At 39.6% G+C, this 66,155-nt stretch overlaps 4 protein-coding genes and 1 long non-coding RNA gene across 7 annotated transcripts; 2 read left to right on the forward strand and 3 right to left on the reverse strand.

Moving 5' to 3' along the window:
* Nucleotides 1-2,631: 2,631 nt before the first annotated feature.
* On the reverse strand, nt 2,632-22,150 carry LOC108148677 (la-related protein 1). Of its 3 annotated transcripts, none has more exons than XM_017275814.2 (7): nt 21,739-22,150; nt 19,429-20,449; nt 10,108-10,465; nt 9,183-9,250; nt 7,664-8,721; nt 4,902-7,120; nt 2,632-4,826 (listed from the first exon to the last, which is right to left on the reverse strand). In XM_017275814.2, exons 2-7 carry the CDS (start codon nt 20,248-20,250, stop codon nt 4,117-4,119), a joined length of 5,235 nt encoding a protein of 1,744 aa, XP_017131303.1. In that variant the 5' UTR covers nt 20,251-20,449; nt 21,739-22,150; the 3' UTR covers nt 2,632-4,116. The 3 variants fall into 3 exon arrangements, with proteins under 3 accessions (XP_017131303.1, XP_017131304.1, XP_017131305.1); XM_017275815.2 differs by lacking the exon at nt 21,739-22,150 and adding an exon at nt 21,010-21,246; XM_017275816.2 differs by lacking the exons at nt 19,429-20,449; nt 21,739-22,150 and adding an exon at nt 15,921-15,947.
* A 1,099-nt stretch (nt 22,151-23,249) lies between these two features.
* Nucleotides 23,250-26,563, reverse strand: LOC108148908 (glutamine--fructose-6-phosphate aminotransferase [isomerizing] 2). Its single transcript, XM_017276223.2, has 2 exons — nt 24,631-26,563; nt 23,250-23,896 (listed from the first exon to the last, which is right to left on the reverse strand). The coding sequence occupies exons 1-2, from the start codon at nt 26,305-26,307 to the stop codon at nt 23,522-23,524; spliced, it is 2,052 nt and encodes a 683-aa protein (XP_017131712.1). The 5' UTR covers nt 26,308-26,563; the 3' UTR covers nt 23,250-23,521.
* An 851-nt stretch (nt 26,564-27,414) lies between these two features.
* Nucleotides 27,415-33,086, forward strand: LOC108148867 (peptidyl-prolyl cis-trans isomerase G). The gene is made up of 8 exons (XM_017276167.2): nt 27,415-27,822; nt 28,770-28,857; nt 29,615-29,644; nt 29,897-30,036; nt 30,109-30,253; nt 30,319-30,451; nt 30,612-30,812; nt 30,874-33,086. Exons 1-8 carry the CDS (start codon nt 27,519-27,521, stop codon nt 32,914-32,916), a joined length of 3,084 nt encoding a protein of 1,027 aa, XP_017131656.1. The 5' UTR covers nt 27,415-27,518; the 3' UTR covers nt 32,917-33,086.
* Nucleotides 33,087-42,619: 9,533 nt separating this feature from the next.
* On the forward strand, nt 42,620-45,199 carry LOC108148463 (putative odorant receptor 98b). The gene is made up of 4 exons (XM_017275495.2): nt 42,620-42,929; nt 43,400-43,586; nt 43,641-44,247; nt 45,041-45,199. The coding sequence occupies exons 1-4, from the start codon at nt 42,620-42,622 to the stop codon at nt 45,089-45,091; spliced, it is 1,155 nt and encodes a 384-aa protein (XP_017130984.1). The 3' UTR covers nt 45,092-45,199.
* Nucleotides 45,200-54,449: 9,250 nt separating this feature from the next.
* Nucleotides 54,450-57,102, reverse strand: LOC108148659. The gene is made up of 2 exons (XR_001774570.2): nt 56,792-57,102; nt 54,450-54,738 (listed from the first exon to the last, which is right to left on the reverse strand). It is a non-coding gene; the product is annotated as an uncharacterized LOC108148659 (long non-coding RNA).
* Between the last annotated feature and the right edge of the window lie 9,053 nt (nt 57,103-66,155).

Below are 66,155 nucleotides of genomic sequence, written 5' to 3' on the forward strand. Positions count from 1 at the left end.
AAATACCAAAGATATCAACAAATTGTATATTAATTTTTATTGGCTTTGCTTTAGATTCTTTAATGCCTTTTCAAGACGTGTGGGCAAATTGCTGCCGCCCAATGGAGCAGGAAAATGCCAATGGAGGAAATGCCAATAAATTGCAGCTTTGACGTGTGTCCCAATCCTCGGGATCCAGCTATTTCTACGCCGGAAGTATGTGCGTGTTCTAAGTGCGGCCAAAGTTCAAAGGCGAATCGCACGTTAAACGCCCATTGAATTTAGCTTCGATATGAGTGCGATATGTGACCCCGACCATGCCCTCTCCAGCCCCTCGAGAGGGGGTCATATGTGATTAGACCTGGTCGCGGTCACGCCAGCCAGAAAGCCCTTATCCCCATTGAGCCATAAATATTGGTAACACAATCTAAGCTCTGTCGGGGTCAGGACTTGCGCTTGAGGTGCGAAAAGTCGCACTGCCAGGCGGCCACCACACACACGCCATCTGCCGGCCCGCACCGCACCTCATTTCGTAACGCCCTGCGTTCGTATGTAGAAGGCAACTTCTGCCCGCAATCCCCCTCCAATCGTCTGCCTTAAATCGCTACAAAATTGGTTTTCAATTTTTAAACGCCTCTCCAGGCTATCGTCTGCGAGGTGCCAGGTCCTGGGACCTCCAGTTCAGGTCCTTGCGTGCCTTTGCGTCTTGTCCTTTGTCGACATATAGTCACCTAGCCACCCCATTTAGTACACTCCGAAATGAAAAGTTATTAAGAAACTATTTTAAACTATTTGTAATTTGCATGATATCGTGAATAGCCCATATTAAACAATAAAACTATTAAAATTTTTTCTTGAATTTTATGAAGAAATTATAAAGAAATTAGTTTTCACGATTATGGATACTCAACCTAAATACATCAATTAAATGGGATATTATTAAAATAATTTGATAGAATAGTAAGATTTGACAGATTTTCAGACACAAAAACTTTTTATCAATAATGTTTTGAGCAATGACAAAGTCAGTATGGGGCATAGATTAAGTTTTTCAATCAATATTTTTAAGTGTATCACCCTTACAGAAGGTCTGTGTGTAGCTCTTATGTTTTATACATGATTTTTCCACGCGCTCACCCGGATTTTGTGGAGTAGTTTGCCCCGTTGCCAGGCGCCAGTCGCCAGGCCATAATTCAAGTAAGGCGTTAATCTGTGACACCCAATGCTCTGCAAAGCCAACAACATGTATATGGGATGGAGATCACAGCTACTGTATGCGGAGATGTTTGTAGTTTTGGCCCCTTGCATTTTGTCGACGGGTGAAAAATGGCACACACACTTGAAAGGGTTAATTACTCAAAGGGTCAATCGATTGGGCGTGTTTTAAGACCCTTTTTGTTTTGGAATTTTTGGTTTTGGAAGGCTATTTTGATACGATTAAGTTTATATTTTGATTTGAACATCTAAGACTCAAAAATTATTATTTTTTAAACAAAACGGGCTTTAGTTTTTGCTTTATTAATTAAGTTGTTTAGTTGTTTTTAGTCTTGGAATACAAATTGTGCTGCAAGGATTTTCCCTCTGAGCAGCACCATCTGCCGAAAAACATTGGAAACATTAGCTTACTCTCGATTTTCCACAACCCACTAAAAAGTCAAAATGTTGGTTTTTTCAAGTTTTTTTATTCATTTTTTTGTTTTAGTTTTTCTACTCATTGTTTTTAACATTTTTTTGTGTTGGTAATTTTAAAAAAATTTTTTACTTTTTTTGTTTACGTTAGTTTAGAAATTTTTGTGGTTTTCCGTTTTACATATACATATCCATATATATGCATCATATAATTAATTATTAATATAATAATAGTAGTAAATATTACTCTTTATGGTTTAAACTATCACGTTTTTCACAATAATCATTTCTTTCGTTTTGCTTAGTTTTCCTCTCGCATTTTCCATATTTAAGTAGCTTACAAAATTACTTTTAATAGAGTTTCCATTATGTTCATTTCGTAGGTCTGTGTGTGTATTGTGTGTTTCGTATCGTATCGTATTCGTAGAGTTAAATTTAAATTATTCATATAAAATTTGCAAACTTAAAGGGCACATAGAAAGTCAATGATCAAATGTGTGTGTGTGTTTTTTTTTGTGTTATCATAAACTAAAGTCAACACTTCATGTGAAAAACAAAATAGTTGTGGCAGAACTATGTATAATTACGCAACAGCCGATTGAATTGTCGTCGGACCTACCTCTCTCATTCTATATAATATCTATAATATTGATAGATCGTTAAGCTCATACAGAAGCGTCTGGCCAATGTGGGTGTGTGATTGTGTTTATGCGTGGATAAAATTGATAAGGCGACATTTTAAAAAAGAGAAGCAGGGAAATATATTTACAGATATCTAATAATGATTACAAAATAATATTTAATGAAACGTTCTTTGCACTTTACGTGTTTGTGGTGTGTGTTTTGTGTGTGGTGTATGCTTGCTTAGGCTAGATGAGCGAAGCAAAATCGAGGAGCTGAAGGACCTTGAGAGAGTTTTGCAAACTGCTCGACTTCAGGCGGCATCGGACAACTTCACCGTTCGCTCCTTATTTAGTTATAGTATGTTCAAATTGCAGTCACGCATTAAAGTCTCTGTATATGTGTGTTTGGATATATGCAGATATATATAGTTATTATCCGTATTAAGCTTAGATTTGATTTCTCACATATGTTTTAAATTTAGCTCTATTCACTATGCGAAACAAACTTCATTATCTCTTAATGCTTTTTTTTTTCTTTTGCATGATTTGCCTTTTGTTTTTTTTATAAAGTTTTAAACTTTTTTTGGACTTGACAATTTTTTATGTGATTTTAAATTTTTTTTTGATTTTTTTTCTAGTTTTTCTTTATAGTCGTAATTCTCGAATTAAAAATTAACAAGTGCAAAAACTAAAGGTTTAAAAAAAATGGTTTTTGACATGCTTCTAAATGCTTGGCGGGGTACGAAGTTGAGGTTATTTTTTTGGGGGGAGGGGACTATTTAAACAATTCGATAGATCGCATCGATATAGACTGGGGGGCAGTGCAGTGCGATAAGGGAAGCAGCTGTGGACCCGAGTCCAAGAAGTCGGATTCCTATTCCTATTCTGCTGGCGGTTGCGATTGCGCTGGACTGGTTGGCTTGTGGTAAATGCTTAAATAACTAAAATTTGCTGGCACTTGAGCCCCGCATGCCTCAATTAAAGGATTTAAGGATTACAAGTTCTCACTGCCTCTTAAACAATTACATTTTACATTTGCGCTTAGGTCACACACAAAAAATAATAATCATAATAATAGTTAGTAATCATATCCATATATACGCGTATTCTGGCTTCGCTCTACCTTTGCATATATAGGCATCGGCATATATGTATATATATATATATATATTCTTTTGTAATTTACAAAATTTATTTGCATTAAGATCATTTGGTTTTTGTTGTGTATCAATTTCGTTTGATTTGTATTCAGTTTTCGTTATGTAATATTTGCATAGGTTATATATCGTTATCGTTATGGTTATTATCTTTAATCGTATAGTACAACAGTTCATGGCATTACGTCAACTATCAACGCTGCTCTAAGTAGGAAAATTTGCCTTGATTTTTGTTTTGCAGTAAAAAATAAGGGGAATAATCAACAGAACAAAAAATTTAAGGGCAATCGTTTCGTTAACTTTCAAAGATCATGGCTGGTTGGCACTGGTACAAAGCAGACAGACCCCGCTGTGTGTAATTGGTGTGTGTGGGTGTGCATGATGTTGGTGTGTTTTTGTGTGAGCATTGAGCATTTCGTAAGCAACCATTTTCAGTGTTTTTTGTCGAGGGTATGCGAGAAACAAACAATTAGAATCGTAACTACTAAACCAACGCGCGCGCTACGCAAATTGCAATAAACAAATTTCAAAAATTTCACTTAATTATGCTAAACGCTAACGACTGTTCCCATTTTACGCTTGACTCGAATACTACAAAAGAATAATAAGAATGAATAAACAAAAGAAGAGTATGGCGAGCAATCAAATGCGAGTGCCCCCATGAAAACTAAGTCGTAGATATTAACTTAAGCCTAATCCAAACAGGGTGTTTCTGCATTATCGAGTAACTACTTCTGCGACGAAGACGAGCTTGCTACCGTTACCGCTGGGGTTGCTGCCGCTGATGATGTTGCTGCTGCTGCTACTGCTGCTGCTGCCGCTGATGTGGTGGCACGAGCTGAATTTGTCTGTGATCCTGCGTTTGGCTTGGGCTTCTGTTGCTGCTGCTGCTGTTGTCGCTTGTGTGGCGCCAGGCCTGAATTGCTGCCGCCGCGTCGCAACTCGTGCTGCGATCCCTGATTGCGATTTGCCACCTGCGGCTTGTTGCCCAAGGATCCGCTGCGAATGCGCACTGTGCTGCTGCCAAAGGAGCCTGTGCGTCTGCGGTTCTGATTGTAACCACCACCGTAACCCTGCTGATGCTGCTGATGGTGTTGCTGGTGCTGCTGCTGCTGCTGATGTTGCTGCTGTTGCTGCAGCAACCTGCCCACATAGTCGCTGCGATTGGTGATGGTTGTATTGAGGCGACGACCGCCGGCCGTGATAACGGCCGTGCCATCACTCTCGGACACGCTGCGATGCCGATTGAGCTGGCGGCCGGGATTCAGGCTACCCACTCCCTGCAGCATCTCATTGATCTCGGGCTCCACCACGCGGAAGTCTTCAATGTTCTTGAAGCTCTTCAGGTACTCGGCCAGCTTGGGCTGCACCTCCAACTTCTCGCCATTCTTGTAGTACTTCAGGAAGGCCCAGAACTTCTCGAGGCCGTACAGTTGACCTGGCGGAAGAATACGAACGTAAGTTATAGGTCATATATTTTTATAAGGGAATTGTTTTTTTTATCGATTCTCACCTGTTTCATAATCGGCCATCGTCTCGTCCTGGAAATCCTGATACACATTCGGTCGGAACTTCTTCTCCAGGCCGTACGAGAAGAACCGGAAGAGGCACTCCAAGCCGTAGCGGAAGCCATTGCCGGCATCCTCCAGCGCCAACGTGCGGAACTCGTTGTACATGCTCTTGTTGAAGTTCTCGCGCAGGAAGAACGACCAGAAGCGGTACAGGGTGTTCATCTCCTGCGACTGGCCGAAGCCCAGACGGCGGCGCTCCTTGAGGCAGCGCGAATGGTACTTGTGATAGGCCTGTTGGGTGAAATTGTTCTCCTTGAGCAGCGCATGCGACGGATGCTGGAATATGGGCAGCGACTGGGGCACCGAAGAGCCGTACGATCCGTACGACGAGGTGGTGGGCGAAGTGCCCGCCGACGATCCCATCGAGGTGGTGCGTGGTCGGTGCTCCACGGTGTCCAGCAGCCAGCCAACGTGAGCCTCCACCGGCGGATTGGCGGTGTGGCGAAGTTTCCTCTTCCTTGGCGTGCGTGGATCAATCGATTGTGAGTTTGGAGCAGCATAGAAGCGGGCACGTCGGGACTTGAGAGTGTTGTTCAGCGTGGAGTTGAGGGTGGTGTCACCCACGAGCGTTTCATCGAGATCCTCTTCAAATGGTGGCGGCGGTGGCACCATCTGTTGCGGCACCACCGATTTGTTTCGTCCACCGGCCAGCTTCTCAAAGTCCGCCTGGGAAATCACATTGACAGTCTTGTAATCGGCCACCACATTGGTGGTCGTCCACAGATCCTCCTCGTAGTTAACCAGCCCGTCGTTGATGATGTTCTCCAGGTCCTGCGTGATTTTCGTGCGCGATGTAAAGTCAGCGGTGCGATCGTAGCCCTCGTGTTTGGGTGCCCGACCCACTTGGGCCACAATCAGCAGCTTGTTGATGTCGCGGTCGGCAAACTCGTAGTCAGACTCGTCGTCGTCGGAGAAGTTCTCGGTGAAGTTGTTGATGCGTCCGGTTCCGGGGGGTAGGGGGTCCATTAGCTCCTCGTCAAACTGGAAGTCTAGTTCTTCCTTTTCGGCATGGCACTGAGCGGATGGCGGAGCAGCTGTTTTGGATGAGGATTTGGAGTGGGTTTTGGAGTAAGCAGCAGCATTGCTAGACTTTATGTTGTTATTGTTCGTGGTGGTTGTGGCGGTGACGGTGGAGGTGGTATTTATGGTGGTTTTGGTGGCATTGGTGGTTGCTTTGGTGGCTGAGGAAGCATTTTTGGTGGTTACACACACAGTGGCTGATGATGAGGCGTTGGATGGGGCGTTGTTGGACGTGGACTTGGACGTGGACGTGGACGAGGACGAGGTGTTGTTCGTTTTGACATTATCGTTATTATTGTTGTTGAGCGTTTGTGAAAGCGGTGGCTGTTGTTGTTGTTGTTGTTGTTGTTGTTGTGGTGGTGTAGTAGCGTTTTCTTTGATAGCATTTGTTTTGGAGCGTCTCTTTACCTCTTTCCACATGCCCTCCGGCTCCGCCACCAAAGCAGCTGCTGCCCCAGCTCCTCCCTTGCCCACTGAAGCAGCAGCGGCAGGCCTCTTGTCCGGCGTCGATGTGGACTTGGGCTTCACACTCTCCGCCAGTCCACTCAAATGTCCAGCCAGCTCGGCCGCACCACCCTCCACCTGCTGGGTCAACGCACTGATCGCGTTCACCGAGTTGAGGGCCGCAATGGTCGAGGATCGCTGCTGCTTATCCTGCAGCATCTTGGGCACCTGATTCTGCGACTTGCGCGGCACCGGCGGCGGCGGAATGCTGCTCAGCGGCTTCGTGGCCATCGCCGATGTGAGAATGGGCGGCGGCGAACCGACCACCTCAGTCTGCTGCTCCTCCAGTTTCTCCTCACCCTCACCCTCCTGCTGCTGCTGCTGCTGCTGCTTCTCCGATGCTGGATCATGCAATAGCTGAGCGGCGGCGACAGAATTAAGGTCCCCTTCCTGAGCCTCCGGCACATCGGTGATGGGCCAAACGGTCGGTGTCGTCTTGGTGCGCACCTTGTAGCCCTCCAAGAGCTCCAGTTTATCCGATTCCTTGATGGCGTTCACAATCAAAGACACGTCGGTGGTCAATGCGAGAACGCGATGGAACGAGGCGATCAGGGTGACTGGGATATAGCCCTCGGGGTCCATTTTGCGGCGCAAAAAGAAGTCGCCGGTAAGATTGTCGGCGCTGAAATAGTATTCACTATGGGGGGATCGAGAGGAGAGAATATGCGGGTCAACAAAAAGTTAGATACAACGGATAAAATGCCTTGAGCTTTTAAGTTGGGACTATATGCAGTAGATATTTTAAGGTAAATAATATACATATCTTGTGACCAAGGAAAAATTATAAAAAAAACATAAATTATAAAATATAAGACAAAAAGCCTAGATTTTTGCAATGTACGAAAAAAGTATTTTCAAGAGGCTGCAGTTGAAATAGTAACATTAAACTAATTGAAGTCTAGTACAAGTTAATTTAGGTATTTTAAACAAAGTAATATAAAATTCTATTACGAGAATTAATATTAGAAGGTTGGGTTTTCTTAGATGCATAAGAAGACTACATTTTATAGGAAAGTTTAAGTAACTTTATAAAGTTATATCATAGTTCTTTAACCAGTTGTACTTTATTTGTAGATTTGTATATGTAATGAATCAATATTTATAGCTTTTAAGTATTTCCCAAACCATTATAGATCCAGCAAAAGGCATTAGGCAAATATTATAAAAGGTCTTCACTCACACTTGCTTCTTGATGGCCTCCTTGACGCTGGCGGCGTCCATTTCAATGTAGGCGGCGGCGGGCACATTGCCAAAGTAATGGGTGCCCATGAGCACATACGACGACTGCGAGGAGTCGGCGCCGGCGGCGTCAGCCGGCAAATAACTGGCATACTCGCCCGAAGCTAGCAGATGGCGTGGTATGCGATGAGTCGGGCGACCTGGTCCCTGTCGGGAGAATCCGCCCCGGCCTTGCCTGCCGCCGCGGTACGGCGTCCGGTAGCGACGCGGCCCGCGCGTTGCTGATCCAGCTCCCGCTGCGACTGCTGATGCTGCTGCTGACCCGGCACTACCCGCTGCTCCAGAGCGCTGCTCATCGAGCGCTGCGGCGGTGTTGGTGCTGCTGCTGCTACGCCAGGAATCCACGCGCTCGGACGCAGCAGTCGCTGGGCGTGGTGACCCGTACGGATGCCGGCCAGCGTGCGGGTGCCGCGAGGACTCGCCTCCTGCCGCTCCTCCAGCACCTGGCTGGCGGTCATAATAGACGCGCGGCGGACGGCGCTGGTCGACGCCATCATCGCTGAGCCGCCGATTTGGCCGGCCGCCAATCGGCTTGGGGCGACTGGACTTAGCCAGATCGATGGGCAGCGGACGCCACTTGTGCTTGGGTATCTTCTTGGTGAGGGCAGGCCCGGCAGAGGTGCCAGTAGCTGACTCAGCGTCTCGCTGGGCTGCTTTCGCATCATGACTCGTGCTGGCAACAGGTGCTGTTGTTGTGGCCTGGCTGTTGCTATTGTTGTTGTTGCTGCTGCTGCTGCTGGTGGTGGTGTTGCTACTGGGATTGGGATTGCTGCTGCCGTTGCTGTTGCTGCTGCTGTTGGGTGCGACGTTAGACTCTGTTGTGGCAACTTCACTTGAAGTGGTATTGCTGCTGCTAGCTGCTGCTACTGCGGCTGCTGTTTTGGCTGGCTGTTGTTTTTTCGTTGGGTTGCGCTTGGGTTCGTTGCTGGTGGCTTTGCCACTGCTAGAAATTCCGCCAATAAGCGTCGGCCAGTCACCAACGTTGCTAAAATCGCTGGCCTGTAAAACAGATTTTTACAATTAAATACTTAGCTTTTGATAAATGCAAGGTTCGAAATATGTATCTCACAAAAGCAAAACCCATAACAATAAGAGGCCCTTTTAAAACTGACAATAATTTTAGTTAAAATTTACTATATATAGGTATTTCAATGCCTGCTTATGCTGAAAAGTATTTAATCAAAATTTTAATCTAGTTTAGAAATATCTTAGTTATTTGAATATTTTAGAAATTTTTGAGTGAGTAGAAAAGCTTTTCTAAACATAATTTAAAATTTTAAAGTTTATCACAATGTCAGTAAATGAAAGTTGTAAGTCATATTTAAATTTTTTTTTAAATTTGTAAGCTTATTTACTTGGTAGCTTCAAATTGAAACTTATTTTGTTTTGCAAGACATTTTCACTGTTGTATTAATAACTTTATTGGCGAGTGTTAAGTACATAAGTAATTGATTTCTCACCTTTTGATTGACCTTCTTTTTGTCCTTTACCACGACTTTGGCAAGCGCATCTGCCTGACTGGCGTCAACTGTAAAATGAAACAAGCAGTTCTGGGTTGAGTATATTGAAGTACAAGAACAGTGTTTTAAAAATAAGAAATCAGGCCATGCCACGCCATATGCGTCGCCAAAAATTGAGATTCTCTCTCTCTGAGCATCAGGTCAACAGAGAAATGAGAACTGAAAAAGCCGAAGAGCGGGAGAACACGTGAGAATGTTGAGAGCAAGTGCAGGAGCACACAGTCACATGGTGGTCAGGTTCTCATCTTCTTGTATCAAAACAACTTCACGGGGGGTAGCAAAATATATATGTTGAAACTTACAAAAAAAAATGTTTTTATATACAAAAATAAATACATTTCCAAGCCTAAAAGAAAAAAAATGTATTTAAACAGAATTATAAAAATCAAAATTATAAAATCACACAAATGAGAAAGAACTATAAAACCCTCTACGCTTCTATTAGCAAAAGAAAAAATATATATATAACAAAAACATCACAAAATAACGCCGAATCTTGGTATAAAATGGATTTCATCGGAGGAACGATGTTGGTTCCTGCTTTTATTAGAAAAATATAAATATCTAAAAAATGTAAAACAAATGCTGAATATTTTTGGTTGGCCAAAGAATTGATCTTGAAATATTTTATATTACGACATAGCTACTGTATACTAAAGTAGTTATATTCTATTTTTCTAAGTAAAAAATTCCAAATGGGTAGTTTAACAAGCTAGATATTTATAGTCTGTTTATTGCAAATTATAGAATACAGTTTTGGACTGAGATCTAGATTTTATTGTTTGTTTGTGTCTTTTTTTCCTAGTTCACTTGCGATCAATTGAGTTTTGTGTATGGAAAATTTTCCATCATCCATGGCACTCACCAGTTGTTGTTGTTGCTGTTTCAGTTGTTGTTGCTGCTGCTGCTGCTGCTGCTGCTGCTGCTGCTACTGATGTTGTTGCTGCCGCGGTTGACGTTGTTGCTGTTGCCGCTGATGTGCTTGCTGCTGCTGTTGTTGTCTGTGGTGTCGATGTTGTTGCTGCTGTTGCTGCTGCTGCTCCCTGTTGAGGTTGCTGCTGTTGTTGTTGTTGTGTCTTTTTGTTGCTGGCGGTGTTCTGTGCGTTATTGTTATTGCTGGCAGTCTGCTTAGTTTGTTGTTGCTGCTGTGCCTTGGGCTGCAAAACACGTTTGTCCAATGGAGAAGTTCCTGCCTTTGGACTGCCGGATTGTTTAGCCGATATCTGTAAATACAAAACAAATAAGAATATGAGTTAAATTCCATAGACGGGAGTACTTTCTAAAATTGGGTAAAAATCAATGCAACTTCAACTTCCACTCCCTTTGCGCAGTGTCCCTAACCCAGATTTAGTTCACGACAAGGGTTGCTATATATATATATTCTAGAGAGCGCTTTCTTTCTCGATCTGGCACTGGAAAATTACCTCGGTTTTTGTACAAGAACTTTTAGTTTCTTTGCGTTTTTGCTTTAAATCACTTTTAATCAGTTTTCTCACTGCTGATTTTTCTGCTATTTTTGTTCGTTTTGCTTTTCTTATAACACCTTTGCTATAGCTAGCAATTAGCACAGTTGTTGTTGCTATAGCCGCTCTTATATTTTATTGGGGCTTTAGCTTTATTTAAACAATTGCCTGATAATTATGAACAAGTGGTGTGTTGTATACGTTGCGACCGTTCTCTCGAATGGTTGGATGGGTTCTGTGCGATAGCGACAGTTTTTCGATTCGAATATGCCTCCGCCTCTTTATCGCTGCCTTGCCTCTCCTCTCTTTGTCCCTCTCCCTTTCTCTCACTCGGCACTTTTTGCTGTCCACGCGTTGGCTACGTGAGCAAAAACGAAGAAAAAACAACAAAGGCAGAGAAGGCGGAGGCATAAAGCACAATAACAACAACTGGTTTTACAGCACAACATAAAAAAGATACACAGTGAAGCTTCTGAAACTCATTTTGTATTTTAAATTGACTTTTAAATATATTTATAACCTTATATATATATCTGGCATTTATTTCTTAAAAGATTTTAAACACATTTTTGTACAATTTTGAAGAGCCGATGATCATATTTATGGTACATGCTTTAGAAAATTTTGATTTACTAACTTCAATATTTCTGCACTCGAGACCTTAAGCTCCAAGACGCAAATGGTATTGGATTTAATTTAAAGAAGGTCTACTGTAAACCCATATCCAAAACAAAAACAAAACAGAAAACAGCCGATGCGCCGGTTCATGGATGCGTGAGAGAGAACCAGAGACGAAGAGAGTTTAACCGGCGAGAGAAACAGCGCAGGGCACCCTGTATCTGTATTTTTTGTGTATGCAATGGATACAGGTTTTCGCTCAGTGTGAGTACGTGCGTTCAATTTATAGTTTTGTTTTTGTACGCATTTTCTATAAATTTTATTTTGATTCGCTGCGAATCACACACCCACCATCCATATCATATAAATCAACCGGTGATACGCATATCACCAAATTAAACAAAAACCTAACGATTATAAACATAAACATTGACCATCTCGCTCGCACACAAGGTAACACTGTAACGAAACATAAAAAAGAGGCAAAACAAAACAACATGTGATTTTCAGCACGTAGGCCATTCGAAAAAGAGCGGAAAGTGGAGAAAAGAAACGTGGTTGGAAAACTTCAAAACATAAAGAGAGGAGGAAAGAAGAGAGATTGATGTATCTTAAATTGTCCAATAAAAATACATTGTAGAAGATAAACTTGCAGATAAAAAAAATTATTCCAAGTTCATTAACCTTAATGTTTAATTTGTACAGCTTAAAATTAAAGAGAATTTAACTAATATGGGCACAATAAATAAACTTAGAAAATATCATACAAATTAAAGTACTACATAAACTATTTAATTCCATAAATAATGTATAATGTTTCCCTAAAAATGAATCATTATTTATTTTATTTCAAAGGTGTTTTTATAACATTATAAAGATACAGTTTTGACCTTAAAACCTTATCGATCCATACATCATACCATAAGCTGATTTGACTTACCATAAACAAAAACAGCTTAGTTTTCCTCAATTAATGTTTAAATAAGCATTTATCTTTATCAAATCTACCTTTATAATTTTTGAATAAATAAACAAAAGATTTTATTTAGATGCATTTAAGCCCTTAAACCGATATTTTTTTTTAGTGTACTTTCGTGTCACACTTATGCTAAAAATATTTAAACACTTTCCATGCAGTTGATCACGTAGTCATCTAAATCCTCAAGGATAAAAGCATGTCGTGTGCGAATAAACTGTAAACGAATGCAATCACTAAGTCATTTCGAACAAAGTTCTATGAAAAGTACATGGAAAATGACCGTGATTCTACTCAATTGGAAGGACAAGGAATTTTATTTTCTTTATGAGTCACATAGTAATTGTAAGGAAACAAAGAAGGACAGTTTTTCCATGACTCATAAGGTAAATGTTAAGGTTTGTAATTTTCCATTGAAATACTTTCCCACAAACATTCGATGAACGTGTGCCACTTGCCAAGCACATGTTTTAAATTCTATATTTATACGGGCATGTTTCTTATCACTTTTAAACATAATTGCTGACGTACTTGGCGGTTTGTCATTAAATTTTAAGTACTATAAAACCAATAGGTAAGGTATTTCAAACAGAGATTAAAGTCATTTAATAAGATGAATGGTTCAAGGTCGTAGATAGTAAAAAAGTTGTCTTGTTTGGTTTTAAATCTACACAATACACAGTGATTCATTGAGAACCCTTAAAAACATTCTTTTTACCCTTAAATATATAACATAACAAACTTGAACTTGCCTATAAATAAAGCTTCAAAGTTTTCGGTTTTTGTTTATTTTTTTTCAACACTTGTTAAGTATATCTCTGTATTCTTTTCTGTAAATGCACTAACTCGAGCGATCGCTAAAAGACAACTGAGTCGCTGGCAATGCAAAATGACTATTTTAAATGGCATTAGAATCGGGCTAGCACGATAGCAACAACTGAAATCGTATAAAAATACGAAAAAGAGAAGTAAAAATAAAGGCAAAAAGTGACCGAGAGCCGGGTAAACGTGCAAAAAGACCCACATTCAGCGATTCTGGCATTCTCGGCGTTCGGTTCTCTAAGTCAACAATCGCAAACGCTCGTAATCAGTTTTGAGGTTATAGTGCAGGCGGGGTTGGGGTGGCATCATACCCCTTTTTTGAGGTTGCGCCGGTCGAGACGGGTCTTTCTGCGACTTAGCAAATTAAAAAATACGAGCTGAATGCATAAACCAGTCAATAATGCCGGCCGCAAAAGACGTTATGTAAAAAATAGTGTACAAAAAATTAAAAATAAAACCAGAAAACGTGCTCGCGACCAGAGTAAAAAGATAGCGATACGCGAGCAGCAAAAAAATTTATATATGGAGAACAAATACCCACAATCAACTCAGCTTACATGAATAATAGAATGTATAATAATAATAAAAAAAAGTCTGATTGAGAGCGCTAAAGTCAAAATGCTAGACTATAAGATACCCCATTTATCAGACTTAAATTGTATTGTATTATAACAAAAATTAAAAAATATAACACGGGCTAACATTATAATTATTACCACATTTAATATAATATCAAAAATGTGTAATATATACTAAATATCAAATTGAATCATATCATTGTATCATAAAATAACAAAAAAAAAAAAAAAAAAAAAACAAATTCGGTTATCCTAATCCCAAAAAATAATCTAATTCTTTCTGTGTAATACCCTTCATGCACTTAACAATTCATAGGCAGAAAAAGGTTGCCAAGCTTTAAACACAAACAAGTTAATGACTATTATTCATTTTACTCTTTTTCTATTTATAGTTTTATTCGTGATTAAATTGAGCGATTAGACCAGCAGTCAATTGCTTTGTGAGGAGAGGTGGGGACCGTCCCAGAGTTAGGTTATTTGGATCCGTGGCGACGAACTCTCCAGCGCCATTCATCGCACAAACACAGATATTATATGGCTTTGAATTTATGGGGGGGTGTGTGCGAAAAGTTGTTTACGTCGAACAGAGTCGAGCAACTTTATTAAATGCGTAGCAGGCTTAGGAACATAACTCTTATCGGGGCCCCAAAAGAGAGAGGTAAACAAGTCAAGAACACATATGCACAAGAATACATTAAATAAATTCTATATTCGTCATTTATTTGTGAAAGTAAAACAGCTACAGTTTTGAGGGTTTTCTATAATTTTCGAATAAATATTTGAGGTAGTCTCTATCACCTCATGGTTTTATAATCATTTTCATTTGTCACGTCTCATTATCGCTTAAATATATTGAGTAAACCCCTTAGATTACTTCTATCAGTAGTTTGAATAACTGAATACTACTTATATAAATATCTTTTTGCACTGTGACCTTCACTGTACTTTCATATTGTGCGTTCTAATTATCTGTGAATGTGAATACTTTGCAATTGTTGCGCAAATAATTAGGTGGGTCTCTTTTTTAACGCAAATATTTACTTAAAAGATCAATAAGCAAATATACCCGATAAGAAATTGAGGTAGCGCTTCACAACTGTCAAGATAAATATATAAACATATAGGGTGCTAAAAAAGAAAGGAACATTTTGTTAACAAAAGTAGACTTTCTTGTTCTTTAAAGAAAATCAAATGTTAAAGTAAAAATCAAAGAATATCCAATAGTTTTTAAAGTACTTTGTCTTATCGCTAAATTTTCGAATTATTTGTTGGCTTTGTAATGTAATGTGCTTCGATTTTAGAGGTTGAATAATTGTATAGGTGTTATTTTTTATTTATAACATAATTTAGATTTATAATTTTAAATCTATTATACTTGAAGTGCTAAGATAATAATATGAACAAACGTTAAGAAGTAATTTTCGAACTCAAAATCTGAAACAAATAAGTATTAAAAATATTATGAAATTAAGAAGTCTCGAATGTATACAATAAATAAGCATATATGAAATATTTTGCGATCTTCCTCTTGACAACATGGGAGAACCTCTTGAAAGATCATTTCAAGTACAAAGAACTGGGAAGGCATGAGTATTTTCTGACAAAGAAAGAACCAAGAAAAATCTGATACAAAAGGCAAATATTATATGCTTATATATGCCGAACAGAGCTCATTGATAATACTAACAAAGACATCGACAAGAAAATTATTGGGATTTTCCGAAAACAATACGAATGGAAAAGTACCGACCTAAAATAAATCTGATACTCTGATTAGAAGCTTATGAAGGGTGGGAGCTTATTTCCTCCCGATAGCTTTTAATTTCACATTTCGCTGCAGTTTGAAATACGAATATTAATGCAACGTGATATCTGACAAAAGGAAAAAAGCCGAACCCACAACAAAACGTCAACGTAATTGAGATAAATTAATGTTATTAATCTCCGGTTGCAACTGAATGCCTAAAAATAGAACGTTGTTATTTACAAAGACTCTTAGGTCAACTATAACAATGCAAATATCGGAGATCATTGAGTTGAGTAATAGGTAATTGGGTTCATAATATTAACACAATTAAAAAGAAATTTTAACAAAATTCTTTTCTCACATATATCGGATATTTACTGTGACACACTTCTAATTTCTCAATTGAGCCTATAGGTTTCTTCTTCTTTGCACCCATAAACTTAAATTTAGTTGTTAAGATGATTGCATATTTACTTTCGTTTTCATTTTGTTATTGTTTTGTGCCGCTCAACAAAGAAGAGAGAGAGAAAGCACGAGAGAGTGTTCTTATCACTCTCTTTGCAAATCGGCCTTACGCTACGTAAGACAACGTAACGTAACGTTATCTGGAAAGAGTAAGATAGAGCGACAGGCAGGGCGCTTTCCACTCGCGCCGCTAAAATATCAACAAGTTTATCAAGTTTTTACTTCCACGTCGGCGGTATACACGCTTTTCAGCCTTCCAGCTGTATGTGTATTATTCTAATTTCGTTATTTATTCTGGTTATTCGCCTCGCATCAGCACCGCACTGGCATTATTCACCACGTGGTGAGTTTGACATAACACGTGCTGTTCCCAGCTGTTTACGTTTCAACTTTTTAATTTCTTTTTCCCGATCGTTTAAGCGCACTTGCTAACATATGAGAAGCACTGGAATATAGTGGGAGTGGGCTTGTTTCTATCCGCGAACTCTTCCAGGGCACACGTCAACGGCGACTGGCGTGGAAAAATAAAAAACAAATTTGAATTTGAATAGCTGCCCTGCAGTTCTGCCGCTCCGCAGTTGCAGTGCTGCCGACGTCTCTGTTATGGTTTAAAAAACAAGAATTGAAGCTAACCCATTTCAAGCTCACTTTTAACCCTCTTATTAAGCTTGCAGATTATATGTATAAGTCCTCTAAACATTTTTGTTTTTTATATAGTTTTTAAGATTAATTTATTTAATGGCTTTAGCTGAACTCCAAAATTTTATTTCCTATCAATTTGTAACATCCGATATCTGATAGAAACAATAATAAAACTTTAACATTTTTAAGACATTCTAAATAGGTTTACTAATTAATCCTTTACATGACAAGATAATAAAGGTTTTTAATATTTAATCATTATGACGCATATTTTTTTCATAAACAATGAAAATTCATTTTGTTTAACCTACACTAGATTTATATTGCATAATAAATAGACGTTTCAGTTATTTGTCTGTCATAAATTCAATAAGTTAAATTGCTGAGCAAACCTGCATTTCATCAAGGTGTAAAAGAAATAACATTTATATAATTAAAACCATTAAAAGATTGTGTCATATGTTTTAGATTTCTAAATATTTAAATGACCTAAATAAAAGAGTTATTATGCACACTTTACATTTGTCTCACAAGATATTTAAAAGTCTAATTAGTTATATTTTTGGCACAAATGACTACATTATAATCATCTGCTTGACATTAAATATCAAAAATTCATCCCTGGTACTGATTTACTTTAATTGTAAATATATTGGTCGAATTGACCATTAAAAAAATAAAAAGAACTTTATGTTTCTTCCTCAAAACAAACAATACTTTTAATTTTACTACCGGGTATCTTAAGTCTTTAATTTTGCACCAATCCAGGTCTTAACTTCCTAATTAGTCCGATTTGCATATGCAAAGAATGTCAAAAGTGAGCGAGATGTTTGCATATCCATATAAAGTAGCACAAAACGCTTTCGAAAGCGAGGCGAATTCGAAACTCCCCGCTTGACAACAAGTTAAGTTAAACGTGTAAACTTTTGGCTTCTAGCTTTTTCCACAGAAAGAAAATTAGCCACACCTTTTTGTAGTGTGTTTGTGTGATTTGTTCTTATTTCGCCGTTTTTTGCATTTCGTTCTCTGTTGATTTTGTTCGCTCTTTTGTGCCCGCTTTCGTTGTTTGTGGGGTGGCATGTGGGCGGTGGGAGGAGGAGGAGGCGGGGCGTTCGGATAGATAGACAAGCGGCTGACCTTGACATTTATTTTTAGTTGAGAAATATTTAACTTTTTCTCTCGTTTGTTGCGACACCCCAAACAGATGTGCCATTTTGGATATAGAAAAAAGTAATTGGAAATACAGAAAAAATATATGGGCATGAATAAAACAAAACGTATAAAAAACCGAATGAATTAGAGTATATTTGTTATCTTTATCTGAGCAACCAACACAACACCATATTTATATAATTTGCTATTTGGTTTGGGGTAAATTATAAATGTGTGTTGGGAAAATATTTATTTTACAGTGGATGCTCCATACAATAAATTAATAAAAATCAAACAAATTATTTTATGCACTACTACTGGGTTCACTTTATTGACAATTATTGACAAACACGTATAGTAAAAAAAAAGAAAACTTGTTACAATTCGAATCAAAATTAAAAACTAAATTGGATTCATAAATCAAAAGTATTGTTTATTCTCCAGAGGGTTTACTGTAGTCAAGCAAGAGCAAATAATTATTTATCCAATGACCAAATTTATATTTATTTGCAAAAGCACAGAAAAACGTTTGCTTTTGGAGAAAGAAAAAAAACAACAGAAACGCCGGCAATTTCGCTAGTATTGCGTAATAAAAAACAGCCAAGACCAAGAGCAAATAAAAAATAAATGCAATTAAATGTTTGGTTCTCTCGCTTCTCGTGTTTCGGTTTGTTTTGATGACAAATACGCTTGCTTCTCGCCAGATATTATGCAACTGCAATTGTGTATCTATGAGATACAATTTTGTAATCGTCGGCAGTTTGTTGGTATTAGCATAACGATGATAACAGGGCAAGAAAAACCACAACAAAAAGTAGAAAACGTGTTTCCAATGCGCCGCGTGTTTGTTGTCGTTTCGCCTTGCTCTTGTATTTATCAGCCGCCCTGCTTTGCTCCCTCTCTCCGTCTCCGTCATTCTACGCACATTTGTTTACCAACAAGCAAACGCACACTCACACACATGCAAACATATATGGTCATGTTTTTCCATCATTTTTTAAGACGCAATTTGGACAAAACAACAAAATGAAGAGGAAACAGAAATACGAGTAACAACAAAAAAACGTGCAATTAATTTGGGGATCCCTCAAAACAAATAGCTCATCAACTTTTACAGTGGATATTCGCTTATGTCAGCTTTAAATATGTTCTTTTTGTATTATTTTCCATATCATATAGGACAATATCATTACCTTAAGGGGACACCCTACCGAAATTTAAAAAAGTTATATTTAAACTGTTCTTCGAAGCCACTTTTCTATATGTTGTAGATTCTATTTAAGAAGAGCATTTATATCCATAACTACTCATTTGCATTTCCTAAGGGTTTTATTAGTATATCGATGACATTGTAACTGTTTGCTGTCATATTTATATTCTGAAGCTCATTTTTAATTATTCCCAAAAATAATAAACTTACTAAATAGCTATAAATAAAATATAAAATAAAAAATAAACATTTTTTATAGAGACAAATAAAACCGATATTTCTCTTTAACAAAAGTTACCCCTTTCCAATTCCTCATGAAAGAATATTCTTTAAAACAATTGTAGTCTCCCTAGTAATCTTTTTTATATAAACAGAAGAAGTGCCCAATCCCAATCCATATTAAGTGCTTAGCATGACAACTAAAATCGATTTTCCAGTTTAAGAAAGGTGTGACTTTACAAATCCCCTTTTAAGCACTTATAAATACTCAATAGAAAGTAAAGGAATACTCACCTTCCAGGCGTTGACCTTTGGCGGTGGTGCGGCAATGAATCGCTTGGGAGGCGGAGCCGCTCCAGTTGCACCTTTCTCCCCCGATTGCTGGTCCCCGTCGCCGGATTTGGCCTCGTTGCCGCTGCTTCCTGCTCCCTCGATGCTGGCACTCGGCGAGGTGTCCTTGCGGTCCTTGTGTACCTTCGACCCGCCTGGGGCAGCCGCAGGAGCTGCTCCGGCATTGGATCCGGCAGCTCCAACTGCAGATCCCGGATTTGCAGACTTGCGGGGACTACCGCCGCGCGGAGCACGGGGCCTCACTGATTGCTTGCGATCGGAATCCGAGGATCCGGGGACACGTCGGCCACCAGCCTGCTGGGATTTCTGACCATCGCCACGGCTTCCGCTTGGCTGCGGCTGTTGGTCGCGTGGCTTCTCCTTGCGCGCCTTTTTGCGATCGCGTCGATGGTGAGATAGTACGGGCACAAAGTCGTTGTTATCGTCCAATTCCGAAGAGTTCTCGGCGGTGTTATCGCCGCCCGAGGCGGCGGCACGTTTCTCCCCCGTTTGGGCCAGGCCAACGCTGCTGCTGGCTAATGGGGTCTCCACGGCGGCTGCCTCGGCGGCGGCGGTCTCCTCGCTCCACGACTTGAAGCTCTTCAGATTAGGCTGGTTCTCTTTGTTGTTGTCCACGGCGGTGGTGTTGTTGCCACCCTTCTTGGTGTCCAGATTCTGCACCACATTGGCGTACGACGTGGTGGCGGCACTGCTCGAAGTGGCGACCGTGGCCACGGGAGCTGCTCCTCCTCCCGTGGACGACAGCGTCTCCTCCTTGCTGGACATGCTCCTCAGTGGTGGCTGCGACTCCTCTGCCGGTTGCTTGACTGCGGTTTCTCCTCCTCTCCAGAGTGGGCAGCAGATCTCCTGCTGCTCCTGCTCCGGCTTCGTCAGCGGCTGATCCTCGTTGTCGGGTCGGGGAAACTCTTGGCTGCTTCCGTGCCTTCTCAACGGGATGCGGTTGCTCCAGAGATCGGCTTCTAAACTGCAAAAGGTTGGCAAGAGTGAAATCCGGTTAGTTTTGCGTCACACCAGAACTTTAGTTACTCTAAATCAGCATAAAGTATTCGTATTGCAAGAGTTTAAGACTTAAAAATAACTTCTTTGAAGTCAACTAAATAAGTTATGCTTTACACTTGACTGTGTTTAGTTTAAAAGTGTAATATTAGCAATGTGAGGAGGTTCCTGTTTTAAGTAAACTAAGGAAACCATAAAAAAAACACTTTTTTAGAACTACAGGAATTTCCTTTTAGGCTAGATTGACTGTATTTAGTAAGGTGTTCCTATACAAAAGCGTTTGGGGGCTAGTTTGATTGTATTTTAAGGCGTAATTTAAACACAAATTTTAATATATATTCCAAGGCATAAACTAAGAACTACATAGATTCTCTTGTAGGCTGGTTTAACTTTAATTTTCTATACAACTGAAAGTTTAGCAAACTCGAGGTGTTATTTGCTTAATTGAAGCGATTAATCTCAAGTTGACTTATACTCGCAATATTATTTATTTACTTAGTGCAACTATTACAACACACGCACACATACACTGCACTTAAAAACGAGTGAATTTCTGTAATTGGGGATTATTTTATTTTCTGGGGACTGCAGAAAAGCCTCCCGAGGAGTGCGGCGAATTTTTAAGAACTGGCCATCGGAAAAAGCCTCTCCCCTTTTCCACGATTTTCAGCTCAACGAATTAGATTTACTGCCACCGATTTTGCACGATTATACTATATAGAAGCGGAGAAAATCGGTTGCGAGGCACGACCAATCGAGAATTGAGAGGTAATAGTATTAAATTATTATGCAGCAGCCACACAGCAGTGCTCAAAAAGAAGAAGAAGTGAGGTTAGATTTTTGCCCCACACAAGAGGAAGAGGAAGAGAGCAGCGAATAAGAAGAAGAGGCAACACAACGCAAAGCGACCAGGGCTGCCCGAAAAGTGCTGCCCACTTGCCAAGCTAGACCTTACGTGGTGCCCTTACGTTTTAACGTTGAGTTTTATGACAGGAAATTAAAGAGAGTAGGGCAGTTATGATAAACAACAATTAAAGCCTAGCGAATATTGTTATTCTATGGTACTCTAGACAACAAACATTTAATTTTTCCTCAAACGAAGATTATGCAATATCAAATGCCGACTGCATTGCTGTTAGTGCCGCCCTGGTTCTGGTTTTTAAGAACAGCTGATTTGCGCCTGCAACTCGCCTCGAATTTCAACAAAAAGATGCACGCGGTCACACACACTAGCAAAGATTACGTTTAAATACGCACCAGATAATGATATGAAAACCAGAATTTACGCACAAATTCTGTTCTCTCTTTTTACGTATGTTCACTACGCACTTTCCCCTCCTGCTCCTCGCGTGCGTGTGTTTGTGTGTGCGTACGTGTGTTGTTATTGTTGCTTTGCTTTTGCTTTTGCGGGTTTTCTCGCACACACACTTTCGTACTCTCTCGCTCGCACTCACTCACGCGCTGGTGGGCAGAACGTTACGAATATTATTTATCGCGATTTTTATGCGATTGCACACACACTTGACTCGTTTTTGGTAGCACTGATCTTTAGCCGTTCACTGGAGTTGTCAATTAACCGAAATTAATCAATTAATTGGAGCATTATACCGCCGAAAAGAAAATCAAAATCTCGGTTACCAGACATGTGGTTCTACGTCCAAAAGAAAAAGAGCAGGGTTGTTGTTGAATCAGGGATGGTAAACAAATAATCGATTGTGGGAACGGGTTTCCCGGTTCGCAGTTTTTCCCGTTTGTATATCGATTTCCCGATTTTCATCGATGGTTGGTTTCCATCTCTACTCTGCTCTTCCATAGCCGCAGCGCTGCCTATGTTTGGAAAACTATTATTTAACATTTTTGGGAGGGGGAAACGACGATTGAGTCTCTTGGCCGTTAAAAAACGATGATTTTAATTTTTGAATTGTTTGATTTAATTTGCTTTAAGTACAACAGGATCTAAGGCATAAAGATATTTTCAATGGCGCCGTCCGTTTAAATAAAATAGATAATTCAATTATCGATGGTATACAAATAATCGATTGTGGGGCCTGGATTCCCGGTTCGCGGTTTTTTCTCTTTCGATATCGATTTCCTCAATCGATCGATTTTCAGATTGAACTTGGATAAAATTTTAAACTCTTCAAAACGGTTCAACCGTTTCAGTTTAAATTTTTGAACTTTGCCGGTTAAATGGGTTTTGTGAAAAAAACCAACCCCAATAAAAACGAAGAAAAAGGCCGTTGCATTTCAAGGTAATAGTTGTTTAATTCAATATTTTTGTTTTTTCAAACTAAGAAATCATCCACTTCTAATAGCCCCATAAGAAATACTTGATCTTTGCTGTTATTTTTGTTGAGTTTTCAAACACTGTTTTGAATAATTGTTTAAATTAAATTCCTAAATTGGTTTAATTTAAGATTACAAAGTTTTTTACGTATTACATCGATAACGTGACGTGGCCTTTATTTTTACAGAATAATTGACTCTTCAACATAGTTATTTAGTATTTTAAAACTTTCAGAAGTAATCTTCATATAAATAATATTTTCAAAATAACATTTTATTATTATAGTCAATATTATTATTATTTTTTTGTGTCGTTACTTTTTCCTCGATGAATAACAAATAATTCATAACAAGTACAAAAAACTAAATCCTATTTCACTTAGTTTACCAAAAACGGTGGAAAAAATGTTTAGGATGATAAAACTGAAATAAAGAAATAGAATCCCAAAAACTAGTATTTCCAAAATAAATTTCAACCATTGTTTTTAGAAAATATGGAAATATTTATATTTCAATTGCACATTCACAAAAAGTAAAAGAGACACAACACAACTAGGGGGTCAGTAGGGGCTACAAAACGGTTAACAGATCCGGCTCTAGCCGATTGGGACACAGCGGGTTAAATGGAGTAATATCGGATTTTAGTCCTTGCAAATACCAATAGATTTCAACTTATATGCTAGGGTCTGTTTTCCTCAGGCAGATACTAAAATGGAATTCTTGGTGCGGCCACAATGCCAGATAATAGTGGCGCCTACTCCACGGTCACCGACTTGGCCAGATTCCTGGGGCAGTCCACGTCGCATCCTCGCAGAACGGCGATGTGATAGGAGAGCAGCTGGAGCGGAATAACCGTGAGCACGCCCTGCAGGCAGTCCACGGTCCTCGGGATCTGCAGCGATCGTGTGGAGAAGGCCATGGTCTCGGAGTCGCCCTCTTCGCAGATCAGGATGGGCCTGCCCTTGCGCGAGGTCACCTGCTGCAGGGCATTCATGCACTTCGTGTAGACCGGGTCACGCAGGACGATCATCAGCACGGGCATCTCTTTGTCCACGAGGGCCAGTGGTCCGTGCTTCAGTTCTCCAGCCAGGATGCCCTCGCTGTGCATGTACGTCAGCTCCTTGACTTTCTGTAAGGCAGAGGATTGGCAATTAAAATTTAATCTTTAATATAAGTACTTTAAATTTATGAGTCAACAGGGTACAGGGTACTTTGATACATAGTTTCTAAGCATTTCCGTCGGAAAACATTATTAAATAAAGAATGAAATAAATTAATTTCAATAAAGCACTAAACATAATGAATGATTAAAGTGCAGAGGCAAATGGAATTATAAATCTGCAATAAACAACTTAATTAAATTGTTGACATCAGTGCTTTTCCATCTTATTGTTAAAGATCTGTTTAAGCATTTATATCAATGCTAATTAATTGGGTCTTGTAGTATGTATAAATCACTTTGTATTAAGATAAACAAATTATGTATATGTAAATAAAACACTTGTCAACACTGAGTTAAAAGATTAGATAAGAAACGGATCAAAAAATGGGTCAGCGTTACTGGGTCTCGCTTATTTTTTATATACAACTAATAGTTTCCAAACATTTGAGAAAAGGCAATAAACATAATGCTTTATTAATTGTGTCTTGTTATTTAAGAGGTTGAGTTATCAATACTGAGTCAAAAGATTAGATTTCGAATTCAAAGAATTAACTGATAGGAAGAAGTGCAAACAAATTGGTGCTTCCCTATATTAAAGCAAATAATTAAAAAAATCAAATGATAGTGACAGTCTTTGATTGACGAACTATATAAAATATCAGCTACATTTAGTGTAGTAACAATTATAAAAATATCCTTACCAGTGCTCCCTCCAAACAGGTGGCGAAATTGAATCCCCTGCCCATGATGAGCAGCGACTTGTGCTCGTACAGCTCCTTGGCCAGCTCCTGCACCTGCGAGTTCAGCTTCAAGACGGTTCTGATGTGCTCATCCAGCTGGGACAGTCCATCGATGATCTCCAGTCGCCGCTGCTGCAGGCTCAGGCGATCCTCCGACATGACCAGGGCGAACATGACCAGCGAAATGAACTGGGAGGTGTAGGCCTTGGTGGAGGCCACTCCGATCTCGGGCCCCGCATTGATGTGCACGCCACAGTGCGACTCGCGGCAGATGCTGCTGCCCACTGTGTTCGTGACGCCCACGATGAGGGCACCCCGCTGCTTGCAGTACCGCAGCGCCATCAGCGTGTCCGCTGTCTCGCCCGATTGCGAGATGAAGAAGCACACGTCATCCCGGAAGATGGGGGTGTTCCTGTCCAGAAAGTCGGAGGCCAGTTCCACCATCACAGGCAGTTCGGTGAGTTCCTCCAGCAGCTGCCTGGTGGCCACAGCACTGTGATAGGATGTGCCACATGCTATCAGCATTAGACGGCGACAACGCTTGATCTCCGGTATGTACTCCTTGATTCCTCCCAGGACCACGCTCTGCGTGTCGAACCTCATCCTGCCACGCATGGTGTTGACCACGGATTCCGGCTGCTCGAAGATCTCCTTCAGCATAAAGTAGTCGTAGTTGCCCTTCATGATCTGTTGGATCTCCATTTTGAGGGTGATGATCTCCCGGGCATGCGGATCGTCAGAGGATTTGTTTAGCCTGTGAATGCTGAGGGTGCCGTCGCTCTTCACGGCGGCCACATCGTCATCCTCCAGGTAAATCACCCTGTTCGTGTGCTCTATAACGGCCGAGGCATCGGAGGCGAAGAAGTACTCCACCTCCTTGCGCTCCAGCGGCTGGAATTCGGCACTGCAATCGCCGGGCGGCAGAACTGGGAAAGCCTGCTGTTGCGGCTGACCATGTGGCCGGTGGGCCTTGGCGTACAGGATGGGTATGTGATCGGTGGCCAGCTTGGTTTTGGCCTTAATGCCAACCAGCAGCGGGGATCCTCTGCGGCTGGCCACACATTCGCCGGGGAAATGTTTCGACTTGAAGGCAATGGCAAAGGCGCCCTCCAATTGTTGAATGGCCTGCTCCACGAGCTCCCCAAAGGTGTAGCCAGGATGCTGTTGCCACAGGTGATGCACCAGCTTGGCAATCACCTCCGTGTCCGTGTCCGATTCAAAGATGTAGCCCCTCTTCACCAGCAAGGTCTTCACATCCTTGTAGTTGGTTATGATGCCATTGTGGACCACCACGAAACTGTTCTCCGTGTCAGACCGCTGCGGATGCGAGTTGACCTCGGAGGGCACGCCATGGGTGGCCCATCTTGTGTGGGCTATCCCAATGTGGGTGTCTATGGGCAGGGAGTAGTCCTGACCCAGGCAAACCTCTGCCACCGCATCTTCCAGGATCTTCACTTTGCCAGTCCGTTTTATCAGCAGTATGGATTGCTCCTCCCCGGAATTCAAGGCGTCGATGGCAATGCCCGTGGAGTCGTAGCCGCGGTACTCCAACCTCTTCAGTCCCTGCACCAGGAGATCCAAAACATCCTGTCGCGATTTGGGCGTCAAGTAGTTCAAGTACGCAAATATGCCACACATTCTGAAATTCTCGGAAGTAAGTTCTCGTTCTCTAGTCCGCTTGGTGATTTTCCACGTCGCAAGCGCAAGTGTGTACAACTTTCCGGTCAGCTGAGGCTGATTTTTGGCTCTGTCGTGGCTGCAATGCGATTGTCGTGTTTTTATCGCCGACAGTTGCTGGAATTTTTTGTTTTTCTCTGATAAAACAAATTATTTGCTTTTTGAGGCAAAAGAACACGTCTTCGTCTTGCTCTCCCGCTCACACTCACACATGCGCCGAATTGCGCGCTCACTCACACCCACACAGTGAAACAGACACCATGTAAACATTGGCTTTGGTGTGACCGTATCGGACCAAGGGATGGAAAAAGTTCGGTTTTTGAAAATTTTAATATTTATTTGAATAGATTTCAATTTTGAATGTCTCTTTTCTTTTCAACTTGTGTTCCAAACAATTTGCAATATATATTATCATTAATAGAAAATAAATACATATTACTAATATATATATTATTTTGTTTCGTTGGATATTGAGATATTACAAAAAATTGGTGAATTTCAAAAATCAAATACTTAAAAAATGATATGAGTTGCATACTTTAAATTAAAGGGATTGAACACCAATAGTAATATTAAATTTATTTTAATTCAATCAACAATCCTTTAAGCAGTAAATCTTATACAAATACAAATAACACGAATTTTAAGGTCTTAAACATGTTAAGGTTTTTTTTTTCGACAACATTTAAAAAAAAAACATTTAGTAATCATGAAACCTTCTTAAGTTAGTGAGTGGCTGCAATATAAAATCTATAAATAAATTGTACACGACAAATTAACTGTGGTTTTTTAAGTTTTAAGAGCTATCTAAATTCCAAATTTGTTGGATATTCCCCAATTGAAGAAATTTTTGGCATTTAAGGAAACGACCTATAGTTGATCCTGCTGAATTTTTAAAACAGCTAATTTCATTCACTTTACCTAGATTCAGCGACTCATAGATTCAGTGGTTTTATTTATTTTTAAATTAAGTTTAATTACTTTGCAAAAAATAAAATACTTGTCCCAGGACAAGTTTTTTATCAGTATTTAGTTTTTCTCTCTACCTCTCGCACGGTCCCACTGCACCCTTTGCATTTTGAAACGAGTTGGCAACGCCAGCATTGTGCAACGCGAAAACGGGAAGAAAATACGTATTTAATTGCATTTAGTGGAAAAAAGCGGCGATAATAATGACTGTTAACAAGCGCGACGCGAGCGCAACGCGATCGCGATGCTTTTTCGACATTTCACTGGGCGGTTTGGCCGTGGGCCGCATTGTTTTCGAACTGTACGGCGATGTGGCGCCGAAGACGGCGGAGAATTTCCGGGCATTGTGCACGGGCGAGAAGGGAATCGGATTGACCACCGGCAAGAAGCTCCACTACAAGGGGGTGATCTTCCACCGCGTGGTCAAGGACTTCATGGTCCAGGCGGGCGACTTCTCCGCGGGCAACGGCACCGGCGGCGAGTCGGTTTACGGCGGAACTTTCGAGGGTGAGTTTTGTGGAAGGGGGGCTGCGGCTTCATATTGTATGTACAATACATATTCATAGGCACCGTTGTTTGTGGTTGTGGCTGGGGAAAAAATCAATACAGTGGGCACTCGAAAGGGTGAACTCCACAATGGTTTCATTTATATACCCTTACGTTTTGGGCCCGGGATTCAGCCACCAAAAATGGCTTTCAATACAAAAAAAAAAACCATACAACATTTTGACACAAACTACTTTTTATAGGAATAACTTTTTTTTGGGAGATGTTTATGAAGGTTTTACAAGTAATGATATGACCGTTCATATAAAAGCTTTGGGATAAGGTTATTTGTTTGTAATTCAATTTAAAACTTCCTCCTAAAGTTGTTTCGAACTACCATAAAATGTCTATTAAATAAAATGTTACTTCGGCAGCTATAGGACTCCGTATTCTGAACCCACAGGCTTTTGAACTTTGAACTTGTATCTAACTAAAATGTTCTTTCCAATTAGACTTAATAATTCTAATGTCATGTACACTACAATCATCCACTTAAATTTAACAAGGCTGGTGGCATAGAATCTGGGAGCAAAAACTTAAAATTGATTGCATGTGCAATTATTTATTTACATCCACAAAAGCTAAATAAAAAAGCTAAAGTGCGAAATAAAACGGATTCAAAAAAAGGCATATATTTTGTTAAAGCCATTTAACCGAAGGAATTTTGAAGAAATGTAGGAATTAATCTACATACAATTAAATAAACTGTTTGGATAAATACAGGAAAATAAATAAAACATGCTAAATTGAAATTGGTATTCCGAAAATTTAATTTTTTTTGCGTAAACATCTTTTTTGTGAAGCCATCTATTTTGTTTCTAAGATGTTGTATTTTAAAGCTTCCATTTAAGGTTTATATTTTGCATCGACTACCTGAGACTTTAACTATTTACTCTTCCCGTTTTTAGACGAATGCTTTGACAAGAAGCACGATCGCCCGTTCCTGCTGTCGATGGCCAACCGTGGCAAGAACACCAATGGATCGCAGTTCTTTATGTAAGTGGAGCTCGTTCGAGGGCCTGCCACCGGCGAAGTCCGGACTAATACCGCCGCAAATTTAGTTTCAGTTCTGTTGCAGGCACCGATTATTCAGCTAAAATCTCTCTCTCTCTTCGTCCTCCAGTTTATCTATTATATTTAAACGTCTGTTGTTGTTCATTAATCTATTGCCATTTAGCCTTAGCCCGTGGGTAGAGTAGAGCGTGCCTAGAGCGTCCCACTGACCACCAGCGGATAGATCCATTCACTGCTGCACCACCTACCACTTTCACATCCACCATTCGGTCCATGTGGTGTCCAGAAACCAAGGCAAAGGCGGACACTCTTTCTGCTCCCGTGGTCTTTGGTCCTTGGTCTCTGTGCGTGTGTGTCTCTATGTCCCTCTCGGCTCTTCCTGGATCTTTGCCGGGATCTGGGATCTGGATTTGGATCTCCAGCTGGATCTGCTGGATCTGCTGGATCCATGCGTGTTGGCCATGGCCAACTGCAGCGGCTATTTGTGGTTGGTGGCTTGCCAAAATCCTGTGTGTGTGCCACCTACTACTACTACTACACCTTGATACCTTTTAAACTTTGTTGTACACCTGCACAACAATAACAACAACAACAACAACAAGAACAACAACAGCAACAACAAACGACAACAACTGAACCAACAACATCGATTTCAACTACAACTGCCTACTGCAACAACCAACAACCAGTTAGCCAAAGTGTAAAGAATATTTTTCTCTTCTTCTGTTTCTCATTGTAGTACAACACAGCCTGCGCCACATTTGGACAAGTAAGTATTCTGAAACTGAAAGCACAGGTACAGTACATAACTTGCATAGCATTTTATTAAAAAGTTCTTGATACTTTTAGTCAAAACTAAAGCTAAACACATTGCAATTCTATCATTACTTTGATGCATATAAACATAAATTTATATAAAATTTAAAAATGTAATTTCATGAAATGCAATATTATGTACCTGCCCTGTTCCTCACTCTCTAAATGGATCCAATTTTTGAAATGTAATATTTCCTTCTTGCAGTATCCATGTTGTATTCGGACAAGTTATATCCGGTCAGGAGTTGGTGCGCCAATTGGAGGATCTGCCCGTCGATCGGAACTCACGACCGCTGCAGGATGCGGCCATAGCCAACTGTGGGGAGTTGGTTAGACAGACAAAGGGTATGCAAAGGGTATACTATTACTATATTTCAAATTACTCTTGCTAATTACATACCTTTTCTAAACGCTTAGCCAAAAAGGAAAAGAAGCGGAAGCGGCGCTCCACCGCCACGGACGATTCAAACGGCGAGGACAGTGAGGCTGAAGTGAAGGCCGAACGCAAGGATAAAAAGAAGAAGCGTAGTCGCAAGGAAACCAAGTCAAGCGATAGCGAAGAGTACGTCACAATAGAGAATTATTGTCCTTTATTTTCCTGTAATGATTTCTTGATCTTATGTATAGCAATGAAGCCAGACGTGGCAATGGAAAGCATGAGCAGAATCCGCCGGACGAAGATGAGGGCGAAGAGCGCGAAGAGGGCGAGCTCCATCCACTGGTCACAGTTACCAAGATAGATCCTAACGAGATACCAGAGGTGCGCCATTAACTTGTATTTACTATTATAATTGAAGTGATTTTTATACAGTCTTTATACCTGTATACCTTTAAGGCATGGCACAACTTTGCTTTTAATTTATCATTAGAGTGCTAAGTATACAGACAATATTGATGTCTTTAAATGCCTTTCTGTCCAGGTATCGAACAAATTCCTAATGCGCGGCGAGAGATCAAGGTCCCGAGATCGCGAGGATCGTGAAGGTCGAGGACAGGATCGCAATCGCGATCGTGGGAGAGATCAGGATCGAGACCGCAATCGCAATAACTTTGGCTGGTCAAAGAAGCAGGCGCCGCCGACATCGCGTAGTGGTCGCATTGTCAAAGGCCGTGGCGTGTTTGTAAGTTCAAAGCTCCTAAAATACATTAGAAAACGATCTAAATAATAATCCTTTTTTCCAGCGTTTTCGCACACCATCGCGCAGTCGGTCGCGGAGCACTACGCCACCGCATTGGAAGCATGCCCAGAAGCGCACCATCAAGCTGTCTGACTTGGAGCGCCTCGAAGAGGAGAGCAAGATGCGCGAGGAGGAGGTGAAGCGTCGCGAGCATGAGCGAAAGCGCCGCCACGAGGAGGCCACCAAGAATCCCAAGCAATCCTTTTTCGAACTCTCCCATGCCAGCACTTACGGCGGCAAGGTGACGCCAGATAAATTCTCTCCAGACCCGAAAACCAAGTCCAAAGAGACATTCGAACGCGGCAAGCCCAAGGATAAGGACAAGGACAAGGAGAGCGCCGGCGATAAGGACAAGGCAAAGGATGTGACTCCTCTCAAGCGCCGCAAGTCGATGGACATGAATGCCTTGGACTACGAGCAGCAGACGGAAACCGAAGCCGAGTCGGAGGACGAAGAGCGTGAGCAGTTGAAGGTGAAGCCACCCAGCAAGCTGGATGTCAATGTGGAGCCATCGTCCAGCAAGGATAGGAACTCCAAGCGGGAGGAGAAGGCCAAGGCCAAGCGCAGTCGCTCGCGCAGCCCTCGCCGGAATTCACCGCCTCGTCGTCAGCAGCGTTCGCCCGCCAGACGTCCTGGCCAGAATCAATCAGCCCAGAACCCGAATCAAAATCAGTTCAATCGCGGCGGCGGCGGTGGCAATCGCCGCAACCCGTTTGCGGACAGGGATCGACGACGTCGTTCGCGTTCGCCGGATAACGAGTACCGGAATCGCTATCCCTTGTCACCCATCCGAGGAAGGGGCTCTCCCAGCGGCGACCGACGGCGTCAGCAGCGTTCCCGTAGTCAGGGCCGCAGGCAGGATTCACCCAAGCACAAGCGTCAGGAGTCGTCGGGCAGAAGACGTCAGGACTCGCCGGTACGAAAGCGTCGCGACTCACCGGAAAGAAAGCGCGCCGATTCCCATGACAGAAGGCGGGAGGCTTCTCCCAACAAAAGGATGCGTGAGGAGCGGGATGATTCGCCCAACAGTCGCAATCGCAAGCGAGAAGATTCGCATGACAAAAAGACACAGGAGTCTACTCGCAAAGAACGAGAGGATTCTGCAGGCAAAACACGTGAGGACAGTGCGAGCAGAAAGCGAAAGGATTCGGACAGAAAGCGACAAGATTCGCCGACCAAAAGACGTGATTCGCGCCAGGAATCGCCGGGCAAAAAGCGACAAGATTCCCCAGTGAAAAAGCAGGATTCACCGGGAAAAAAGCGTCAGGATGTGCCGGTTAAAAAGCGTCAAGAATCCGCTGACAGAAAGCGACAGGATTCTCCAGTCAAAAGACAAGGTTCGAGGCGCAAGGATTCGCCCGAAAGAAAGCGCAGGGATTCGCCCGAGAGGAGACGCAAGGAATCGCCTGCCAGAAGACGACAGGACGCTGCTGCGTCCGGCCGAAGGCGACAGGAGTCGGCGGGCAGAAGGCGCCGCGATTCGTCCGGAAACAGACGCAGTCGCAGCCGCGGACGCCGGCACAGCTCCTCACGTAGTCGCAGTCCCTCAAATAGTCGCTCCCGCGGCCGCCGCCGCTCGCGCAGTCCGCTGCCCAAACTGACCTCCGCCCTGCCCATGGACGAGGATCGCGAGAAGGCGGCCCGCGAGAAGATGCAAAAGCGGGCGGAGGCCGCACTGCTGATGAAGGAGCACATGCGCAAGGAGATCGCCAAGGCGGAGGAGCTGCGGCTGGAGAAGCAGCGCCACGATGACCTCGAGGAGCGCCGGTCGGAGAAACAGCGCGAGGATGAAATGGACAAGGAGCGCACCACGCGCGAACTCAACGAACTCGAGCGCCTGAAGGCCGAGACTCTGAAGAAGCTGCAGGACGAGGAGCGAGTGGTTGCGGTGGCTGCTGTAGATGATTCAGCCGCCGGAAGCGAGGCAAAAACCGTTGCCAGCGCCACCCGAAGCAAACGCGAGTCCAGTGCGGAGGACCGACATCGCGACAAGAAGCACAAGCATAAAAAATCAAAGAAGGCATCCACACGCTCCGACTCCGACTAAAGTCATCACTAATCACTAACCAGACAGACAGAAGATGAATCCCCCAGAGCGGCAAACCGAGTTTTTGTTCCACTCATTTTCAGACCCTTACACGGAATTGCAATGTAAAAATCGCGCGACCCCCAAGTTTTGTAACTAAGTCCGTTTAATAAAGGAAAACGTCAGTATAATTTTGAACTGTTTATTTTTATAGAAAATAGTTTCTTTGGACTTTTTGAAATTTAGATTTAATGAGTCGCTGAATTTTGAACTGTTTATTTTTATAGAAAATAGTTTCTTTGGAATGCTTGTTTAGTTACAGTAGTTTCCCAAGCTACCCAACTATTAAAATTCTTATTTAATACAAAAAAAAATATTTGTTTAACGATTAATGATTTAAACGTGTTCCAGAATGTATTGGTTTTTTCATAAATTGCAAACTAATTTCTAAACATAAAATTTGGTTTTACAATACAATGAAAATAAGCAATCGGAAAAAGCTAATATTAAAAAAAATTTTTTTTTATTAATACAATTCTAATTTTTGAAACAAAAATGTCCAAAATATTTAATGAAATAACATTGTTCACATTTAATTTATAAATAAAGTATGTTAGTGTGAATGCTACAAATATCATTTCGCGCCACTTTTTAGCAGTGAGAAAGACTTAAGGTTGTGAAATCGGATAAATGAAATTTAAAAAGTGATGCCTATAAAAGGGCAGCACTCTTAGCTTGCTTGGCAGCATTCTTGATCTCAGATAACAGATGGCGCCACGTCTAAAATGAAAGAACTGAAATCATGAAAATAATAAAGCGCCACTTTTTAGCAGTGAGAAAGACTTAAGGTTGTGAAATCGGATAGTACTTTATCAGAGACATCAACCTTTGCATAAATGAAATTTAAAAAGTGATGCCCATAAAAGGGCAGCACTCTTAGCTTGCTTGGCTGCATTCTTGATCTCAGATAACAGATGGCGCCACGTCTAAAATGAAAGAACTGAAATCATGAAAATAATAAAGCGCCACTTTTTAGCAGTGAGAAAGACTTAAGGTTGTGAAATCGGATAGTACTTTATCAGAGACATCAACCTTTGCATAAATGAAATTTAAAAAGTGATGCCCATAAAAGGGCAGCACTCTTAGCTTGCTTGGCTGCATTCTTGATCTCAGATAACAGATGGCGCCACGTCTAAAATGAAAGAACTGAAATCATGAAAATAATAAAGCGCCACTTTTTAGCAGTGAGAAAGACTTAAGGTTGTGAAATCGGATAGTACTTTATCAGAGACATCAACCTTTGCATAAATGAAATTTAAAAAGTGATGCCCATAAAAGGCCAGCACTCTTAGCTTGCTTGGCAGCATTCTTGATCTCAGATAACAGATGGCGCCACGTCTAAAATAAAAGAACTAAAATCATGAAAATAATAAAGCGCCACTTTTTAGCAGTGAGAAAGACTTAAGGTTGTGAAATCGGATAGTACTTTATCAGACACATCAACCTTTGGATAAATAAATTTAAAAAGCGATGCCCATGAAAAGGGCAGCACTCTTAGTTTGCTTGACAGAATTTTTAGACTCAGATAACAGATGGCGCCACGTCTAAAATGAAAGAACTGAAATCATATATAAAATAGTTATTCAAATTTCTTAAAATTAAACTAATAATTAATTAAATTTAATTCATCTTGAGGTTAAAATAAAATTAAAAATTTGATAGAAGGTGCTACCACTAGTAAACTAGCTAAATTTGAAACCTATTTTGAGCTATTTAATACTTATACAAGTTTCTCTCGACATTTCGTAGAGTCAGCAATTTCTTAACGAAATTAAATATTAAAATTATAACTTTAAAAAAACGTTAAGTTAGAATTTGAATTTTAAAAGATACAACAATGAAGTAAATAGTGTAATATTTAGAACAAACCAATTTTAACTACATATGTATATTTGGTTTGCCAAAGGATTTGTCAGAACGGAAGGGATTGAATGTGTTTTTCCCAGCTGTTTGAACTAACTAATTGCAAATCGAAATTGCTACACCCTAACCACCCACCTTTGTGCTTGCCTAATATTTTTATATTTTATATGCATTTCTTTAAGGCCTAAGACGAGCCTTTGGTTTCGAGAGACAAACAATGCCGTGGGAAGAAAAATAATAAAACTGCAAGGGCAACTTTCGGGCTGTTGTGGCTGTCGTTGCAGGTTGCCGGTTTTTCTTGTTGTTGGTTGTTAGGTTGTACGTTGCAAGTCGCTCTTGGGTGGGTGTTGTTGTTGCTGTTGTTGTTGCCTGGTTACTGGTTGCAAGTGCCACTGACAAACACAGCTGTCGAGTGCGGCGCTTAAATGGCAAGTAAACTGCAGCCGAGCGTTTGCTTTGCTAATTTTCCAGGCCTTTCCTCCACGACCTCTCCAATTGTGTGGGCGTGTGGCCAGGTGGGCGTGGCTGTGCACTTGCTGCTGCTTATTATTTGCACTCGGCAAGGCCAACAGCATAATAAATTGGGGCGACAAGAGGAGGAGGCGGAGGCGAAGGCGGAGGCATTTTGGTGTCGTGCGGAATCGGAAAATCTTTTATTCATGAATGCCGCCCCCTTGCCGCCCACCGCGTCCATAAAAATTGCACAATTTGAAGCGCTTTTCCCCCTTATCCCTCTTATCCCCCTCCCTTTTCCACGAACCGCTTAGTCTGAGACGTATGTCCAAAAAAAAATATATAAAAAAGCTAAGAATTTACGCGCCTCGGGCGGCTCTCTCAAGGATTTTGGCAATGGCTCTTTCTGCCACTACCCTCCCACCCTCAAAAAAAAAAAAATGCCACCCACTTTTGGCTGCAGGCGATAGTTGCATAAATCATAAAAGCCGCACTTGTTGTTGTCCTTGCCACCCCCCGTTTTCCTTCTTCTCAGCCTGCCCTCGCATCCTTTAGCAGGACTTTACGACACTTAAGCAGCGCAAGTGGGCGGTGAGAGTGTCTCCGAATGTCTGAATTTGATTGCATGGCCACAACAGCGACTTGAGAAGTGCCACTCCTCATGCTGCCCCCATATCCTGGCCACATGCTTCTGCCTCCCAGTAAACGGGTTCAGCGCAGCCGCTTCCCGCGCAAAAACTTCGCGCATTTATTTATGAAGGTCTAAGGGTCTCCTCATTCGCCCACCGATTTCGGTCTTCAAATTCTGTTACTCGAATATTTCGGGAGAAAGAGCAGCGATAAGTGGGTAAAATGTTCTTGTAAAGTGGATATAAATAGCAACAGGTTGGTTTTCAAAAACAAAGCCAGTGGATTACTATCCCACATACAGCTGGCAACTTAGCTTTCACTGGATTGATTTTATAGATATCCAATATAATATATCATCTACAATCTACATTTACAATTTGTTTTCAATTTGTGAGTTTGGAAGTCAACCAAAGTAGCATAACTTATTAGTATAAGGGAAAGTAATTTGTATTTATGTTGATTTTATTGAATTGATCTATTAAAAACTCAATGATCAGACAAATAAAATAGTTGAAGCACTTTATTTTTCATAGAACAGTGTGAATTTGGTTTCTTATCTTAAATGCCATTTTTGATTATAACAAATGTTATTTATTATTTACTTTCTGTTACGTTCTGTAGCAGTTAAGAACATAGATTGCAGCTACTTTTAAGAAAAGCTTAATTAATTTTAACTACTTTTTAAAGTGATAAATTTATAATTGATTTAAACAGTTAAGAACTTAGATTGCAGCTATGTTTATAAAAAGCTCAGAGAAGTATACTCTTAAGTGCTTATACTACTTATATTAATATGTACATTAATTTTGGACACATTCACTCATTATGTTACTGTTTAAACCAAATAAATAAAATCGTATTATTGTTTATTATTATAATATTGTTTAAATCCAGTAAAATACTACAAGAGCTTTTAAAGTATATTGTTTATGTGTTTTCTTATTATATATTTTAGAATTAGCACTATCCTGGGCCACCGTTTAATGGGCTGCAAGTGCTTGATTGGCCGGGGCTCAAAATCGCCGCCACCATCGACAACTGGGCCCAGAATTTCCAGGGGTCAGGGGTCAGAAGGGCCACGCACTTAATTTATGACTCGCCGTGCAATAATTCAAAGTCATAGGCCTCCGGGGAACATTCAGGGAACACTCGGCCACTCATTCGTTGAAGGGCCTGTTCAAGGGGGCTCTTTTCTCGAAGTGGATGGAATGGACTGACTAACACCTTATACCTCACTGCGGAGGCTAAGGAATTTTTAATTAAAATATTAAAGCATTGGCTGGAAGGTGTTTTTAATCTTGCAAAATTGTTTTAATTGTTATTTAGGATTTGTTGTTGATGGGCGTTGTTGCTGTTTTTGTTTTTCCTGGCTGTTCCTCGCTGTTGTTGTTTGTGGTACAATTTATGTGCGCCTAATTAGAACAGACACTGCGGCGGTGTCAGAGGTTCTGCTGCTCGGCTTCTCTGTTTTTTATACAAAAGCCGCTTCATAATTACCATATTTTCAAATTACCATGGTCATGACCACTATTTTCCTTGCTTTTCCGCATCTCTGGCCCGCGGCCATAAAAGCTAATTGTATGCGTGCGTGGCTGAAACCAAAAAAAAAAAAAAAAAAAAAAAAGAACGAAGGTAAATCCTTGGCATGTTGTTGCTGGGTGATTTATATTTAATTGTTGTCATTATGGTCATCAAAACATTGTGAAGTTCCCAGCAGTGCAAGTGGAGTGGGGTGGCCACTGGTGTCCTGGGAGATGATGGAGTGCCTCGCTGGGAATTCTTTGAGTGTTTCCTGGGTCAACACGCTGACAGATGTCTAATTGCTGGCCAAGTTCTTCTCCCTTTCTGTGATAAGCTACGGCAAAGAGCCTTTTCTCTTCGAATTTTCCAAAGAGTAGTTTTCAGGGGTATAGTGAAAATGAAACAGGAGCAACCCAGCGCATGCCCTATTTCCATTTCATTCCGTAGAACTCCGATTCAAGCATCGTTTTTAGAGCTTCGTTTCAGTCGTGGTCCGTTGATGGCTCCATTTGGTTGGCCAGCCAGCTGGGCAACTCAGTATGAAGGGGGTTTTTATTATTGCAGGCCTCAGCCAGAGCGCGTAAATCAAATCGAGTTTGTGCTGAACACTCGATATGGATATTCATTAAATTAAATTCAATTAAATTCGGCTTTGATTGGGTCTTGGCCGAATTATTCTCACACGAAGCCGAAGCTGAAGCTGTGCTGTCACTGCCAAAAAGACACAAACATAATTGAATAGTTGTGGATTTGATTATGCAATTGTGCCCCACGTGGGCAAACGGAAAGTCAATTTGCCGCTGGCTCATCAGCATTCGGCCACAGGTAGAGCAATAAATATTTTAAATTATTCATAAAATGAAGCGAACACTTATTTGCCTGATTAATACAATTTTCCATGTCCGAAGCAAAGCGCCGTCTGATTTTCCTTTGCTTCGCATTGACACAAATTAAATTAAACTCTTTTTTATCCAGCCTGTTTTTTCGTTGCACGTTGCACGTTGCACGAGCTATATTCATTAGTTGCATTAATTCAATATGAAACTTCTTTCTCATTTGTTTTGATGTCGCTGCCCTCCGAATTCCACCTCAATCAACCAGTAAGCGATTGTATTTTAAATTGATTATAATTTAAATGCGTTTTATACATTTTCATGCGTACCTTTACTCTATCAGTGGATGTACAAACGATATACGAAATATCGACAGAGAGTAGTCATCACTTAAAATGCCACAAAATCTGATTTAAAATGGAATTTGTCTGAGAACGGTTATTTTTTACTTAAGAAATCATTGCTAAATTGATGAATTCTATTCTTAAATATTTAGTTTGTTACATTGTTTTAACATGACTTGTTAGATTTTTAATATTGTTTATAATTAATATTTCAAAATTCTGATTTACAATTCACAAATCTGTAGGTAAATAAATAATGTATCTATTGAAATTTTAAATATTTAAAACATTTAATTTACTCTGTTATCGCACATAATTAAATACAATATAATGTAGTCATCATTTTAAAAAGCGTTGCTAGATTTTTGGAATTGGTCATACATATTAATCCAGAATTGAGCACTCTCTTCTAATTTTAAATGCATTATTTCAAATCAAACCAAAATTTTCTACTTCGTTTTTCCAGTTTGAAGAGTATTTAAACTATTCCCTTTTGTAAAACACCACTTTTAATTGACTTATAGCACAGTTGTGGCAATAGTTGTTAAAATTATTTACAAGCGTTTGTTATTAATGAAACATGGCAATCGGTTAAATGACTGGCGTTAATGTAATTTCTTTTTTCAACAGTTGCATCAGCCCTCGCAAATTAGCTCTGCGAAAAGAGAAGTAAGCAGAAAAAATTAAATGGAAAAAATAAACCATTTACATTCGGGTTTGAGGCAAAGGCCTGTTTTCCCACGAAAATGGATTTCCCGGGTGGAGAGGGCAAAACAAATTACTAGGGGTTTGTTTGTTTTGCAAAAATATTTTCCCATTTGCGTCGATTCGGGGCCTAGACAAAAGCGCCTCGAGATCGAAAATAGGGCTTCGTCATTTGCAAATTCGACAGTTTCCTTCGAGCGTATCAAATCATGGCATAAACAGAAGCTCACAGCCGCACTCAAACTCACAGGTAGTGAAAGTCGAGGGCCTCTCGAACATCGACGGCATTCAGCCCACGTAAGTATCTAAAATTGGTGCCCCAACTCCCCCAATTCCAATAAATATGAGACGGGAAATAAAATATCTCTCATTAAATGATGACAGGAGCAAATATGAAAACATGCTCCAGGCGAAAAATCATCCACCAAAGTACGGATACAATTACCAGCCGCGAAGATTGAAAGATACTTGCACTGATAAAAATCATAAATATCTGGCCATTGAGCGCAAGATTGTTTATGACATTTAGATTTAATCTAAAATCATCATAAAATCATTTTGTAAAATAGTAAATACCATGATTTATTATCAAAATATTCCACTTAATTTGCAAAATCAAAATTTGTAACTGTTTGTTTTCAATACATAAGTATACCTAAAATTAGTTAAGTTTAATTTAATTTGAGAGTTATTGTCATCTTTTCTGAATCTAGTCAATTGAAATTAAACATAAAAAAGTAATCGTTATAAAAAATTAATTACTAACCAAATAACTAACTTACTTAATAACTAACTGATAAAAAAATAAATATCTGGCCATTGAATACAAAATTTTATATTTCATATTTAGATACTTTAAATATAAAGTGATAAAATTAAATACTATGCATACTAAATTGCATGATTTAATATGGACGTACTTTAATTTATTTGAAAAATACTATATTTTAAATTTGGTACTGCTTGTTTTAAATGCATTATATTTAAGTTCCGAATCGTATCACATGAAATGTAAATGGTATTTTTCAACTAAAAACATAATCAATGCATAAAAAATCAAAGACTTAAATTTTGTATTTTTGTATGAAATAAAACAACGTTACAATGTTTTATTTTACCAGTGTGGAGAATGTACCTGGTTGGGGCATTAATTACAAATGTCTAAGTACGATTCTGGATTCTGGATGCCCAACAAAGAGGAGTGATGTACAGAATGGAGGAGGCACAGGAAAGTACTTGAGCTAAACAAATATTTAAGTTGATTGGGCGGGCGGTGTGCGAGAGCAAATGCAAAAAGTTTCCACTCAAGGAGTTCACCAAATTCGCATAAATTCAATGCGTGCCAGGGCAGCCGTGAACTTTTTAATGTATTTTAAAACACTTTCCACTAAACATTTTAGGCAAACGCAAACTGCTTCCAAGGCTTTCGTTTTAGTCGCAGTCGCTATAGTAGTAGTCCCTCTGCCAAGTTGACTTCCTGCAAAGTTTTCGCTCCTCCGGAGTTGCAGGCTAAATCCCACGGAGGCTGAAATCAAGTATTTCATTTTGGATTCAACTGCTGTCCGGGCAGTGCAACAACTAAATGGGAAAGTATTTTGAACTTGTGCCAGTCGGCACCAAGTCAAGGGATACTCTTTTGTCTTTATTGCAAAAAAAAGTACCTCATTCAGTTTTTCAGGGCTTATACCTCAAAACAAATGAACTGATAAGTGCTAGAGACTGAACGGAACAATAGTTATCAAGTGACTTCGACTTAAGTATTATAATTCTTTGGAGTTTTTAATTCGAATATTTCACGCCTCCTTAAAAAGGAAATTCGAGTTTCGTTGAGGGGCTGCCATGGCAACATAGCAGTCGACGTGGTAATAACAATGCCGGCGAGTAAGAAAAAGTTCTTCAACAGTTTTTTGGCCACCACCCCCAAAGGTTTCCCTTTTCTGTTAGCTGCCAGCTGCCAGCTGAGTTTTCCAGCAAGTTTTGCCTTACTGTTTTAACTGTTTTTACTGTTTTACCGAAAAATATATAAACTCCATTTCGTGGGCTTGGTCAGTGTGTCAATGTTTGTTTTATGTGCGCCTAGGCCAAAGTTGGGCTTTCGCCAGAGAATTCTTTTCTGCAATATGCAGGTGAAAATGTTTTTTAATTAATTACTGAGTGGTCACGAAACTGAAGACGCCTAATAATTGAGTAAATAGAATCAGGGGTTAACCTCTTTGGCATTCACACATCAAATTAATAATGCTGTCGCTGCAAAGTGTGTTGTATTTGTCCTGGAACTAAATTTCTGTGTACTTTATGACTGCACTTAGACACCGGATTGCCGAGCATGTAATTGCATTAATTTATTTTGCCAGCTATATTATCCAACCTAACGATGGCCAAAAACTTTGCTGTGATCTCTGACCACGACAACAATACCGATACGATTGCCCGGTAAAAGTCTCGGGCTTAGCAGTAATTAAAACCCTGAAATGTGAGACAAGTACAATTTTCACTTGGGGCAATGGGGAATTGAAAAGTGGGAAACTCAAGGAGCGAGGCAAACAAAAGTTTTCACATTAGAAATGCAGCCAGGATTTGTTTTAGTTTTTGCCTAGCATTGCATTGCTGCCAAATATTTGCAGTGGCTTAGAGAGATTTGTTTGCAGCACCACAGGCCGAGCTGCTTGACGGCTGCAACTGGAATTTGCTTTTAATTGTTTTTAATTAAGTATAATTTATTGTGCAAATATCTCAGAAGGGTATTGAATCTGCTTGCTGATGCAGATTCCCCAGGCAAAAAACCGCATCTTCATTTCTAAAGAAAAAGTTGATTGGTCTTTTTTATTTTTTATTTGACATCCTAGCACTACAAGTAAAACGGGTTATTTAATTTGCAAGTCACGAAAAATTACAAGGTATGTTTATAATTTTTTTTTTTTAAATTGATTGAAAATTTTTAGGCTATTTAATAATCTATTGATATTGGTACATCAAATGATTTATCACATTGTTATTGTATCTCATTCAATTGTAGGTGTGTCATGAATTTTACTCTTTTAATTATTTTTTTTAAGCATTCGGTAATTTTGTTTCAATATCGAAACTGAAAAATTGTTTTTCAGAGAAAGCTCTACTTTGCATAAAATATTATAAGTTCGTCTAGAAGTGGTAAGTAGTGGTCCCGGGCCCTTGAATTTAAATAATAAATACCGTTGATGGGTAGTCACATTAATGGGTTATTGATTTTTCTTAGCCGGTAATGAGCATGAGTTTTCACTGAGCCTTCGTCCTTAAAAGGACTCATTAATTTCTGCACTACTCACTCGATTCGACATGCTGACGGACAAGTTCCTTCGGCTGCAGTCAGTTTTCTTTCGGTTGCTGGGACTCGAATTGCTGCAGCGCCAGGATGTGAGTCATCGATATCCCCGGCGAACCATCTGCTGCATCCTTTCGGTGGCCAGTTTCCTGCCCCTGACCATAGCCTTTGGCATTCGGAACATCCAAGACGTGGAGCAACTGACGGACTCACTTTGCTCCGTTCTCGTCGATTTGCTGGCCCTCTGCAAGATTGGGATTTTCCTTTGGCGGTACAAGGACTTTAGGTCTTTAGTTCACCGATTTCACATCATCCTGCAGAGGGGTGAGTTATTCAAGAATATTTTCTAGTGAAAAATTATTAAAAATATTTTCTAGCGTAAAATGGTAAATGAAGAACTGAAAGCCAAGATTTTAATATGGCTGATTAAAGAATCATCTATGAACTGTCAAATAAGTAACACAGAAAAGCTTTCAAGTAGAAAATTTAAAATTACCCACAATATTTACAGTAGATAAAAACAACGTTTTATAAACAATGATTTTCTTTAACAAAGTTTTCAAATACACATTTTTTCGATTGGTTTCAATACGGTTTGAAAAACATATCAAAGACAATGTTCTTATTTTTTTGCAACTTAATTTAAGACACATTTAAAAGTGTTTTTAAGAGTCTATTGATTTATTTGGCAACTTGAATATCACCGACAGATTTGGAGAACTGATAGCATCGATTTTAATATAGTTTATTGATTTCTGATTAACTAATAATTTTTGAATGCTTAAATTTTGTAGAAATCCAGTGGTCAGTGGGTCAGCTTATCATATCAAAAAAGAATCGACGGGATCAGTTTGTCAGTGCTTTGTATAGCAACTGTTTTGTGGCGGCTGGTCTATCGGCCTGTTTGATGTCTCCTCTGTCCATGTGGGTCAGCTACCATCGAACCGGTCAACTGCAGCCGGATTTACCCTTTCCCAGCGTGTAGGAATAATATACATAAACAAGCCCTGATTAATTCTCCATCATTTTATTTAGATATCCCTGGGACAACACGCACATCATAAACTACTTAATATCCTATATGTGGAATGTGTGCGCAGCTTTGGGCGTGGCTCTGCCTACAGTTTGCGTGGACACTTTGTTTTCTTCGCTAACCCATAATCTCAGTGCTCTCTTCATGATTTCCCAGCACAAAATGTTAAATTTCAAGGGAAGAAGTCCTCGAGAGACCCATGAGAACCTGGTCCACGTATTTCAATTATACGATGAGTGCTTGGACCTGGGTCATTCGTTAAATGGTTACTTTAGGCCGCTTATATTTGCCCAGTTTGTGGCGGCCTCCTTGCACCTGTGTGTGTTGTGCTACCAACTATCCGCCAATCTTTTGCAGCTAGCAATGCTTTTCTATGCCGCTTTCACTGCAGCCATTCTCGGGCAGGTATCCATCTACTGTTTCTGCGGATCGAGCGTTAATACTGAATGCCAGCGTTTTGGCCAGGCCATCTACGAAAGCCACTGGACAAGTCTTATGGAGGAGAACTTCCAGCTTGTGAGGTCCTTGAAGATTGCCATGATGCGGGCGAGAAGAGGATGTCCCATTGATGGCTACTTCTTTGAGGCCAATCGGCAAACACTGGTCATGGTATGAAAATGAAAATTAGAAAAACAAATTATTTTTCACGTTGATTAAGAAAGGACTGTTTTAAAGAAAACTTACAATAAACCATAATTTTCAAAGTAAAATTTTGTATATTCAAACCTTTTAATTATTAATTCTGTCTGAGTAGAATTAATTTAACAATAACTTATATTTTTAACAAATACTCTTAAATCTATCTTTGCAAAATCAATTTGAACGATAAACTATATTTTTAAAATTTAATAAAAGCGATAAGTTTTAGCTATTTTAAAATCAATTTAAACGAAAAATTCGTTTTTGTAAACTTAATTTGAAAGATAATTTCAATCTATTTTTTAATGTAATTTTTTGGGTCCTTAAATATCTTATAATATTATTTCTGCCCAGCTTATATTTTAGAAAAACTGATTGATTTCAAAAAAGTATTAAATTAATGTTAATATTGAAAATTAAAAATAATGCTTATAAAAAACCAACGTTGAGTTCTTAAATAATGAACTTATGTGTGTCTTAAGTTTAAATTTTTAGCTTTATTTAACTTGCTTTAATTGAGTCTCAGAATTTTAAATGTATTTATTTGGATTCCAAATGATAACATTTTGATCTTAAAGTATTACTTGAGTCCAGCTAATATGTTAGACAAAATTGTTGATCGAAAAAGATTTTTATTATCAAAAATATTTTTAAAAAAACTATAGTTGAGTTCTTAAAAACTTATTTAAAGTTTACATATTAAGCATGTCCTCTTTCCTACAAAGTTGTTTACTTCATAGACTATTTTTTTTCTCATCTACAGATTGTGCGCAGTGCCATCTCATATGTAACGCTCCTCAGATCGCTGACCTAGCTGCCCAAAAGCTCATTTCATTATTCAGAGAAATGTTCTGGTCGGTTGTTTAAGTCCGGAAATATTTACAATTATGCTTTAAGCCGGTGTTGTTACAGCCAGTTTGCTAATTAAGCCATGTTAATGGCAATAACTGCTATGGAAAACCAGTGCTGGTCCTGTTAATGCCTTTTGCATTATTGGCCTTGCTTTCAACCCCATCAGGACATTGAACGCACGTATACGTAATATTTGCTGTTGTTCGCTGACCATTTGTTGTAATTTGCTCCCGTTGTTTTTGGTATTTTGTTTTTCGGTTTTTGGTTCTTGTGCTTGTTGTTGTTGCTTTTTTTTTAGTCATCCTCGCACAACATTGCGGTTGTCTGCACGTGCCCGTCCAACGATTATGTATAAAAGTGTGACATGGTCAAAGGATTTGGCCGATTTAACTTTGTTTTGTCCCCGATAGAAGGGGTTATGTTCCACACACATTGACATGGTGTGTGTATGTGTGTGTGATCCCGTGTGTATATGGGCGTGCTGCACGTAAGTGCGGTCCGCAAAAAGCCAATTGCAATGGCCGGGATTTCAGCGCATCCGCATGCGGCGCTTTAGTCATATACTGCACACAACACGGCGGCTTAAGTTTAGCCGATTTTGTAATTTGTTTGTAGCCACAATGCGTTTGCTAACGGGCTCTATAGTACAGTGAAAAAAATTGTAACGATAAATTGCAAACTTTAAAGATTTTAGCATATGTATAGACTTTTTAATTTAATTTAAGTAATGCACTAAATTTTAAAAAAATTAATAAATAATTTTGAAGATTTCAAAAGTCAAACACCGTTTCTTTAATGTTCCAATGTGGCACTTAAATATTATATTTATCAGAAAATGTTCTGACATTTAAACTAAAAGCTTATAATACTTAAGCCTTCAAAAAATATATAACTAATAACCATAAAATGTAATGTATACTAATTTTATAACTAGTAAAGATACTTCGATTATTGTATGGTTTAATAAACTAATTTATATACATTTTTGTGAAGTACATAGATTTCTTCGATAAGTTTGGTGATAAACCAAAATATATTATTTGATTATTGTTAATGTTAATAATGCGTTTACACATTTTTATTTAATAATTTTCTTCTTGTGTAATGACAGCAGGGTCAAGCGAGCGCTCTGTAATGAGTGTATCAGCCATCTGGTTTATGATTCATTTGCTGATTATGCGCCATAGTCTCTAAACTTTCCCTCGATTGACAAAACTGTGTGTAATTGCTGGTGTTGGCCCTTTCCCCCTAGGGCAACCTAACCCATGCTCCAGCGAGGCCCAAAGTTGACCGGCCAACAGCCAGCAGCCAACAGCCAAAACAGGCAGACAAACAAAATCAAAGACAGTCAACACTTTTGGCCGTAGCGAAAGTGGCGAAAAGTACACCCCGAGGGCATTGGACTATCACTGGCGTGGATGTGGATGTGGATGTCCATGTCCTTTCTACTATCTGCAGTCGTCGATGTCTGTGTTTTGCTCCTTTCTCTGTTTGATTCTCCGGCTGTGTCCTTTGGCGTGTCGTGTGGCGCTTTGTGGCCCATTGAGGCAAATAGTTTCGGTTTAGTCCAATAATGATGCTATTGCAACAGAGCTTTGCCCGACTTTCTTCCTTTCTCTCTGCTTTTGAGAACGTGGAAGTGTGTGTGTGTGTGTGTGGGTGGGCTTTTGCTTTTGGTCCACTTTCATTCAATTGACGCTCTCCGAGTCGAAATGCCATAATAAATTCAATTGTGAGGCCCCCGGCGGCTGTCACTTTGTGTCGGCCCAGATCGGTTACTGCCAGCCAGCCAGCCCCTTCATCATTTATTATTTGGTTTCCTAACATTGTCATAACATTGCCTTTTATTCCCTTTTACTTCCCTTTTGCGGATAAAATGTGCTTCGCTTTTAATTTGGCAATTAATTGAATCAATCGTTCGCACTTCCTTCCGGTCTTTGGACCATTTTTTGGCCTTTCAGTATTTTAATGCCGCTAATTTATCTGGTCAATTGTTTTTAGTTTTAACGAGCATTCCGGTCATTTTTTATCACAAAATGGCCATTTTACTCGACCGATTGAACGAGCACAGAACATTTTCTAACTTTCCCCTCTTTTTTATACGGCCTTTTACATTTTCCTCTCTTTTAATGATTTTTCTTTATATATATTTGATGCCGTAACACTTCCGTTTACTGCCTTCTCTTATTTTTTTTGGCAACAGCAATTATTTCTGTGAACAAACATGACTTTAAGCCAGGACCTCAAGTTGTACCCTCAATTAGAGCATAAATATCAAATATTGCGTATACGACCCTTACACTCTGCATTCCATTTTCCATATATGCATATGCATATATGGATGGGCAAATGAATTCATTTATGTAGATTGCCTGGTAAACGGCCGAAACGAAAATAGTTTGAATGGCTGTCGGCCAGATATAGTATATGAAGCCATCTTGAGGCGCCCGGGGAAATTTTAAAATTTCTGCAGTGCAGTGTTAGAGTTCTTTAGCAGGATGCTAGAGTACGCTCTCGAAAGGTGGGCTAAAGACATTTTGTCGAATGCAGCATGAGTTCGGCATTGTACATGAAACTGTTATATAGAGCTAACCGGATATTTTCGGAATTTTTAATTAATTCGTCTGCACTGCGCTTCTCGTCTCACCGAACAACACCCACCGACCTGCCTTACAACCTACCATCGACCTACCTACACACATCCTGAGCTGTTGTCCGGTGCCGAGCTGTCCTTGCTCCCTGTTTGGTTGCTGCAACTTGCAAGTCAGCCGCCCTCCGAGTGGCTACACTGCGAATAAATGCTGTTTTTGTTTTATCAAGACTTAATTCCTGATGTTAAGTAAGAGAAATGGCTCTCTAGAAATCTAAAAGTGTTTTAATTATTTTGAAAAACAAAATTAGTTGTAAAATCAAATAAAAAACTAAAGGCCAATGTGCAATTTTAGCATATTTTAAATATTGCTTGTGCTTTTTATTTGAAAGCTAAAAGTTTTGTTTGCACTAAATACAATACAAACGATTTTAGATATATTTATTTTAAGCTAATCATGAGTTGAAATGGCTTAACTTGTATTTATACTCAAAAAATAATTAAATCGTGATTTTTCTGTTCTTCTGATGGCCCTTAAAAACATTCTTAAAATTCAAAGAATCAAACAAAAAATGTGCTGCTCTAATAAATACTCCCTATTTTTTTGCAATTGTTTATAGTAATTACTTTAAAAGTAACTTACACTCTTCATTCTTATTATTAAAACTTTAAAATTAAGTTGATTTAAGCTGAAGATAAAAAATGTTATTGATCGTATATAGAAATAGTTTTAAAAGTAAAATCAAAAGAAAATTATTGCTTACTTTTTGGCAGTTGTTAAGATTCTTAACTTAAATATAAATACTTTTGAGAGATGGCTTTATCGCATGCATAATTTTTTTGGCAAACAATTTTTGATTTTAAAAAGTTAAGATCTTTGTGTTATCTCCCTGTTCTCCTCTCAAAATGATTTTGGTTAAGTGTATGTTACATTTGCCGTTGTTGCCTTTGTCAAAAAAACGAGCGAGTCGAGCTGCAACAATTTTCGGCCATTGCTGTCCTGGCTGAAGCAGGACACACTCGTCCTCGTCGTGGTCCTCATCCTCATACTGGTTCTCCTGCAGCTCCTGGTGCTCGTGCTCCTGCTTTGTTGCTGCTCATTCATTGTGCAAAGTTTGTATAAATTTTTGATTTCTTTACACAAAATGCTGTGCATGTCTCTGTCTACTGTCCCGCTACTGCCGCTTCAGGGAGGAAAGCTCTACGAAAACTGTATGGCCCCCAGTCAGTCAGTCAGGGAGTCAGTCAGTGAGTCAGCCCGGCGATTCCATTCCATTCCGTGTGCCCATTCTCCAGATGATTCTCCGGCTGCTACTGCTGGCACAACACAAATGCCATTGATTGAGTCACATCGCCTGGGCATATAAATCTCCACCGATGGGGTGTGGCACGCTCGACTGCTGTCAGAAATTCCGGGACTTGCCTACCTTAAAGTTTTCGCCGTGCTGAGTCACATTCACATTCACATTCACTGCCGGAGCATCGAAGAATCGAAGTCTGCTCTGGCGTTTGGCGTAACTTGGCCGATGATTTCGTTATTGTTCGATTGACAATAAAAAATCAACTGAAAGTTGCAAAAGGCACAAACTGTCATTGAATTTGCGAACACACGCACACACACACACAGAGGGTCAGAGGATAGCCAGAATTTGGTTCCGTAGGAGATCACAGCTCCACCATAGTTGTAAGCATATAAAAATAAGTCGCTTGGGGCTTCACATTTCTCCATACCCCCAGCACCTGCTCCTGCTTCACCAAAAAAGCTTTCCAAATTTGTATGCAAAAATGTAATAAGCGAGTGCAGCTTAAATAAAATGCATTTCAATGATTGCATTTTGGATTAAAACAACAACTTCGTCAGCGAACAACAACAATAACATTCAGAGCAGTCGACATTTCTTTGTTCGCAACAAATAAAATATATATATATATATATATATATACATATTTATTAAAACTTTTTCTCTTGCTTTTTAACGCACTGTGAAAACGGCAACCAAATGGAACTGACAGACATTGCATATCTCTCAGCTTGCTGGTCCGTTTAGGTTTAATGAAGTGCAAACAAAAATATTTTCAATTAGAGCCAAGGCAAACCGAGCAGCAACCAGCAGAGAAAACCAACGACCTAAAACAAAACGAGCACTGCGAGCAGGTAAAAGTCGAAATGCTGAACAGGTGAGTGGCATGCAAATGCAACTTGGATCTGGAAACCCAAACCCGAGGTGCACTCACCTTAAGCTCAGAGCTCTGCTGTCGGCTTTTGGGGCGGTGGTACACACTGAAAAAAGACTTGTGAAAACGCAATCGTGTATTTGTGTTACCTATAAAGCTTGAAGTGATAATATTATTATTTCTTTAATGGTTGTTTACCTATAAAAGTTTAAGTTCAATGAAAAATAGTAATTACCAAAAATCACATTTTATTTCTCTATCGCTATTTTATTATTAATTGTTATGTTAAGCTACATGGAAGTTATCTACAGACATTTGTATTTCATAATTAGTTCAAATTTAATATTCAGCTTTTCTGTCTGTATGATTTTTTTAGAGAAATATTTGTAGACTTTAAATCAACATTTAATAATTCTTAACAATAATACAAAATATAAAAATTACCGATGCAAAAGCGAAATTACCTTAGATTACTTAACTGAAATTTGAAGATAGTCTAATAAAGTAGTCAATCTTCAATACAGAATACTAGTTGTTCCAGCAAAGGAGAACATGAACAAAAAAAATGGTATTTACTACTTAAAGGCCAAAAAAAGGGTACCCATTTTTTTTCCTTATTTTACTTGTATCAATTTTTCTTTATTTATTTCAAATATGTTTTATTTTCTGTGTGTATACTGACCTCCTCTGTTCGCATGTAACAAAGTGCTGTCGGTGTCGGCCAGATGGATCCCCGATCTTGGCTGCCAAAAGCCAAAAAGGGCTTCCAAAATATCGCCAGGATAAGTCCGGCGTACACGTGCTTGATTTATGCCCAAGTCCCGGCTACTTTTGTTAGCTCCAAGCTCAACAACGACTAAACATTCAATAAATAAGGCAAAAGCAAATTACGATTCGCTGATGTTTTTACGTCAGCGACGTGCCCATTTAAAAGTGTTTTTGATTTGTGTTGCCATTGCCGCTGGCGGCAGATTAAATTTATATGCCAAAGACTTCACGCACTCCTAATTTATGTGGCGTGTCCAAAGTCGCTGTTGCAAGTAATATTTCCCCACTTTATTATTATATTCATCCATCCCACCACTTAAGCGATGACATTTTTATATGCGACCATCAAAAACAAAAGCATTTTCTGTCGACGTTTATATATATAGCAAATTGTTAACAAAACGATTTTGTGCCAAGCAGCATAACAAATCAAACTATTGGCCTTGAATAAATGGAAAGCACAAGAATAATAGTTTAAGGTTTATAGCATTGTGCTCTCAAGGCCCTTAAGTTATTATACAATTTTTAAATTGCACACAAACTTATTGCAAATTTCAGTCGTTTTTTTTGTTGAGGCGATAAAAAGTATGCAGTTTTAAAACTGTAACTCATTTAGTCAAAATAAACTTATAATAATGTCAACTTGCATAGAAACAATAAGAATTTGCAAATTTCACTGTAATTTATAAGAAAAACATTAATAAGCAACAGGGTTAGAAAAATACAGAATTAATATTGTAATTTGTTTTAAGAAACATTTGGATCTCAGTTACTGTGACCCCCGTATCTTTTTACTCTAAAATTCAAACTTTCCATTATATCTCGACCTAGAAAAAGTATATGCCTCAGGGAAAGGTGAAAGTTATGCTAGTAAATCGAGGCATTTCCCTTTGGGCCCTAAATGCCCATACGCACACGGTACTTTGGCTGCAACAATTTGCAGAAGTTTTCAACTTTTGGCTCGTTATTGTTGTTGCCCCTGACTCCCCTATAAGTATTTCACTTTTTTTTTCGCAGCCGTAGACATATAGCCATAATGCTTACCTGAGCGAAAACAGAGCAAAAAATATACAAAAATTTGCATGAAATCGCTTAAGTGCTTTTGCCATAACTTTACAAGAGGAGCGGGGAGAATTTGAGCTGCAGGCGACCAACAAACAGCACGCTTGTTGTGAAGTTTGCATACAAGGCAGCAGCTACAAAAAAAATTCTGTTTGGCTGTTGCGCTCGGTGTATAAATAAAAAGTTTTGCACAGGTGACGAGAGCAATAAATGCAGCAAATTAAACGAAATTTAACAAATTAAATACGCTACAGATATGCAGTCTCGGGCGTTTAAATCTGCCACCAAAAACTTCCGCATTGAGTGGGCTATATCTTTTGTGGGCCTCCTTAAACAGCCTTGAGCTGTGAAGGCAACACTGAATCAAACTTAGAATAAGCATCAAATGCTCTCACCCATTTACAATGTGCTTCCGTGTACTGGCTCCTTTTTTTTTGCGACCTGTCAGGAGCTATCCATCTAGACATCCATCTATATGTTGGGTATCTGTATCTGCAGCCGTGCTCACGTTCTGAAAGCAGCTGCTTCTGCTTCCTAAACTGAAACTCTCTTCATTTGCTTTTTCTGCTAGCTGTTTTCCAGCTTTCCACCTTTCTTTTTACCTGGCTGCATTGTCTGCTGTGTGTAACTAGCTGCAGGCGCCATGTGTTTCGTAATTTCCTTTTGCTGCCCCGGATTGTTGCCACTTTCTTAGCCTTCCTTTCAGACTTTCTCGCCAGCGAATTCCGAGTGCATTGACCCACTGACACAAACTAATCTCTCACTCGGACAGCAAACAGAATGTGTGCGAAAAATACCATATCAGCACAGCACTAACGAAAAAACTTGACCAAAAAGGACATAATTTATCTAAGGGTTTCGAACAAACGTAACATGTATTTGCATAAATATAATTTTACCTTTAAGAAAATATCTTACTAATATTTACATGATTATAGGCACGCAGTTAAAATTTTGGTTTAAATTTCCATCTGTTCTTATACTTCAACATATCTAAGATTAGATAAGATAATATAAAGCCTATAGAACAGAACCCCAAATTTCCTATCTATAAAATTCTAAAGAATTCAACAAGGTGCGTTAGCGATAAGAGTAAACTACAGTTCAACAAATACATTTCTTCATTCCAATTTATTAAGAAGATCTATAAATTTAAAAAATTTAATTTTCTTAGTTAACTATAAAAAAATTACATACGTTGAATTTCCATTACGTGTAGCTTCAATTCATTATTTCATATCGATAAACTATATACATTTTTTTATTCAACTAAACCTAAATAAAGTATTTTAATGCCAAAATAATCTTATCTTAGAACTTATCTTACCATTGGCGTTAAGAGTAGTTTAAGAAAGCTATTTCATAAAGATAATATAAACGAAAATAATTTATTTTTGGAAAGTTATCTTAATAAGTTAAGAACTTAGAGTCCGTTTTTATTTTATATCTTTGACCCATTTTCTAGTGTAAATTTTGGCCAACGCAATTGTTATTTCATTTCGAATTTAAACAATTAAATTTGACAAAATGCGCGAGTGAGAATTAAAATGCGTGTGTGCATGCTGGCCACTGGCCACAACTGAGTTGAAAAACTCAAATGAAATTTAATTAGTGCCAAAATGTGGACAGGTTTTTCACTAATGACACGGCAAACCAATTTACTTGCGGCTCAACGCGTCGCATCCATTCCACTTGCACCAATCTCATTTCGCGAATATATTTACTAGCATTTATTAGGAGGGTGGATGAAATCACCCTCTATCCCTATCATGTTAATTCATTGCGTTTGGACATTCATTTGTTTGTCGGGGGAAAAAGTTTTGGCATTCAGCCGGACCGGTGGGCGGTCCGAAATTCGCTTGTTGCTGAGGGGGAGAAATGAGCACGCTTATCATTGATTTTATTGGCATAATCAACGTGAAAATTTGCGTAACAAACTTTTTGGCAAACGGCCACGCCCCTGAATGCGATAAACATTTATCTTCATTATCAAATTTGCGGCATCCCGTTCGGCCGAAGCCAAGGCTTAAATTTCCACCAACAACACCGCCTCATTCTGCTGTCTGTTGGGTTGAGTTTTCGTTTTCGTTTACGTTTTTTGTCGACCGCCTTCGCCATCATCATCATCGTTGGCAGCTTAATGAAAAACTTTTTGCCTCTCGCGCATAACCCTTTTTAATTTTTATTAAGCAGAAAATTGCCTGCCGACCAGGGTCCTTCGTCCTCCCCACCATCAAGTCCTTGAGCAGGGGTACTGTAAATGGAAAGTAGAATAAAAATAACAACAGGCCAAGTGCGCGGCCTTGGCTTGGCGGACTTTCGGTGCCCTACCAGAAAAAAAAATTTAAATATGAGGCGAAAACTCTCCAGGGTCCTAGCAGATTTAATGACATTTCTGTACATAATGGATTTTTTAATAAACTTAAGGGGAAAATAACATACAAGTTGTATACAAAAGAAACATATTAATAAATTTACGTAAAACATTTATGGTTTGAAAAATGCAATCACTTTAGAAACATGCTTTAATAACATTTTATTTTCGCTTAGGAATTTAAATCGTAGTAGAAAATAACTAAAATAAATTAGTGCCAATAATTTAGTTAATCAAAACATTGTTACCTTCCTGAACAATATCAAATGATTATTGTGATTAAAGTATTTGCTTTTATATTTAAAAAAATATTTATCCTTGAAAGTGTCAGCTTACCAAAACCATTTTGCCTTTGATTCTCATAAAATATTATTTATTATAATTCGAATTTGTAAACTTAAAATAGAAAAACTCTTTTTAATTGAAAGCTGGAGCGTTCTCGATTTTCTTCATAGCATGGCCTAACCCGATTAGATACCCCGTTTCGGTTTGGCCACTTTGCTTTATCAACTTTTCCCTTGTTTATTTTGCTTCGCATTTTTTGCATTGTTGTTCTGGTTATTCTCACAAAATCTTTGAGCAACATTTTAAGCTGATTCGCAATGGCCAGGGGCGGAGAAATGGGTTTGGGGTCTGGAATCTGGGAAAACAAATTAGGAAAAAATAATTGCTTTCTTATTAGTCCGAGCTAACTCGAAATATTTTCAATCAATGACGAAGATGAAAAGCAAGAGGACATGGAAAATGAAACATGAAAATAAAAACAAAAAACATTGACGGGCAGCAGGATTTCCATAGTGGTGGCTGCACGTGTCGCCTGTTTGCAGTTCATTATTGCTAGCTCATTCATCAGTTGATTGTGTTGCTATTGCATGCACCATGTACATGCCTTGATGCCACAATGAATATTTAAATAATTTCCTGCTTGCCATAGTTTTTCCCGCATGCAATTTAATTACACGCTTTTGTGAAAAACGACTCGATTCGTATTGCCCCCCTTGTCGCAGCTTATGGCAATCGTTTGGCAGGACATAGTGTGTGCAAGTTAATTAAATTTTAATTTTATGTGCCATTAAAATATTTAACCAAATTTAGCAGAGCTTAATAAAACGCTTAATGGTTTATTTAGTTGGGCTAATTGAAATCATTTGCGGCTCACCTGGCGTATGAGTAATGGCCGGGAATTAGAAAACCTTCATGTTTTATTTGCCCCACGACGTATAACGGGAAATTAAAGCGATTAAAAGGATAATCAATTATACATTTATAATTCGCAGGGTTGAATGTCCAAAAAAAAAAAAAGAAGAGAAACCACAGGCAGTCAGTCCCCCTTTGTCGTTTTGTAAGCTACAAATTTGGCCACGCTTGCTTATTTAGTTAATTATGGCAGATTACTTGCTCTCGACTACTATTTTTTGTACCCCAGTTTCGGTTTCAGTTACAGTTGCCCTTCTCCTCCAGCTGTAAAGTCAGCAACTTTGGTTCACAGTTGACTGTGGTCCCGTCATGTTTACTTATTTTGACGCAGCATGTGGCTCACAGCGGGCCAACGCCAACTTGGATTTTCTTAGCTGACAAACTTGCTATAGGAGGACTGGGTAAAAACCAGGGCACAGGGGACACTTTTCCCAGACAAGGGGAAACTGAGATTGAGTCTATGGCTTTTGGCCGGGGCCGATTCATTTGTAGAGTCGCCATATCAACAATTAAATTAAACGTGTTTGCCCTACCCAAGCAAGCTTAAGCGTTCAATCAACGTTGCCTTCGCTTTCACCTTCGCCTTCGCCTTCGTTCAGTAGCAGCTGAAGAAGAAAAAGGAGATGCTCTAGAAGAGCTATTCAATGCACGTGCGGCATTTTAAATTACTAATTACTCGTGTTTCAGGTAACATTTGCTTTCACAGGCCATGCCTCACTTGCCGGGCCTCGCCCCTTTTTGGTCACATAATTAGGTGCAGCCCGAAAGGGGCTACCCACTGGTTGGTTGGTCTGCGGCAAAAGGGCTCCATCCAAAGTCCCATTCAGAGAGCCCCAGACCCAGTCCTAGTCCCATTCCCAGCTAATTGTGTAGCTTATTAGCCCAGGTGGAAAATAAAATTCCTACGAAATATGAATCTGGTGCAGCTTTACACAGAGTTTTTAAAGTTGCAGAACGGATTTAAGGCAGAGTGATTTCTCAGTCTGAGCTGGCTGCTTATTTGGCTGCCAATTGCCGTTCCACTGATTTCGTTTGGAGCCACGTATTGCGGTCAGCAATAACAGGCCCACGAAGCCACATCATCGCCTGCGGAGCTGGCAAAACATCGTTAGCAGGTACTCTCGATGATAAAGCTTAATCAAGGTTTAAAGACAACCAATCTATTTCTCGAAAGCAAAATCTTTTTCTAAAATATCTTTCTGTGTTTATACAAAGTATTTACAAGCTTTTAATGGATTTATGTAAATAGTTTCGAGCACCCTTGGATTTTTCTGAGGGTTTATCTTAACGATTTTTGTTTAAATTATTTAAATTTTTAACTCGTTAAAATGTTTAGGTTTATATTTCTACTAAGTTTGATGTAGGATAAATATGGTTTTGCAGCACAAATTATGGGTCAAGTGTACTTCGTACTTAAGCACTTAAAAAATAATATGAAACTCAATGTTAATTAATGTTTTTGTGATATTCAAACTTAGTATCGATAAAGTCATCACCTGTATAGTCTGCCATCCTTAAACAGCAGGAACCTTATCATCATCAAGTCTGGGTAGTGCAGTGCATGGCCCAAAAACCCAATCCAACGCAAACTCAATTCCCAATCCCATCATCATGGAGCTGACCATCCGCATCCTCATCCACATTCACATCCACGGTGCACTTCGGTGCAGTGCAAATAAATACGCAGGCTGCAGCTGCATCGGCGACCCTAACCGTTTCGATGGCCCGTTGCAAATGAGCGGCAATAAACGCCAAAAGCAGAAAATTCAAGTTAATTACGTTTTTCAATTAAGCACTGGCTCGCCAGCCGCCCCTCCGCCCCTCTGCCACGCCCCCTTGTCAATGGGGCAATGGAAAAGTCACCCAGTGAACGCCGTTGGGTTGGAAACAACAATTTGGCATTGAAATTGAGTTGATGTTGGAAGCTTAAATCGAAATCACTTTATTTATGCCAGCCAGTAGGTTTGACCGATCGACTTGTATACTATACATTATATATTGGCAAACGGAAAAAAGGACCCTCCAGGACTCTCGAAATTGTAAAATGCAAGACCAAGTTCCTGATCAGCTTTGCAAACAGCTCTCTGTGGTTTTTGCCCCCGATTTTTCGGGACCATGGTGATTATTCGGGGGGTATATTTTATTGCTACTGGTTTGCTGGTGAAATATATATTCCAAAATGACCACCGAATATAATTCATCATTCATGTGTCCAAACTGACACGTCTGTGGCCGCAAACTGAAATGAAATTCACTTTGTTTGCGGTTTGCCAATTGTATAAAGTAAGCTTCGTTTTATTTGCCATGCTATGCTGTGCTATACTATGCCCTTTGCTTAAACATTTCGTTTTTTTTTTGTATATTTTTGGTTTGGCATATTTGGTGGCGCTTTTGTGGTATGAAAAATTCATGGTGCGCATTTTATATTGGCCTAGAATTAATCAGGAAAATATGCGGCCAAGTGGAAATTTTTGTAATCATCGCGTGGTTGGCAGTCGATTAGCAGGATTCAGGTGGGGCCATAGGATAGCTATAAAGCTAGCTAATAACTCGCGTTGGCTGGCATTAAAATTTTATACAATTTAATTTTTAAATAGGCAAGTTGAGCGGAGGCAGGGGGCTCTTACTTTCCTCTTAACCGCCACTGAAGCCACTCGAAGCCGTATAAATCCAAGATTGTGGCCGCCAACTTGTCGCATATGGGATATGTGTGTGTGTTTAAGAGTGTGTGAGTGTGAGTGTAAGTCCTTGTGCGGCTCAAGATGTGTGTGTGTGTGAGTGTGTGGTTGCTATCTTGACTTCATCCTTGACTGGCAACTGGCTGGCTCTGCCTTTGACTGTAATTGAAGTAAAATGAAAATCTTTTATTCATGAGGCTATAAAATTGCCCAATTTTCAGGCCATTAGCAAAATTTACGCCTTTTTCTTTGCACGCAGCGCATAGTGGCCATTAAATACAGTCGCCTGCATAAGTATGCATGCCGTGCTTCGTTGGCGTTTAGATTTCATTTTCATTTTCCGGTTTTTTTTTTTTTTTTTTTTGTTATTTTTAAATACGCGGGCATGACACCTCTTAGTCTTCGATGTCAGAGCTCATCGCTCTCATCGCTCTGCCGCGTCGAAAATCGTGGCACCACGCGGCGTATGCTTGATTTCAGTTTCTGCCTTGCCTGCCAGTTGACAGGACCTCCAACCAGCGACGTCATCGCCTTAATCCTATTAGGTCCGCCTCGCTTGTATCGAAAGCAGCTTAGACATGTCAACGTTGTAATTAAAAGCAGTTGAAAACATCAGCCTCTCGTCTCGTCTTTGGCCGAAATTGCTGCCAAGTCACGCGTTGCCTGTCGGCTTTCGCCAGCCGGAGTAAAATTCCTTCAAAACTCAGTACTCACTGCTCAGCACTTGGAACTCGGAACTAAGAACTCAGCCGATAGCTGGCTGCCTGGCTGGCTGGCTGGCCAATTATTATGTTAATTTTATGGTCAAGTGCGGCTCATTGAGAGTAATTAAAGTGCAGCCAACGGGATGCGAAAGCCAGGCCACAAAAGCCTATGTTTTCGTTCCACTAATTAGTTTGTTCTTAGAAACATATTTGCATGGCTCTGATTGTTTTGCCCTCAAAAATATACTTACTATAGTTGGCAGCCTGGAGGATTAACCCATTAATCCGTTCGCAATTAAAATTGCTCCATCAGTTGCTGCGTTGGCAATTAATCCAGCTTTGTCTGAACTTGACATTCCCGGCGACTACGATAATTCGCAATAGATTTTCATTTTCAATTTTCCAGCTATCGAGTAAAAGCACACACAAACACACGCAATAGCACGGAAAGCCTCCTCCTCATTTGTGTTTTTACGGCAGTGCATAGAGCACGGAGCAAATGGCATATCGGCAGTTTGCCTTGCCATTCAGTTTGGGACTCCAACAAGAAGCAGTGTCAGCGGTTTATGGTCCTTTGATTCCAGCAATGATGCAGCTCTGCACAGGGAAAAAACATGTTAATAACATATCTATAATTTTTTAAATTAAAAAATTGTTTAAATGTGCTAATTTTTAAGTACCTTTTAATTTTTTTTATAATTCTAACAGTTTTCAAAAGTATAGGGATTTATTTTTCAGTTCTAAAAAGTAAAGGTATTTACTATTCAGTTCTACTTAAAAGAAAAAATAAAAAAAGCAATCTTATCAATGTAAGCAATTATTTATTAGTTTTTTAAATTTAAATCTTACCAATTGCCAAAACTATCAAAAGTAAAAAATTGTTTTTAAGCTCTTTATAATAAAAGGAATAATTTAAGATTTTGTATCTGTTTTAAAGAAGTAAAATTTTTATAAATAGCTAATTTCTTTTGTGTTCATCTTGTTTTCTTGATTTAAACATGTTCTTGAGAATTTAGATACAAAATATTGTTTTAATTTTTAATAATAATATTAAATTGTAATGCAAAATATACGAAAACCGAATCAAAATTGTATACACAATTCACCATTTATAATATAAATTTTCTTTCTATGTATGGTTTGGTTTGCATCTGTTTCAGTTCTACTTTAATCGAATTTTCCGCCCCAAATCAATAGGTTTTCAATTTCTCTTTCAATCTCGGCTTCGTTTAGGCATATTAGGTATTCACACACACGGCTGGGGCCACGCCCAGATATATTACTTATAAATAAATAACCGCAGGCATTCACAGCAGACACATTGCTCGGTCAGGGCATAATAAATATTTATGAAATCGCCCAGAGAAGGCGATCTGCAGGTTAGTTTGCAGGACATGAGCTTAAATTATATTCAATTCAGTTAGAAATCAAACAACAATGGACAGGCGTAGCCGGGTTTGCTGGCCATGTTCAACATGCAAACAAATGGTAGAAAAAAAATGTTTGTTCACACAAACACAGGGAGACAGGGACACACAGGACGAGCCCACACACACTCAAAGCGGAAGTATATAGGGGCATTTAAATATGCAAAGGAAGTGTGCACTTAATTTGTGCCATCCTTGTTGTTTGCCATTGCCTTTGCCTCCACCAGTTGTCATCCTGGCCGCCGCTTTTGCTTTTGCTTTTGTTTGTGTGGCCAGCCAGCCAGCTAGCAAGGCAGGGAAAAACAAAAAAATAACCAAAAACCAAAAGCGCTGATCTGACCATAGAGCACAATATTCCAGCTCAAACACAAATCCCAACTAATGTGGGCCAAAAACTTTTGCGTGCCCACATGGAGCACAGCTGACTCTGTTGACTGTTGAGTGGCCAGGCTGGACGTCCCGGACATTTGGACATTGGGACACTTGGACCCGCGGACAGCTTTAGTGGTCAGAATGCTGGCCGTGGCCCGTTGGCCCTGTGCCATGGATGAAACTTATCAGCGTTGCGCAGGGAGGTCACGCCCACTTTCGCTACCACCCACCACCACCCTACTTTTCCACTCTACCATCTGACAGTTTTAATTGCCTTGAATGTTTGCAAATTTCTTACGATGGGGGGGATGGGAAATCGTTGTAGCTTGCGGTTGGCGAGACAGACAGACGCCGCTGCTCTCGGGGCGGATCTTAAGTTGGCGTGGCGTGGCGCAAACTTGTCCCTTGTATTTTTCCAAATGCTATTGCAAAACTTTTCAGATACATGCCGTAGATGAAGTGACTTACACTGCCAGCGGGGGAAAAGCAAATTAGCAGCAGCAGCAGAAGCAACTGCATTTGGTCATCAAATCAAATGGAAAATGTCCCAAAATTTAAGCTTATCTCGACAATAATGCACAGAATAAGAAATTTTATGAAGTATTTTGGAGCAGATATGTTTCGATATGTCGAAACATCAAAACTTTAAAAAAAATTCTTAAATGATATGTTATCGTGTTTGAACTTATTAATGTATATAACAAAATGACAAAATTACAGCAATCAAAATAAATAATAAAATAAATTATTTTAGCCTTAATTTTTGATAATAATATTGATAAAAGTAGTTTCAGAAACAAATGTACACTTAAAAAAACTTATATACATAATATATTTGAATTTTTTTAAGTACAAAAAAGATGAGAGCAATGCAATTATAAATAAGACGAGTAACTAATCGGTTTTATTCTTTGTGTACCAATAGTTTTCATTTACCACATTAAACAACTTGAATTTTAGTAATTTTCTCTGACGCACTGCGTCACCGGGGGATCATTAGATATTATTGATTGACTGGCAAACAAGATGCTTTCCTTTTTGGCACCCCATGATCGGGTATATCCGTAGATAATTCTATTGTTTTTCAGCCACAAACCGCATGCATCAGGGGTCAGAGGAGTTTGGTGTCGATGTGGGGAATGGTGTCCCTCTTGCTGCAGTGGCAAGCTCATCAGAATGCCAGCCAGAGTAGCAGTATCGTCATCATCGCCTTGGCTCTGACTTTGGTTTATTGATTTCTCAATGCAGCAGGAAAGGACACACACACACACAACAAGGACACATGACGAGAAGCTTGCGGTTTATCCTATGACTCCAATCCACAAGCTTATTACCTTGCACAAACGTTGCTTAAATTACCGACTCCGACTACCAGCTCGAGGGCAATGTAATTAAGTTTTAATCAAACTTCAAGGTATTGCTCATTCGCCCTGTATGCCAGCACACAACACCACAGCGGGTTCAGAAAAGGCAAAAAAAAAATCGAAAAATGGACGCAGGATGAGCAGGCAGAAGACAAATGTTTGATCATTATTATGCTACCATAAATAAAGCCAGAGACGCAGAGACCCAGGGACTGGATAGCGAAATTCCTACAGAGCAGTGGCCCAGTGGAAGCAGCGGGCACCATTGTAGTACAGCACACTGTGGCCGTTTGAATAACTGCGATTAAAGCGAGCAACAAAACAATTATTGAGGATTTAATTGCTCGACAGAATGTAATTAAGCGAAGGTAGCACGTTCTAGCCAGTCAGCCAGTCAGCCTGATTTCCGTACTTAAAGTAGATAAACCACAGGGGCACAGCAGTGTGTTTTCAATGTGCTCGTCTCCGGTTTGAAAACATTAAATGCAGAGTTGCCTCAAGGGTTACTATCACTAGCATACATATGACACTTTGGCCACTCAAGAGGCCTATTAAAGCCAGGCTCTAGTCTTCAAAATCGCTTTAACTGACGCATTGGAAACAGCTCTGGGCACTTGCCACTTGTGCTTCCGGCCAAAACGCTTCGGCCATAGTTAAAACTTTTGAGCAAGTTTAAATTTATTAACGAAATAAAATGCAGATAAATGCTTTCGGGGGTGGGCAAAGACAACGCCGACATAAGCCGCAGTCGTTGGTGTCGAAACTTTTGATGGCCTCGTCAAGTTCCCGGCGCGAGTTCAAAGTTCAAAGTTCACCTGGTTGCCTGGTTGCTTGGTGCCTAGCCACATCCTTTATCCACTTTATTTTGAGATACCCCTACTGTTGTTTCTATATTGCCCAGTTGCGGGGCGTTAGGCATCAATGGCGGCGAAATTGCGGAATTTTATTTGTTACGCGCCCGTGATTTTCACTGCAATTTTCACAGAGAAACAGCAGCGGCAGAAGAGGCGCACGCAATCGCGTTTCATTGCATGTATCTCTGTCTGTTTGCGCTGTGAATTGAAATTTTTTCAGCGCCCCCTCGTTTCTTTCTATTTATTTGACGCTTTTTTCCCGAGCTTTTCCATGTGGCCCAGTGGCCAGTTAAAAGTTGGGAGGGAGGCAGGAGGCCTTGGACTCCGAAGTCAGGAATGAACATATTGCTCGGCTGCAGGCGGCAATAATGTTCCGTGTTTGCTAGCACGGTCAAATGGTCAAATTGCTGCTCAGCCACATTTCATTCTCGGCTCAAAGGGGTTGTTTTTTAAGAAGATTAATAATGTGGCAGGCTGTCTTCAAACTCTACGTTAATTGAACTGCTGGCTTTAGACATTTAATGTGCATAAATGAGATTGTGCACTTAATCATACTACCAATAAACAAAACATACAACATACTACCAATTCACAAACTTATATAATTGACATATTTAAATTTATAGACAAAAAGAAGTCTGAGAGGGATAATTAAAAAAAAAGAGAATTATTTGTAATCTAGCATACTTTTAAAAATATACATTTTTTAAATATATATATTAAGCTATATTTTACCGATTCTAGATTATTAATGAAAGAAAAAGTGCTACAAATCATTAATCAAAATCACCTATCACTTACCCCTGCTCTTATGAATAAAATAAATAAATAAAATTGTTAAACTTTAAAAACCATGAAGCAATGAAAATGAAAAAGCCATAAATGTCACATGAAGTATTTCACATAGGTATCAATTTGAAAGTTATTTTGCAATACTTTTAGCTTTGGAATATTTTGGTTCTAGCATGCATGCATAGCACTATAACATTTTTTTGACTGAGAAAATTGGTTTAGTCCAGTTGCACCGACGATTTACATGTGCAGCCAAAGGATTCGCGCAGGAGTGTGTCCTTGATAGACAGCTGTCTGTCTGTTTTGGGCAAATGTTTGTGTGATGCCATAGGAATGGGCAATGAGTTGGCAAAGTTTTTCGATTAAAGTTCATAATTACACTTGCAAGTGTTGACAGTAGTCGCTGCAGTTGCTGTTCACTCACATATGTTGATTGCCAAAGTAGTTTTAATTGAAAATCTTTAGCATTTGGATGCAAAGTATACTTTCTGACCCGGCAAGATAGCAAAAATTCAGCCAGACGCGGCGCCATCTAAACTGTATATCTCCATCTGGTTATCCGAGTGAACACTACTATATATACATATATAACTATATATGTCTGACATTGCATTGATGGCTTCACTTTGCCTTTTTGCAGTTGTGTATAGTATACTTTGCCATCCCCCCACGCATTTATTTCAATTCCTGCGACTGTTTAGCCATTCTTTTCTTCATCCCCAGACAGGATGTCTCCTTTTTGTACTAAATGTGTGATATGTGTGTGTGTGTGCTTGTAGTCTCGAAGTTGCTTGAATGACTCAAATATTTTAAATGTCTCTGTCTGACTGACTGACTCGGTAACTGGCTCAGTGCGTTGTCAATCATGTGCATCGCTGGCTTTACGGCTCTATGCCATCAGATGTCAGCCACAATGGCAAATAGCGAATGTGCAGAATGGAATTGGAAATGGAAAAATGGTAAATGGAAAAACTCCGTATCCGTACATTCTTTGTCTAACCGATAAGCAGCTATCTGTTCGTGTTCATCTCGTTGTAGTTTATGGCTCTATTAGGCCACTTGTTTTTCACCCCCCCTTTTGAAGTGTAGACCCTGTTCTGATAAATTATTTAACATGCAAGGCAAGCGTGTTTGCTGCCTGTTTGTTTGCCGTGTTAACGTTTGACATCCGATTAAACAGCACAAAGTTGTTTTATTTGGTCGACTGCAACAAGTCCTCCCCACGCGCTTTCTTCTTTAATATTTCATTTCCCGCAGCCATTTTATTTCATTTAAATTTTCCTGGCACAATCACTGTGCACTCTGGGCTAGGAATGTACTATAAACAGAGAATGAAATCATAAATTAATATTATTAAAATTAAAAGTGTGGTAAAAATGCTTTTAAAACTGAAATATTGATAATGAAAAATATATTATGAAAACATTTTTAAAATTGAAATATTGATAATAGTAGTAGTAGTAAAACCAGAGTAATTTTAAAGCACTCAGAGCTCAAAATGTACTATAAACTGAAAGTCAAATATTATAAAAATTGAAAGTGCGGTAAGAAACTGAAATATTGATTACTAAGCTGATATTATGAGCTTTAAAACATATTAAGAAATTTAAAAAATACCTGGTTGGTTAGACAACTTTGAATCAGCATTACTCAATGTAAAAAAATTGATATAAAATGTAAATAAATGTTTAACACTATTTCCTAATAAGAACTTTTGAGTCATCTCTTCACAGACAACCTAATTTTGTCTTGGCCGCGGGCAAATATCTTACTCAAATACTCTGAATATTTGAGGCTTACAAGGTTAATTTAATTGCTTTTCCAAGCGTTCCTTAAAACATTTCGTGGCTAATCGAGTGGCAATCATCTAAATGTCTTGTTTCAACAATATACTTTCACTCCGTTTATGTTTGTTTTCTAACGAGCACACAAACAAAAGAGTCAAACATGCTTTCCTTTCTTTGCTGCTACATTCTTTTTTTAACACAATCTTGTCAACATATTAAGATAATACCTTTTTAATCCTTTGCCGACCCAAGGTCATGGCTACGGCTACGGCTACGTTAAAAAAGCGCTTCACCTGCGATGCCAACAGCCATTTATCCTTTTTTGCTGGCTGGCTGGCCATAAAAACCCTTTTATAATTATGATGACAATAAACAAGGCGACTGTCGAGCATCCCGTCCAGTCAGCCAGTCAGCCAGTCAACAATTGTTCCCTTGTCTCGACTGAGTTGGGAATGAAATGGGCGATGGAGATGGAGTCGGAGATGGGTTGCTTTTTGGGGACGACGACTTTTATTAGCTACTTTGGCACGGCTTTGTTACACCTTTCATTATGAAACCCATGGAAGAGGGGGGCTTTGGCTGTGGCTGTGTACCACAACAATGCCAGGGACCAAGGATATTTCAATTTAGCAGCTCAAACAGTCGCCACTTTGACGTTCGGCTGTTGTTTTCGTCGGCTTGTAAGGCAAATGGCAGAAGCAAAAGGCAGCAGGCAACAGGCGTTTTCCCATGGAATGTCAGACGTAAATATTTATGCGGCACAATGCCGAGAGCCAAAGGTGACGATGTCAGCTTTTTAACAGCTGCGGAATTTGCTGCCTGTCTCTTTGTCTGTCGGTGGCAATCTCAACTAATCTGCGGTTGTCGTGAAATGTAAGGAGT

Source organism: Drosophila elegans, unplaced genomic scaffold (genome assembly GCF_018152505.1).
Source record: "Drosophila elegans isolate 14027-0461.03 unplaced genomic scaffold, ASM1815250v1 contig_476, whole genome shotgun sequence".
Classification (NCBI taxonomy): domain Eukaryota; kingdom Metazoa; phylum Arthropoda; class Insecta; order Diptera; family Drosophilidae; genus Drosophila; species Drosophila elegans.

Coding starts and splice junctions, on each gene's coding strand:
- LOC108148677 (XM_017275814.2), bottom strand. CDS start 20,250: ATGTCCAGCAAGGAGGAGACGCTGTCGTCCACGGGAGGAGGAGCAGCT. Junction 8,722..9,182: donor AAAAGAAGGTCAATCAAAAG/GTGAGAAATCAA, acceptor TCTGTTTTACAG/GCCAGCGATTTTAGCAACGT. Junction 4,827..4,901: donor GATGGCCGATTATGAAACAG/GTGAGAATCGAT, acceptor TTCTTCCGCCAG/GTCAACTGTACGGCCTCGAG.
- LOC108148908 (XM_017276223.2), bottom strand. CDS start 26,307: ATGTGTGGCATATTTGCGTACTTGAACTACTTGACGCCCAAATCGCGA. Junction 23,897..24,630: donor CCTGTTTGGAGGGAGCACTG/GTAAGGATATTT, acceptor TCTGCCTTACAG/AAAGTCAAGGAGCTGACGTA.
- LOC108148867 (XM_017276167.2), top strand. CDS start 27,519: ATGACTGTTAACAAGCGCGACGCGAGCGCAACGCGATCGCGATGCTTT. Junction 30,037..30,108: donor GTTGGTTAGACAGACAAAGG/GTATGCAAAGGG, acceptor CTAAACGCTTAG/CCAAAAAGGAAAAGAAGCGG. Junction 30,813..30,873: donor TCAAAGGCCGTGGCGTGTTT/GTAAGTTCAAAG, acceptor CCTTTTTTCCAG/CGTTTTCGCACACCATCGCG.
- LOC108148463 (XM_017275495.2), top strand. CDS start 42,620: ATGCTGACGGACAAGTTCCTTCGGCTGCAGTCAGTTTTCTTTCGGTTG. Junction 43,587..43,640: donor GATTTACCCTTTCCCAGCGT/GTAGGAATAATA, acceptor CATTTTATTTAG/ATATCCCTGGGACAACACGC. Junction 44,248..45,040: donor ATCGGCAAACACTGGTCATG/GTATGAAAATGA, acceptor TCTCATCTACAG/ATTGTGCGCAGTGCCATCTC.